The sequence below is a fragment of the Macaca fascicularis genome, chromosome 3 (genome assembly GCF_037993035.2).
Source record: "Macaca fascicularis isolate 582-1 chromosome 3, T2T-MFA8v1.1".
Classification (NCBI taxonomy): domain Eukaryota; kingdom Metazoa; phylum Chordata; class Mammalia; order Primates; family Cercopithecidae; genus Macaca; species Macaca fascicularis.
Window position 1 is genome coordinate 111,052,342 of NC_088377.1, and position 72,089 is coordinate 111,124,430.

General features: G+C 38.7%; 2 protein-coding genes across 2 annotated transcripts; both read left to right on the plus strand.

Annotated features, from left to right (window-relative positions):
• The first annotated feature begins 15,709 nt into the window (after nt 1-15,709).
• Nucleotides 15,710-18,055, plus strand: FERD3L (Fer3 like bHLH transcription factor). Its single transcript, XM_015447372.4, has one exon. The coding sequence runs from the start codon at nt 15,734-15,736 to the stop codon at nt 16,232-16,234; it is 501 nt and encodes a 166-aa protein (XP_015302858.3). The 5' UTR covers nt 15,710-15,733; the 3' UTR covers nt 16,235-18,055.
• Nucleotides 18,056-44,697: 26,642 nt separating this feature from the next.
• Nucleotides 44,698-46,279, plus strand: TWIST1 (twist family bHLH transcription factor 1). Its single transcript, XM_045388897.3, has 2 exons — nt 44,698-45,678; nt 46,208-46,279. The coding sequence occupies exon 1, from the start codon at nt 45,031-45,033 to the stop codon at nt 45,634-45,636; it is 606 nt and encodes a 201-aa protein (XP_045244832.1). The 5' UTR covers nt 44,698-45,030; the 3' UTR covers nt 45,637-45,678; nt 46,208-46,279.
• Nucleotides 46,280-72,089: the final 25,810 nt, after the last annotated feature.

Consider the following 72,089-nt stretch of genomic DNA (forward strand, 5'->3'; position numbering starts at 1 on the left):
CGTCCAGCTTTGATCCGTTGCTGGCGATGAGCTGTGCTCCTTTGCCGGGGGAGATGCGCTCTTATTTTTTGAATTTCCAGCTTTTCTGCCCTGCTTTTTCCCCATCTTTGTGGTTTTATCTGCCTCTGGTCTTTGATGATGGTGATGTACTGATGGGGTTTTGGTGTAGGTGTCCTTCCTGTTTGATAGTTTTCCTTCTAACAGTCAGGACCCTCAGCTGTAGGTCTGTTGGAGATTGCTTGAGGTCCACTCCAGACCCTGTTTGCCTGGGTATCAGCAGCAGAGGCTGCAGAAGATAGAATATTTCTGAACAGCGAGTGTACCTGTCTGATTCTTGCTTTGGAAGCTTCCTCTCAGGGGTGTACTCCTCCCTGTGAGGTGTGGGGTGTCAGACTGCCCCTAGTGGGGGATGTCTCCCAGTTAGGCTACTCAGGGGTCAGGGACCCACTTGAGCAGGGAGTCTGTCCCTTCTCAGATCTCAACCTCCTTGTTGGGAGATCCACTGCTCTCTTCAAAGCTGTCAGACAGAGTCGTTTGCGTCTGCAGAGGTTTCGGCTGCGTTTGTTTAGTTTACTGTGCCCTGTCCCCAGAGGTGGAGTCTACAGAGACAGGCAGGTTTCCTTGAGCTGCTGTGAGCTCCACCCAGTTCGAGCTTCCCAGCAGCTTTGTTTACCTACTTAAGCCTCAGCAATGGCGGGCGCCCCTCCTCCAGCCTCGCTGCTCCTTGCCGGTAGATCACAGACTGCTGTGCTAGCAATGAGGGAGGCTCCGTGGGTGTGGGACCCTCCCGGCCAGGTGTGGGATATGATCTCCTGGTGTGCCTGTTTGCTTAAAGCGCAGTATTGGGGTGGGAGTTACCCGATTTTCCAGGTGTTGTGTGTCTCAGTTCCCCTGGCTAGGAAAAGGGACTCCCTTCCCCCTTGCGCTTCCCAGGTGAGGCAATGCCTCGCCCTGCTTCAGCTCTTGCTGTTCGGGCTGCAGCAGCTGACCAGCACCGATCGTCCGGCACTCCCCAGTGAGATGAACCCAGTACCTCAGTTGAAAATGCAGAAATCACCGGTCTTCTGTGTCGCTTGCGCTGGGAGTTGGAGACTGGAGCTGCTCCTATTCGGCCATCTTGCTCCGCCAGAAATTTGTTTTAAAATTTTGAATTTTCTCTTGGCACTTGTGAGCATGCTCCTGAAGGTCATCATCTTTCAGGACCCGCAGGGATCAAGAAGTAATGGCTTTTACCATGTTAATGGTTTTCTCCATCCATGATACTAACCAAAGGGAGATTCTGTAATCCTCAAATGATAGCTATCAGAAGCCACAAAGAACTTAAAGACAGTGGCAGGATAACCAGAAAACCCTGCCCAAAGTTTGGTGAGTCAAGAAGCAGGAAAATGGTTAGGAAGCCTTCCATTTCAAAGTTGTTAGTTCTGATACAACTGGCGTTTTTAAACTTAAGTAAATCCCTTATATTTAGAAGAGATAATAGAAGACAGAAATAAGTACAAATAATACCCTTAGTATCATTGCTTATAGTTATTTAATGGAAATCTCTAGTGAACTTATTGCAATATTATTCATTGAAAAAATGATACTTGGGCATTTGCACATTGTAAACTCAATCATTTGGAGACTTGTTTTAAAAATGAGGAAAGGAGAAACCCTTCTATACAGCGTTATGGTAAGTATTGAATGAGGTAATATAAGCACAGCACTTAACACATAGTAAGTGCTCAATAGTTATTACTACTACTATCATCATTATTATCATACCAGTCTTGAAAGAACTTACAAACTAATGAGAAGGGAGATAATTATCATGTGTGACTCAGGTTGCAATTTTCAAAATTTACTTATTTAATGCCTGTAACTTGGAAGACACTGTTCAAAACACTGGAAATTTAGTTCAGAATTAGAAAGGCAACTCTTGCCCTCATACTGAGAACAGTTAGACATGCAATAGGTAAATACATGTGGTGGGGTAAGGGTAAGTGAGCTATGAACTATAAAGAGGAAATACGCAAAATTGGGCAAGAAGGGACTTCAGACTGTCGTAAAGATATAACATCTGTGAAAAGAAGAGGGGAGGAAGCAAAACTAGAAAGAAAGAGCACTAGACTGTGCTGCAGATACAACACTGTCTCAGTTAACACAAGAAACAGCTACAGCACGGAGCTTTTCTATTAGAAGAGTCTCACATTGGGCAAAAATGGCCAGGTTTTACTACTATCACCATGCTCAGTCATTGGCTAGAGACTCAGTGAGAAGAGCATGTCTTCAGCTTGAAAGTTGCAGTGGATTCAGTAGACGTTGCAGCTGAAGGCAGTCAGCTAAGTGCACTCCTTAGAGCTGAGCAATTTCTTCCTAGAATAGAGATCTGAGCATCGCACCTCTACGGATGCCACATTTCACTCTTTGTGCCATGTGATTCACCTCTCTACACAAGTGTTGAGTGTTGGACCCTTCGAAGTTCAGTTAGTCTCTCTTCCTGAGCAAAAATTTAGAAGAGAGGTGTTAGTGGAACCAACTATAATCCCATTACTGCAGTTCTTGAAGTTACAATTGGTACTCCTTGTCCTCCTTTTCCACTCCGTATTCTAAAGATTCCCCAATCTGGCATCAACTCTGCTGGTCTTGGGAGCTTACCTAGTGATGTAGCTCAAACTAGCTTTCCTGAGAAATCTGAGTCCAGTGTAATCATATCCTCCTCAGTCACGATTGAGCAAGGGAGGGCCAAGAGGCACCAAAGTGGATCATTGGAGTTTGCTACATTTTCCTCCTACCTCCTCCTGCTTATCAGAGGATGATGGCTCCTCTTCCTGCCTGCTCATCCCTGGAAAAAACACTCCAAAATGTCCACCTGACACCCATAGCTTATTCAACAGGACCTTTGCTGTCTTGGTGGATCATTTAATCATTTTTGAAACTCAACAACTCTAACTATTAAGTCCTAAATTTGGTTTTCAGCTTTTTCTGTTCTCCCATTGCAGGAGATAAGAACCTTGGCCTTCACCCTTTTCAGAAATTATTAGTTAACTGATTGCAACTTTTCACTATTTTTCATTAGAACATCGTTGCGGTTTATTAACAATCAGTCAATATCATTATCCTTTGTATCCTCCACATTTTTATTACATCACCCAGTATAATCCCCTCCACTCAAACATCCTTTCCAGTCATCCCAGTGAAATTTTTAGCAAATGCACCACTTCTTTGTGCCAGGGACTATCTGTGTTCTACCCACCATCCAGGATGAGGTTCTCAGTGTCAGCCATGGGCAGGGAAGGTGGGGGTAACCCAATCCCTAAACCCCAAGTTACTACTTACTTAGAATGCTCCCAGTAACAACTATCTCCATTCAGAGCCTTCATGAATAAGATACTAAGACTTAAGACGAAGTCAGGAATTCAAGAGATTTGGGAAGGATGGAAGGTGGCATGGTAAATCTTGAGAAATATAAAGGGGAAATAAACAGAATTGACGTGGGTGAAGCTTGAGGCCAGAATATGAATCTGATATTTATAAAAGGAAAAAGGGAAGGAATCAGGACTAGGCAAGAAGAGTGTCTAGTGTGTTGCAGAGCTGAAAAAAGTCTCAGCAAAGAAAATGGGGAGATCTGGAGCAAATAATATCTTTGGAGAAGTCCCACATTGGGCAGAAATGACCAAGCCCTAATATTCCTTTTCTGTTGGGGAAAAAGAAGAACATGGTCCAAAAAGAACATGGTCTAGGCTTGAGTTCTGTATTGGCTCTCTAAGGCACTGCAATAGAAACATGTTAGCTAATTGCAATCCTTGAAGCTGAGAGAAAAATCTGAGCAGCGCAGTTCCATGGCTACCATTTGGAACTCATATTCTAGTGAAAAAAATCAAAACTAATCAAGTATATATGAAAATATATATTGTGCTAGGTGGTTTGTGTGCTATGGAGAAAAAAGCAAGGCAAGAGTATTAGGGAGGGTAAGACAGAGGAGGAGAGTACTAGTTTATATAGGGTGGTAAGGGATCACCTGATATAATATAGAGCGCTTCTCTTATAAACTGGGATTATCGAGGGACCTATTTATCAGAGTGATGGAAGTGATAGAGTGAGATAGGTGAATATCTGAGAAAGAGTATTACAGTCAGAGGAAGCCGAAGTGCAAAGGCATTGAATCAGATAATATTTGAGAAACAATTGGCTGGGTGCAGTGGCTCACACCTGTAACACCAACATTTTGGGAGGCTAAGGCAGGAGAATTGCTTGAGTCCAAGAGCTGCAAGCATTGCTTCAGTCTGAGAGTTTGAGACCAGCCTAGGCAACATGGCGAGACCTCATCTCTATAAAAAATAAAAAATTAGCTGGACGTGGTGGCATGTGCCTGTGGTCCCAGCTATTGAGGAGGCTGAGTGAGAGGATCGCTTGAACACAGGAGGTTGAGGCTGTAGTGAGCCATGTTTATACCACTCCTGGGTGACAGGGTGAGATCCTGTCTAGAAAGAGAGAGAGAAAGAGGAAGAGAGAGAGAAACAGAAAAGAAATCAACATAACTAAAATGAGTGAGGGAGAAGGGGAAAAATGAGATGTGTTCTCATAGGTATTAGGGTGTAAAAATAGTGTAATGTGTAGCACCCTGTAAGACGTGACGATTACTTTTACCCTGAGAGAGACAGAAACTTACTCAGAGTTTCCACTTGTCTGTCAAATAAATATATTAAACTTGAGGTGTTCAAAATGAAATGGATCTCCTGATCTTTGCCATGCCCCAGATCTCCTCTTCCTGGGGTTTTTCTTATGTTAGCTGATAACAACTCTTTCTTTCCAGGTACACAGGCCAAAACTTTGAGATCATTCTTGACTCTTTTCTTTTCTTCAAAATCTACATACAATCATCAACACATCTTGTTGAATTTTCTTCAGATTGCATCCAGATAACAATCCCTTGATATCACTGCAGCCACTACCAATATGGGTTACTGCATAGCCCCGCATCAGGTTTCCCTCTCCCTACTTGTCTCCCATAGATTCTATTCTCAACACATTAACAAGAGGGAATCCTTTCAAACTGCAAGTAAATCGTCAAAAGTTTCCAATGGATTACATCTTAATCAAAGTAAAAGCCAAGATCCTTAAATGGCGAAAAAGGTCATTCATTGTATAACCCCGACTCCTGTTACCAAACTGACCTCATCACCTAGTATCCTTCTTTCCCTTCACTTCTTTCTGTCATAGTGGCCTTTGTGATGTTCCTCCAATATCCCCAGCATCCTTCTACCTTATCTTCATTGAAATGTCAGTTCTTTCTGCCTGGAAACTTCTCACCTAATATGCAGTTAACTAACTCCCTATTGCCTTTGAGTATTTGTTTGAATATCATACTTCTTCTTAATAACCTTATTTAAAGTAGCAACTTGCCCCCAAATTCCAGCACTCACCTGTATACCGAACAATTTTTCCCATAGCACTTACCACCTTCAACACAATAACGAAGTTTTTTATTCAGATACCTATCTTGTTCACTGATTTATACCCAACTCTTAGATCAATTCCTGGATCAAGGCTTAGATCAAGTACTTCATAAGCATTCAATAAAATTGTTTTGAAAAAAATTGTATAATATATTGTTAAATTTACTTTGCAATAAACTTACTGTCCAATAGGATAACATTATTCTAATCTGTTATATGTTAATGCAAGTAGTATATTAATGTATAATATGAATTATATTTTAAAATTTTACTTTCTTATTAAGTGGGAGTACCTCTTAATAAACTAGGCTCAAATCAAAAACTAGGCTCAAATCAAATAAACTAGGCTCAATCAAACTGCCCATTTTTTAGGTTAAAAATGGATTGAATTTGTCAGTTTCATGTGTTACAACTTAAACTAATACTTTCTTCACATCATAAGTGAATAGTATAATAGCAAAAAAGTTTGAAAAAATATTAAATCACAAAATCACACATATAGCATTTAGTCTCCAAATATACAAATAACTTATAGATTTAAGGATTAATGTAAAACCTAATAACATTTATTACAAAGAAAAATCACAATTAAAAATAATATACCAAGAGGTAGTATAAGTAATGAGAAAAAAATTATTTGAACATAGTAGTTTATAGCATCCGGGGGAATATTTTTTTCCTTTATACCTCTCTAATTTTCCACCTTTAGAAAAAGAAATAAAGAATTTGGAGAGGGTTTAAACAACAACTAGTGTAAGAACTAATATAATTGAAAATTTGAAAGAGAGATTTATCCCAAAGGCTAACTGAAATGGAATTATTTCATAGGAAGAGAAAAAACCTGAGATGAAAAAAGTAATGACAGATTTTAAGCAGTTTTTATAAATGATAGTTTAAAATAGATGTAAAGAAGCATATCTATCTGCTTAATCTTTGAATCATCTTCCAGATTTTTAGGTGCCAGCAGAAAGCACATCACTTTAATAAAGAGATATGAGATACACTAGAGTATACTCCCACCTTTACTCTGTATTTGAGAGCTACAGCTCTACTCTACAGGTCACATTAAGTTCCAGTTTTCTGTGGCTCTGCCATTTCCTAAGGCAGGTGTAAGCAACCTATAATCTGAGAGCCAAATTCTGCCTTTCTTCCACTTTTGTAAATAAAGTTCTTAATAGCTACACCCATTCAGTTATATATTGTCTATGGTGTTTTCACAATACAAGGGCAGACTTGAGTAGTTGTGGCAGAGAACACACAGCCTGCAAAACCTAAAATATGTACTATCTGGCCCTTCACAGAAAAAAACTTTCCAAACCTTGCCATACAGTGATATCTTTTGCTACGTGGCTAATTCTAGCTCACTACCAACATCCCCACATTTTAGGCAATGGTAAGAAGGCAACAAAACCAAGCAGAGGGCACATCGTTTGCTATCCAAAAGACCAACTTTAACTTGCACATATCAATGCCACTCATCCCCTTGGCATCAAGGTAGTGGGGTAAAAATATGCCACCTAAAATATGTGGGGGTGGTTCTATTACCAAAAGGCAGAAAGAGTAAGTAGACACTGAGGAACAACGTGCAGTCCCTGCCAGATAATCTGTGGCACAAAGAAGGTAATGTAGGTGGACAGGATAAGCAGTTGCCTACATCGTTTAATTTCTCAACATTAGACAATGAGATTAGTTCATCTTAACAAAGAGAAGCACTTCACACAATAAAAGGCTGCTCCATCCAGTAACTTTACCTCTTCCTTCCTTATTCCTAATTAAATGTAAATTGCCTACAAATAATACTAATATTTGAAAGAGTAGATCATCAGATTTGGTGTTTCTTGTCAGTGATTAAAAATAAGCATTCATTCTCTGCACCGGTAACTTTAAGGTGGTATGCATACCTCCTGTGCAGAGCTGCTTGTTGTTACTCTCTAACAACTCAGTGTAACTTCAAAGACAGAAGCTACAGATTCAGTTGTTTTAGGAACATTTTTATATTCTATTTTCACCTCCCCCAACCCATGTGAGATACATACATACACATAAATCTAATATACACTCAACAAATTCATATTCACTTATATTTTTCATGGCCTTATCTTGGCAAGTATCCATATTAGGTGTACCAGGGTACCAGGGAATATGGATATAGGATCAATAAATGGGACAGGAGTGAGAAAACTATAGTCCAAGGGCCAAGTCCAGCCCACTGCCTAATTTTGTAAGTGAAGTTTTAGAGAACACAGCGATGCTTATTCATTTGCACATTGTCTGTGGCTCCTTTTTTTTTACTACAGAACTGGGGTTGAGTAGTTGCAACAGGACTCATGACCTGTACAAATTAAATTATTTACTCTTTCATCCATTAAAGAAAATGTTAGCCAATCCCTAAACTACAGCATTCTAAGGAGTCCTTATTTTTATTTGCACCTAGATTATAATTAAAATTGCAAAAAATTAGTTGGACTATAAGCAAGAATTTTTGAACTATAAATATAGTTCAAAATATAGACAAATCCTAGAATTGATTTCCTTTTATATTTGAATTCTTTTCTTAGCACTCCTAAGAACAGAAAAAGTTCTCATTTAGTTTAGGAATATTTTCATAAAATGAGTAAGTTTAATTAAAAAATGATAGTCTTTTCAGTAAATGTTTCTGGGTCAATTGAAAACCAAATAAATTTTGGCCACCACCTTTATTACTCATACCATACAAAAATCATTTCTAGGTTGGTTACAGTTCTAAATGTTAAAGAAAAAACAGGCTTTTAGAAGAAAGCATAAAATAATATCTTCATGATGTTAAAATATATTAAGATTTCTTAAACATGACATAACACTAAGGAGTAAAAAATGATAATTTTGACTACACTAAAACTAAGAACTTCTTTTCATCTAAAGATATTAAATGATTCATACTTCCTGATTTCAAAATTTACTACAAAGCTACAGTAAACAAAACAATGTGGTTCTTGCATAAAGACAGGCAAATAAACCAATGAAATAGAATAGAATGCCCAGAAATAAACCCTCACATATATGGTCAAATGATTTTTGACAGGGATACCAAAATCATTCAATAGAGAAAAGATAGTGTTTTTAACAAACAGAACCAGGAAAACTGCATATCCCCATATAAAAGAATGAAGTTGGACCCTTACCTAACACTATATACAAAAATTAAGTCGAAATGGATCAAGGACCTAAACATAAGACCTAAAACTATAACCTCTTAGAAATTAAAAAAAAAAAAAAAGTAAAAGATTTACAACATAGGATTTGGCAGTGATTTCTTAGATATGATACCAAAGGTACAAGCAAAAAGAAAATATAGACAAATTGGACTTCATGAAAATGTAAAACTTTTGCCCAGCAAAAGACACCATTAACAGAGTAAAAAGACAACTTACAGAATGAGAAAAGTATTTGCAAATCATGTATCTGATAAAAGATTGATATCCAGGATATATCGAGAGCTATTTTTACTTAAATATACATAAAGAAACAATTAGTATTTTTCTCAGAATATTTTTCAGACATATACAAGGTTTTGAAATGTATAATACATAAAATAAATCATAGAAACTTTCTGTCCAGTAAAGGTCTTGGAAAAAAAGAAATAAACAACCCAATTCAAAAATGAGTGAAAGACCTGAAGAGACATTTCTCAAAAAAAAGATATACAAATAGCCAATAGGCATATAAAAAGATCCTCAACATCATTAATCATTAGGGAAATGCAAATCAAAGCTATAGTAGGATACAAACTCACACCCATAAAGGTGGCTACTATCTAAACAAACAAACAAATATAAAATAAGTGTTGGTGAGGATGTGGAGTAACTGGAACCCTTGCACAGTGTTGGTGGGAATGTAAAATGGTAGAGCCACTGTGAAAAACAGTTTAGTGGTTCCTCAAAAAATTAAAACTAGAGAGCAGCACAAATGAGCCCGAAGGACATTATGTTAAATGAAATAAATCAGGCACAGAAAAATACCACATGGTCTTATTCATATGTGGGTGCCAAAAATGTTAAACTCATGAAGTGGAGAATGGAATTGTGGGTTTTCAGAGTCTTGGAAGGGTAGTGGGAGGGGAGGATAGAAAGAGGTCGGTTAAATAATAGAAAATTATTTTTTAAATTAAAAATGGAATTACCATATTATTAGCAATTCCACTTCTGGGGACACATCCAAAAAAAAAATTGAAAGCGGGGTGTCAAAGTGATCTGTGGATATCCATGTTTATAGCAGCATTATTCACAATAACTAAAATCTGGAAGCAATCCAAGTGTCCATCAACAGATGAATGGATAAACGAAGTGTGGCATATACATGCAATGGAATATCATTCAACCCCAAAAAGAAAGGAAATTCTAATGTGTGTTAAAATATAGATGACTCTTTAGGACATTGTGCTAAGTGAAATAAGCCAGTCACAAAAAGACAAATACTGTATAATTCCACTTGTATGAGCTACCTAGAATAGTCAAATTTATAGAGACAGAAAGTAGAATGGTGGTTGCCAGGGGCTGAGGAAAGGGGAGGATGAGGAGTTACTTTTTTAATGAATATGAAGTTTCCACTTTATAAAATTAAAAGAGTTCTTGGGATGGATTATGGTGATGGTTGCACAATATTATGAATGTATTTAATGCCACCGAACTGTACACTTAAAAATAGGTAAAGTGATAAACTTTACATTATATCTCTTTTACCACCATAAAAATTGGAAAAAATATAAATGAAATTTTTAAATATACCATAACGAGAGTGAAAAGGAAAGCCACAGAGTTGGGAGAAGATATTTACATCACATATATCTGACATGAAACTTATACACAGAATGTTCATACAAATCAATTTTTTTAATTAGAAAAATCCAAAAAACAGTGGAGCAGTACTTTATTAAAGAGTCAGTAACTAATTGGCCAACATGAAATGGTGCTCAATTTTACTAATCATCAGGGAAATGTAAAATAAAACTGAAATGAGATACTCATACACATCTTTAAGACAGCTTAAACTAAAATGATAGAAAATTGCAAGTATTGGTGAGGATGTGAAGAAATTGGAACTCCAATATATCATTTGTGACAGTGTAAATTGTTACAAACATTTTGGAAAACAATTTTATAGTAACCATTAAAACTGAGCATATACGCTATAAAGACACATGCACACGTATGTTTATTGCGGCACTATTCACAATAGCAAAGACTTGGAATCAACCCAAATGTCCATCAGTGACAGACTGGATTAAGAAAATGTGGCATATATACACCATGGAATACTATGCAGCCATAAAGAAGAATGAGTTCTTGTCCTTTGTAGGGACATGGATGCAGCTGGAAACCATCATTCTCAGCAAAGTATCGCAAGAACAGAAATCCAAATACCACATGTTCTCACTCATACGTGGGAATTGAACAATGAGATCACTTGGACACAGGAAGGGGAACATCACACACCAGGTCCTATTTTGGGGAGGGAGGGGGGAGGGATAGCATTAGGAGATATACCTAATGTAAATGACGAGTTAATGCGTGCAGCACACCAACATGGCACATGTATACATATGTAACAAACCTGCATGTTGTGCACATGTACCCTAGAACTTAAAGTGTAATTAAAAAAAAAAACTGAGCATATGCATAATCTATTCCAATTCTAGGTGTATTCCAAACAGGAAAGGATAAATGTGCTCACAAAAAGATAGGTACAATAATGTCTATGATACTTCTATTTGTAGTAACTAAAAGTTGGAAACTATCCAAATGTCCATCAACAAGAAAAGGAAAGAACAAATAAATAGTGGTATATTTACACCATGAAATACTATTCAACAATGAGAATGATATGCACAAATTGCATAAATAAAATATTGACTGAAAGACAAAAGAGTATACAGAATATGATTTATTTTTATAGAATGTTCAAAAATTGGCAAAAATTTCAGAAATCAGATAGCAATACCTTAAGGAGTGGTTAATGACTGAATATGGGCAGAAGATTGTGGGGGAGGTCATATGGGATGCTTGTAATGTTTATTTTCCGTTTTGTGTGCTGGTTACGTGGGTGTGCTTACTTTGTGAAATAGTCTCGAGCTATACATTTAAGACTTAACTGTTTTTACATTACCTCAAACTTCAAAAAGGCATTCCATTTCTTGATTTGGGCACTGGCTTCATGGATACGTTCACTCTGAAAATTCATAAAGCTGCACATATATAATTTGTGAATTTTGAAGTATATACACTGAACTTCAAAAAAGTTTACCTAAAATATGAAATGAAAAAAAGAACACAAAATAAATGGATATATATTCTTCTCTATCTCTAAATCAGCCATGGTCACAGCCATACATAATTTGAAATTGAATAGGGAGAAGACAATGCTCTCTTCTCCAGGTTAGTGGAAGGAGTACTTCTTATGCCTTTCTCCTACAATCATCACAGACATCTACCTTTGTCGTATCTTTATTATTTGCCCTAGAAGTTCATGTTTCCAGAATAACAGAGGAAGGGATATGAAAAAGGAAAGGTAGGGTTTTTTAAATTGAGGGGATTTATATATTTGCTTTACTCCCTGGATGCTTTGTTTATCCACCTTTCTCCCCTTAGCACCCTTAAACCCAGGTTTCAGCTCATTCAATAATTATGGGTCATTTTTTATTCTTGGTCATTTTTTTTCTTTGATTCTGAACAGTTTAATAGTATAAACAAAATGTTTTATGTCTAATGGGAATGGTCAATAGAAATAAACTAGATAATCAAATAAGCAAAACTGATTGCCATTTCATAATCATTCCTTGAAATATTTTGAGCAAAATTTGTGAAGGAGTTCTCGAACTTTTTATAAATACCTCCGTATAGGTCACTGAATAACTGTAAACTATAGGCCTAGAACACAGAGGAATCAAGGTTGAACTTAACTTCTTTTAATCCTCAGTTGAGTTTTTAAAAAACATCTCTCCCTTAACTTTCAAATCTAGAAATGAAAATAATGATTCCTTCCAATAGGATGAACTGTAACACCATTGGTACTTTGTAAATTTACTGATTTTGTCATGTATACTTACTGTGGAACCAAATACCCACAAAAGTCTTCTAAAAATAAAATGACCATTTCACAATAAGCAGAGAAAAAGAATTTCAGTTATTCCTATAATTGATTATAATTATAAATGAAATAACTATAATTGTTAATTTATATAACTAATTGTAATTATAAATGAAAAACCCTCATAACTTAGATTTTAGCATTTTTTGCTTTAATTATATTAACATGATTACAACCTTGTAAGATAAACAGAAATTAAGGTGGTATAAACAGAAGTGTTTATCCTGGGATTTTTATGATGAAATAAAAAAGAATATATTTTAAAATAATTGCTGTAGGTGTATCTATCAGGATATTTAAAAAATTCCTAATACTTTAATACAAGTATTTCAACCCAATTCTGGGCACTGGTTCCATTGCTTTTACTACAGTTCCTTTTGAGATATGATTATTGAAATCTCCGTTCTTTGCCAGGTGCAGTGGCTCAGGCCAGTAATCTCAGCACTTTGGGAGGCCGAGGTGGGAGGATTGATTGAGGCCTGAGCAAAATAGTTAGACCTCCTCTCTAAAAAACAAAACCTTTAGCCTGATGAGGTGGCCAGTGCCTGCAGTCCTAGGTACTCAGGAGGCTGAGGTGGGAGAGTTTCTTTAACCCAGGAGTCTGAGGCACAGTAAGCTATGATTGTAGCATTGTGCTCCAGCCTCAATGACTGAGTGAGACTCTGTTGAAAGAGAGAGAGAGGGAAAGAAAGAAAGAAAGAAAGAAAGAAAGAAAGAAAGAAAGAAAGAAAGAAAGAAAGAAAGAAAGAAAGAAAGAGAAAGAAAGAAAGAAGAGAAGAGAAAAAAGAATGGAGGGAGGAGGAGGGAGGGAGGAAGGGAGGAAGGAAGGAAGGAAGGAAGGAAGGAAGGAAGGAAGGAAGGAAGGAAAGAAGGAAGGAAGAAAGGAAAGGAAGAAAGATACATTCCCTTGGCTAAAATCATAAAGGAGTTTGGTTCAATGAAACTATCTCTTTAGTCTTGTGAAAGCTTCTGACCCCCATTTTCTGAAATTTTAAATTTAAATATCAACCATATTTTCCTTCATTAAGTTCTCCAATGTATTATATTGTGAAACTAGATTCTCAGTTGACTGAGGTGTTTAATACACTTGCAAATAGGTTGTAAATGAATAAAAAGTAAGTCACTGAGAAGCATTTAACATAATTTAAAAATCAACAATAAATTTGCCCAATATTTAATAACATATTAATTTAAACAAGGGTTAGAGAGCATGTTACTACTTTTTTGAAACAAAAATCAGTTCTCCCATTTACCAGTTTCATAGCCACTGTTGACAATCCTATGAGTTTTTGTTTTTCAGCCTTCCCTTTGAAAGAAGCTTAGCAAAAATCAACTAAGTAATAACCAAAGATCTATTCTCATTAACATCTTCCAGGATCACAAATTTCAATTATTCTCTGCCTGAGTTATCACAATGCAAACTGGAGAATGAACAGTAAACACAAGCAAAAGAAGATAAAATCTCTTAGAAGATCCAGAGACACCAGACACAAATGGGTTAAAAGAAGAAGAATTCAAGGTTATACTGTTCTGATTACACAGAGAGAGGCTAGGAAGAAGAAAATGAATTGAGATTACCTGTTAGAAACAGGAGGTTTCTGGTTTCTGGGAGCTGTCCAATGTACTGAGTGAACCATCTTAGCCACAACTTACCCCTTAATACGGACTGATGTCCTGGGCGGTTCTCTTTTGAACCGAGATGTTTCCACATTCATCTTTTTAGGCTATTTCTTCTAATCTACCTTTAAAATTATCTTCTAATCTGTCATTTTGACCCAATGGGTCTTTTAAATAAATCTTTACACATTACTGAATAATTAAGTAAATATAGTTATTGACAAACAAAGAAAAAGGACCCTTTTGTTAAAATATTAGGGATACTAGAGAAAATATAAAATGAGTAAACTCTTATTTTTATTATGCCAAATTTAAAATCTCTTTCTTATCTCAACGATCTAACGATAATCAAAAAGCTCCTTTAAATATAATTCAATAAGTCATTGTTTCTGCTCTTAAATCTTACTGTAGGACAATACAAATCAATGAGGAAAATAAGCCAGATGGAAGTGTTAGGTTTTTTTCTTTGTTCAGGAACAAATACTCGATCCGCAATTTAAAAGTCCGAAGACTCCTCAGCAGAGGGTGAACTGATTGACTCCTTGGCTTATCAAGGGCAAATCGCATTTCTGAAAAGAGCTTGAAGTGGTTTTGTTTGTGGGGAGAGTTTGCTTTGTCCCCCACACTGAAAGGTATACAGCAAAGCCCGAGCATAGAAAATGTCCTGAGCTTAAATTTGTCATTTTATTGCCGTCATAACGTTTCCTCTTGGAATAAAATCCTCTATTTTATATGAGCAGGAGGTAAAGGTAGGGAAAGGAAAGTCAAGTATCTCAATTGTTAGGCTGATTGCATCCAAACAGACTTTAGAAGCAAGGGTTTGTAACGTGGCAGGAGAGCTGTTTGCGATGCCCTGGAAAGAAAAAGAAAGCCGGTTCCAACAGCGACTCTGGGGAATGCACTCTCGGCCCCCCTGCCATGCTTACTTAAGCTAATGGAAGGTCTTGCCTTTCAGCAGCCGCTGCACTGGGATACCAGACAAACAGCTCCCCTCGATCCCAGGCAGGCAGGGCCCCTCTTCAGGACATCATTAAAAGCACATGCACTTGCTCCACATCCATTGGCAGATGGTGGCAAGATTCAAGACTCCTATCCTGAAGTCAAGGAGAAGCCATCGCCGTGGAAAACATCCTCGCTTTGAAAATCCAACACGAAATTAAAGAACTACACGAGATAAGGAGCCCGGAGAACATTAGTTGGCTGCAGGGGTGAAGACAGACACAAAAAGCACAGCAGGTAAGAGCTGGGGGTTGTTGCCAACAAGGAACTGTCCCGGGTGGCGCAGAGAAAAGGATCTCAGAACTGGAGGCCTGTCCCTTTGAGTCTTCCATGCGTGCTCAAGCTTGTCATCTTCCATAAGCTTCGAGAGAAGGGACGTTGTCAGAGCATTTCTTATCGGTGCGACTAATCCTGTTATCAGCTCGGTTATAAATATTTAATGTTCCCTGGCCCTTCGGTGATGGTGCCCCATCAGATTCAAGGCTGTTAAGAATCTCCACCAGCAGCCTCGCCCCTCCCTGCGGAAAACCGATGAGAGGCAGGGCCAAGCCGAAGCGATGGCGGCCTATCCAGAGAGCTGCGTGGACGCTACGGTGCTGGACTTCGTCGCAGACCTGTCCCTGGCCTCCCCGGGACGCCCTCTCCTCTGCGACTTCGCACCCGGGGTCTCCTTTGGGGATCCAGCCCTTCCGCTCCGAGAAGGAAGACCCAGGAGGATGGCGCGGTTTGAAGAGGGGGACCCAGAAGAAGAGGAGTGCGAAGTGGACCAGGGGGACGGAGAAGAGGAGGAGGAAGAGGAGCGCGAGAGAGGCGTCTCCCTATTAGGCCGCCCCAAGAGGAAAAGGGTGATCACCTACGCCCAGCGCCAGGCCGCCAACATCCGCGAAAGGAAGCGAATGTTCAACCTCAACGAGGCCTTTGACCAGCTGCGGAGGAAGGTGCCCACGTTTGCTTACGAGAAAAGGCTGTCCCGGATCGAGACCCTCCGCCTGGCCATCGTCTACATCTCCTTCATGACCGAGCTCTTGGAGAGCTGTGAGAAGAAGGAAAGCGGCTGAACCGGGTGGGGAGAGTCTGCCCTTCCTGGTCTGGTAGTGCTGGGGTGTGTCAGGACCGGGTACTGGGTGAGGCTAAAGGGCCAAGAGGGACGCCCCAAGACAGAACGTCTGGCCTTCTGGAGGTCGGTTTCGAGATTGTAAGATCCCTAAAGTCCCCGAGCAGAGTGGCTGTTGTAGAGTTCATATCTATGCGACCGCCCTAAGTGAAGTCGGGGTCAGGGGCGAGCGGGGATGTCAGAGCGCGAGAGGATGAGTCCGGGCCGTCCAGGCTGCTCCTAAGAGCTTCCGTGGGCTAGGTGGGTGGGAAGAGAACCCTCCTCGCAAATGGCAGACTTTGGAGCTTCTATAGAATCTAACCTCTCCTCTTTACTTTTTTTTTTTTTCATAGAGATAATAAAGTAGAAATTCTTACTTTTTAAAAAGCCTCAAGAGTCGGTGGTGCGCCATCCCCAGCAGGCGCTCCAGCAGGCGCCTGCAAGGAGGCTCTGGAGCAGACGCCGCGAGGGTGCGGGGATGCGAGCTTTGCTGGTAGCCAGAGGGTTCTGTCTGGTCCTCCGATGCTTCTCCAGGAACTGAGGGAAGGAAACATGGAAGGCAGAGCAGTCGAGGGGAACTGCTGACAAAGTGGGACCTCTGAGAAGGAACACCCTTGCTGTCTTCCATTTCCTCTCCCTCCCCTCCCTTCCTCTCTCCCGCGCGCGAGCCCTCTCTCTTCCTTTCTCCCTCTCCCTCTTCACCTGGTTGATTCCAGAGGGACCATGGCTCCTTGTCCCAGGGCCACAGTGGTGTTCATTCAGTGCCTTAGCCAGAGTGCAAATCTACGCTTTGCATCTTAAGTGCAGCGTCAGCTTCCCTGTTCCAGTGCCTTCAGGCCGCAGGCCAGAGTAAGGGGCGAGTGCACTTGGGTCACTCCTGGGTCGCAGGGGGCCTTGGGTGCCCTGCAGCTTCGCCACCAGTCAGCGTTTCCAACTGTCCCCCCGGCCAGGGGTTGGAGTATGTGAAGGTGCCTGGATCTTTCTAGGAGCAGGGCCGCCTGAGCGCTCACTTTAACGTTTTTAGCTGTAGGGAGGAAAGATAGCTTTCACTCTAATGGCTTCTAGAGACTACCCGACAAAAAGTCCAAAGAAGAGATGCCTTCTGACGCCTTGCAAAACGACTGCCATGCAGACGAGGTTGAAGCGGGTCCATGCTGAGAGGCCGCCTCCAGTTTGGACCCGTGCCATACCAGGATTCTTCCTTCTAGGTGACGTGCTAGTACCAGAACTGGGGTATTTCAGAAAGGAGTGGGTACCTGAGGAGAGGAACCCGATTTAATAATGCCCACGTAAACATAAATTCAGTAATTCTAAAGGATAATCCCCAGTGATTCCAACACTTTATTTCGCCCCTCATTAGGCACAGGAATAGGCGGGGGCCTGTGCGAACACACAATTCTCTGAATTATGTTTTCAGAAAGAGAATTCATTTCATTAATAAGTAACATATACTCATCCTAGAAATTTTGGAACACAAAATTTCAAAAAAGAAAAAAATCGAATCACTCCACATTACCATACTGTTAGCATTTTCATCTATTTATTTCCAGTATTTTTTTCCCTGTACAGTTATAAATTCAATACATTTAACTAATTTGAGATACCTTGGGATACTGATATTTTTCCACTTGACATTATAGAAGGTGCAATGTTTTTCCTTAACTTTCAATATTATCCAAATGTGATTTTGATTACCATATCTTATTGTCATATCCATGTATCACAACACCATCCCTTTACAGATAGATAACTATTTCCTTTAAAAAAAAATAAATGATGCTGCTAAGAGCATTCTTGTAAATGTCTTCTCTGTCTATTATTATTTCCTAATATTTGATACCTAGAAGTGAAATTTCTGGATTCAAGTTTGTGGATACAAATGGCCAGATTCCCTTCTTGGTGGGTTCTGTCAGTTCACTCTCCCACCCTCTAGTATTGCAGGAATTTGCCTGTTTCCCAGCCCATTCATTAGTACTTTGAATATTTAAAACTTCTCTTAGTTTTCCTTTCAATAGGGCCTGGCTTAGTTCTCAAATGAGCCCCCATTCCCAAGATTTTTATTATTATTATTTTTATTGTGTCTTTCTATCAAGAATTTTTCGAACTCTACCACAAGAACATCAGAATAAACAGCTAAATGAAAAAAATACACAAACAGCTAACACTAAACAACAAAACCCCATAGTGTTGTTTTTTCTTATTCTTCTACCAATTCAAGTTCTCCTAGAAATTAAACATCATTCTTTTTTTAAAAAAAATCATCTGAAAGTGTTGAATAAGTAAAAAGAAAAAAAAAGTAATTCCAATCTAGGAATTCTTAATATTTTGTTAAAGGAACCAGTTTTGAAAACCAGAAATAAAGCAAAATTGTGTAGACCAGGGACCATCAACATTACTAAGTCCTGAGGAGTAAGCACAGCCACCCGTTTTCCTTAGTCTTCTCCCTCATATTCTAACACATTTTGTTCCTAGTAAGCAAATAACATTCCTCCAGTGAATACCTCTTCATGATAGTAAATGATACCTAAAAAACTTCTAAATGAAAAGTCATTTTCTTATTATCACTAGAGGAATTACCCACCCTTCTTAAAAAAAAACTTTAACAGTTTATAAATGCTTTGCTATTTGTAAGTTTACATGTTTAGGAACTGCCTCAAATGTAGTCTTTTAAGATATTTCCATAATAATTTTACTCAAAGTAATTTGAACCCAGGTAAGGATAAGAGTCACATAGAAAGGGATTGACTTATTCCTTTCATTAAATACCAATAGAGATAAGATAAAATGATCCACATCCTGAGCTTAAATGGAATGTACCTCCATATTCTGACCCTCAACTTTTCTAAGCATTATTTTAATTTTAGTTTTCCTCATGTTAGATGCATAAAATCAGTGCACCTTTAGTACAAGTTTTTTGTTTTTTTGTTTGTTTGAGATGGAGTCTCGCTCTGTCACCAGGCTGGAGTGCAGTGGTGCCATCTCAGCTCACTGCAACTTCCAACTCCCTGGTTCAAGCGATTCTCCTGCCTCAGACTCCCAAGTACCTGGGATTACAGGCATGTACCACCACGCCCAGCTAATTTTTAATACAAGGGTTTTTGTATGTGACACCCACTATATTAAAATAGTTTTACTGTTTATTATCTCCTAAACCAACATTGATAGAAATATGAGTAGATATTGACTTTTCAGTAACTTCAACCAGGTTTTTTTAAGACCTAATGGTGTCAGTTACTCCTGGAAAATTAAAATAATTTGTTTTTGAAATCTTAAAGTCATTTGAACATTTAGAATCTAAATACCCTCTGAGATGTTGCTTGGAGGCGATTTATTTATATACTCTCTACTGATGATGGAACACTCCCTTTTGGTCTCAAACTAAGTTCCCCATAGCTATCAGATTACTATTGGTATTCAGACATGTAAGCCATAAAAAGACCTAAATGAAATCATATTTGAAAGACATAATTAAGCTTTCTGAGGAATCTAAAAATAATCAGAAGCCCTTACCATCAACAAGGAGTCATTTAGGCTGATCGTCTATTACAGTTAGTTGCCCAATGTTAAAGCATATTTTGGCAAAATTAAGTTCTGGAAACTGAACCAAATATTCTGCTAGTATGCCTAATTCCTACATGCAGACCTATAATACAATTAAGACCCTTGGATTTGTGTTTATTATCACATTTGTCAGCATTTCCATTATAAAATAGTCTTTTGGAAGGTTGATAACATAGCTATAAAAATCCCGAGATGAAACTTGATAAGCATGACTTTAGGATACCTCTTTTTCTTAATTACAGATCTTCAAAGGAAACTGCTAAGGTAATGAAGCCACAAGTACATTTTACATGTGCAGTTCCAAAATCTACCTGATACTTTAAAAAAACAAAATAATCTATTTAATACAAAATATAATTTAGACTATTATTTTATTTTTATCAAAAAGAGCTAGCAGATTAGTATTGAATGTTAAGTACTAACTTAACTTTTTATAGGATGATATTATTCATGCAATTATATTTTAAATGTTTTTGGAAAACTGGTGAAGTTTGCTATATATCATTAACTTGGCACAAGTTCACTCAAAGGTTCCTGAACTTTGCCAACATTTTGGGTGAAGTTAGGCCCAAGTTCTGGTCAGCACCCTCTCTTCCTGTGAATACTAGACTAAAAAAAGGTTACAAAACAAGAGTCAGCAGTTCTGACCATTTTGTTTTGACTTTGGGGTTTCTTTGAATCCAAAGCTTAAAACCAAACCTGGCGGAGGAGGAGAGGAAAAGAAAAGAAGCAATGCAAACTGACAGGAATAAAATACCAGAAAGGTGGAAAAACTTCTTCAAGTCTCTATAAACCAAAGCCTATAAATTTTCACAACATTTTTTGTGACACCAAATGGTTAGTTCTGTGTCTATAGCACATTACTTAAAGGAGTATGAGTAAATGCAAAGAAAAATATGAATATATTTTAAAACACTCTTTATGGCAAATATTTGGTAGAAGCCCACCCTTAATCTGGCAGAAGGCGTGGAACATTCAATACGCTGTGAAATCAAGAATTTGACAAATACAACAATGATGGAAATGATTACAATAAACTGCTTTAGGTTTACTTAGTGATTTATTGTTTTCAAGGCACCATTCACATACTTTATCTCATTTGATCTTCACAATTGGATTTCAGCAAGTTCTAGAGCCTTTCTATTAAACTGAGTCATCAGTGTACCATCTTAAAAATTCTTTCACTCACTATTGAAATCAGCAAGATACTGGGACTCCTGAAAAGGACCAGTGGTCACACACAAGCACCACAGCACTTTGAAAGATATTGCCTTCAAAGATCAAAAGCACCTTAACACGTTCTGTGGATGATAAATTATACAAAAGGCTGGTTTGGTCTGGCTCCCTCAAAGGCCAGATTTTACAACCTTCTATTTCAGGCTCTGTGAAGGAGATTTCCACCTGCAGCCAACAAATGTAGATGACCTCAAAGCAGCTGGTATGGACAGTTTTTTATGATTTCCAGTCTTCAAAAGAGAAGAAAAATGTCTATGAGAATTTGGAAATAGATCAAACAGTTGGTGAGCAATAGAAGAAAAAACATCATCTAAACGTGTTTGAATGAGTGAACAAATGAATGATAGCACTATTACTTTACCACAGATAATTTTGTAACTTCTTCAAAAGATAGTAATACAAATCTATATTTGGTACTGGCTAGATCTTGAACTGATTGGCTATATTGAATACCAGAGTTCAGCGAAATATTGGAGAAACCAAAAAGGGTCTCAAGAATTACAACAAAATAATTGGATTATTGGGTCTGAATGAAGTAATATTATCCATAATAATAAGTAGTAATATCTGTAATAATATAACAATTGTACTGAAAGCTTATGACAGCACATGTTCTAAACACTGTGTTGAGTTCTTTATATGTACTAAACACTGTGTTAAACTTGTAAAGTTCTCATAAAAATTTTAGGACTTACACACTATTGTTATTTCCATAGTGATGAGGACACTAAGGAATATGGATGTTAAATAATTTTTCCAAGCTCAATCAACTAACAAATACTGAAGCTAAGATTTACACCCAGACAAGGATTTCAGAGACCAAACTCTGAGGGATTAAGAATATTTGGTGATGATTACATGATCATTATATGTAAGTACAAATACTGTAAAAAATGAATAATTGTCATCTTTGCATAGTCCTGTGAATCTATAATTATTTCAAAATAAAATTTAAGAATTAAAATAATCAGATAATTACTATGACAATCCTTTGAATCTATAAAACACCATAGAAAGTTTGCTATATATCATTAACTTGGCACAAGTTCACTCAAAGGTTCCTGAACTTTGCCAAAATTTTGGGTGAAGTTAGGCCCAAGTTCTGGTCAGCACCCTCTCATAAATTAGCTTTAATGAGCCATTCACAGATACTGAACCCATGTCTTGTTCTATTGTAATTTTTCTTCAAATGTTTCATGAAAGTGAAACCAACATTTTGTGCATGGCATTATGTGGTCTCTGCAATAAAATTCGAGACTCGTTTTTTCACTCTGATCCTAAAGACTATAGACGAGTACTGAATGCTTGACTCTGAGTTGCTTGGTCTGTGCTGATATTCTTCATCAGCTACATTCTCAAATATGGATTTGTAGTATTTGCACATCCTAATTCTGTTGCTAAATTAGATTACTAACTTAAAACTTAAACCTACTCATCCTGATTTGTAAAGTGGAAATCATAAACACAGAACGATTTAAAGACTCAGAAGAGATCATATAAGTGCTCATATAAGACTCAGAAAAGATCATATGAGTACAGTGCCTCACACAATATAAAAATTTAGCCAATGCCACTATTGTTGTTTATGTTATTTCAATGTTGAACGTGTGTGTAGGACAAAATGATAATTCAGCCTTTTAGAAAGACTCATGATAACACATAGAATAGGATTATTAAATACCTGTCCTGTTTCTCCTAAATATAATCAAAACTTTTTAAGTAGTATGACATTTTGTGCCCAATCTAAGTTGCTGCCTTAATCACTCTTTTATGTTTTTAAACATATAAATTTAAAGGTAAGGCTTCTGGTCCATGGAGTATGTAATCACAATCTTTGGTCTGCCAGGAAGGTCACTGTAAACTCTACACTCCTGAAATATCAGCCGGGCGTGGTGGCTCAGGCCTGTAATCCCAGCACTTTGGGAGGCAGAAGCAGGTAGATCACCTGACATCAGGGGTTCAAGACCAGCCTGGCCAACATGGAGAAACCCCATCTCTATTAAAAATACAAACATTAGCCAGGCCCAGTGGAGTAAGCCTGTAGTCCCAACTACTCGGGAGGCTGAGGCAGGAGAATCACTTGAATCAGGGAGGGAGAGGCTGCAGTGAGCTGAGATGGCACCATTCCACTCCAACCTGGGTGACAGAACAAGACTCCATAAACAAACAAACAAACAAACAAAACTCTTAAATTTGCATATAAAGCTTTTTATATGAAAAAGTTACCATACATTTGGTAAATCCTCTGGGAATTTATTTTCAAGTAAATAAACTACCTGATCTAGGCTGATATGAAACGTGAAAACCTAGAACTTATTCAGCCCGTTCAACTGGAAATGAGGTGGTGTGCCGTGCTATGTTGTAGGTTCCCTGAGACATATGTCTCTGTCTACCCAAAAAAGTTAAGACGCTTCTACCTGCCTCCCATAGAAAGGAATCAGAGAGGAAAAAAGAAAGGGCCTCTTGTTGGTGCATCAGAGAAGCGATGTGAGTCTTGAAGTGCATCTTTGGACATCCTCTGTTATCTGCGCCATTTACACAGTCTTTAAAAACTTGACACCTAACCTATTCTCTTTATACAAACAGATTTTTTGTTTTTTGCACTTTAATATTATTGGCTTTACACAATATCATGGCAAAAGCTTTGTATTCTTTGGCCTAGGTTTACCTGCAATCTAAGTAACAGTTTTTGCAAAGATAAACTTGGACTTCACTTGCACATAATCTCTCAACATGTAAAAATGCATAGCTCTTTTTACATATGTAGCATGTTATATAGTAAATTTTCCTCCTTGCCTAGAAAAAAAGGAGAATTATTAAATATCCCATTTCTTTTAAAAGCTTTGATTCAACTTCAAGTGGCTCATTTGAGGGTTGATGGTAAAGAGTCTTCTGAAATGTACTAAAATGTTTCCAATTTGGGAAACATACCCAATTTCAAATATTCTGACCATCGGTTCATATTTTTGGCCAAAAAATGTGGTGAGTATAGTTAACAAGCATTTGACAAGTAGTGGTTTTGTTAATTGTAGATCTTATTGAACAAGCCATGCCATTTCTTTCATCACTATTTATTTGCCTAATCTCACCAAAGCCCATTAAAATTAAAGCAGATGAGTTCAGTTAAAAAATATATATTGGATGCCATTTTGTTTCAGATGACAGAACCACAAATTAAACTTCATACCCTTTATTAGTATACTACATTTCATCAAATTCAGTCAACTGCTTCTAAAGTTAACATAAAACAGGCTGAAAAAGGCCCAAACTCAAAGCATTATGTAACAAAACACAACAACTTCTTCCCAAATTACATGCACATGAATATATGCATCATACTTCAATCCAAACCTCAGGGTCTTTACACTGAACACCCTCAGAACTTCTGCTTCTCAATTCCACAGTCCCTCTGCTCCCTGCCAATGGTATGATTCACATACATGGAAACATACATACATGGAAACATACATACATGCAAAAAAAGAGAAGTATTTCAATCAGAGTGCCTTCACGTGTATTTTAGAATGAATTCTGCATATGTAAAGTCTTTTTTGTTTGTTTGTTTTTGGTTTTGGTTTTGAGACAGAGTCTCACTCTGTTGCCCAGACTGGAGTGCAGTGGCAAGATCTCAGCTCACCGCTACCTCTGCCTCCTGGGTTCAAGCGATTCTCCCACCTCAGCCTCACAAGTAGCTGGGATTACAGGCACCTGTCACTATGCTCAGCTAATTCTGTATTATTTTTAGTAGAGAGGAAGTTTCACCATGTTGGCCAGGCTGGTCTCAAACTCCTGACCTCAAGTGATCCACCCACCTTGGCCTCCCAAAGTGCTGGGATTACAAGTGTGAGCCACTGCACCTGGCCTGTAAATTGTTTTTATTCCTAGCTCAAACCTTAAAAAGGGTTGACTTTTCTTCCTTTTCCTCCATGATCTGGTAGGCAGTTTTACTCTTTTTTCATAATAGATGTCTCTCTCTTGAATAATTTATGTCTTAATAATAACGATTATTGAATATTTCTATCTATTGTAGCCAAAATAGATATTTAAGTGAGCATCAGTATTTTTCTGTGCATTGAAAACAAGTCCAGGAATTTTGATAGTTCTTCACCAAACATTGGCCCCACATATGTATATCAGGTCTAACTGTAACTACTAAGACCAACAGCCAGACAATGGTAGAAAAGAAAGTGTCTGGAATTGCTATTCTGAAACCTACAGAACACTCATTGATTAGATGAGGGTCATTGACTCAATGAGAAAAACAGAATTTTCCTTGGGAGTAAGACTGTTTCCTCTTGGGGAGATTCAAGAGTATCTGAAGTTCAAATAATTTACCATATTAAGAAAGGAGTTAGAAGGGATTCAAGAACGCTCTCTGAACCTTGGCTCTGATTGGGAAGATCTAAGTCATATTTATAACATTATGACATTTTGCATATTCTTACAACTTGCCTACAAAAATTTCACTTGTAAGAATTTAGGCTAAGGAAATAATCAAGAACATGCACAAAGATGGCACTACAAAATATGCACCTCAGTATTGTTTATAATATCAAAACATGGAAAATAGCCTAGATGTCTAAAAAAGTAAGTCCTTATTTAAAACTGTTGCATCCATTAGAAGGATGAGTTATCAAAATAGTTTGTACTGCAGAAAGATAATTCCAAAAATTGATAAGAAAAATGTATTTTATAAAGCAGTATGTAAGGCATAATTTTATTTCTGCTTCATATGAGAACATGTATATCTGTGTAAGTGCATATTTTTATATCTATAAATATAAATGTTTATTTTATATATGCTAGAGGGGACTGATCATTTTTTGTGCTTGTTTGTATTTTCCTGGTTTGTAATCAGGCCATCCTTTTGTAATCAGAAAAATAATAAAGTTATTTTAAACTAAAAAGAGCAACACAACAATACAATTTATGATATCTACTCTCAGTTGAAGAGCAGGATCTAGTTATCTGGGTGAGAACGCTTGTCTTTTTAACTCTAAAACATTTGAAGTAGGTATTTAAGATGCTTAGCAGTTATATTCTGTAACTTTTTTTTTGGATACTTCAGAGTAGAACCTTACCAGCACACTACAGGCCCCCTTCCAATCATTGCCACTCTCTTCTTGCAAGGATATTCAGTATCCTGACTTCTAACAGCCTAGTTTCCCAGTTTTTATACTGTTTTACATAAAAGAGATCATTGGTTTTGGGAAAACACTGATTTTCATTTATAAATCTGTCTTCAACAAAACATATATTCTGACAGCCTTCCCCAAAAAGGAAGTTAAAATTAATTGGAAAGATAAGTATTAAATTTACCATTAAATACTCAGAGCTTAAAATTTTAAAGGAAAACCATTTAACAAACATGCTCTTTCATTCTACTGACACTTAAATGGAAAATTTGATTAAATGTTAAGGGATTTCATCTAAAACACAGCTCAGTTTATCTATAATTTACACACAAACACACAAACCCCTTCCCCAAAACAAACCGATAACAGTAATCTGTACTAACACTAAGGCATTTATTGACTAGTCAGGAATACACTTAACATCTCTAATGAAATTCCAGACTTTTAAACAATTAGTAGACAGTTTTGCTTCCTACTTAGCCCCAGTGTGTGTGTGTGTGTGTGTGTGTGTGTGTGTGAAGGTGCATAGAAATTGTGTAAAATTTAATATTTACTTTCTAAAAGAATATATTAGAACCTGATAAATGTGATCTCCAAGAGCTTTTACAAATTCATATTCACATGTTCATACGCATATTCATTCTAACATATTTTGCATATTCATGTTTTGAAAACTCAGCCACAGAACAAAAGAAAAATATCAACTTTTCTAGCAGAATTTCAAAATATTTAAAATCTGAATGCTTTTAATAACTTGTATTGTTTTTAACATGTGACATTTTATCCCCATTAGTAATAACAGATGTCTAATGCATTAAAAAGGAAAATCCTGCACATGTGTTGAAATAAAGGACTTTACTGAAAGGAAAGCATGTGCTTTGATTTATATTAGTCAAAATTTAGATACTGTACTTGGTGCTGTTTCAGGAAATGAAAAGGTGAGGAAACAGTTATATACCAGTAAACCGGAACAAAAAATCTCCACAGAAACCAAAAGAGTTTGCCACTTATGCTAAATTAATATCTAGAATATGGTCACATTAGCCCCGAGGGAGAGCTAATTCTAACAAGACAAAACCCTATCCGTTGATTCATGTGGATTATATATATTTACAATTATTCTTTGTTCACATTTAATTGTCAAAAATTAATCAGTTAATTAATTACATAATCAGAGATTATGAAAATTTGGGTGAATTCTAAAAAGAAAAACGTCATGAAAAACAAGTGTTTACTTACTGTTCTCTGACTCCATTATCTTCACTACTGGTATAAAGCAACACAAAGGGCAAATTCAAAAATAATGAACCATAAATCCAGTATTATTTGTTTGGCTGGTTTTTGCGTCTGCTTTTAAAGGCACCTTGTCTCCTGTAGACTGTTCCAGTGAGCTGTTGCCACCCCCACTGCAGCCAGTGCAGAGAAAGGCACCTCAAAGCCAGGGGGCAGAGCAATCATGGGACAACTACTGGGTGCCAGCTGTTTACGTAAGTTATGCAGTTCAAAACTCGCAAAGACTTCCTGAAAAGGATATTAATATATCCACCTTACACAGAGAAAAACAAATTCAAATTAGTTAAAATAGCTTGTTCACGCAGAGACAAAGGTGGAGCCAGATTTTGACTCAATTGTCACCTTCTCTAGAGGTAAACTTGACAAACGTTGGTATAATGAAAGCTCCATGTCCATAACAATTAGGCATAGGTTTGCATACAATCTACAGTCCTTGCAAATATGGACCAGAATTGCTGGGGTGGCCAATAATTTACAAGCATAAACAGAAGGACCCCTTTAAAAAGTTGCTGTTAGTTCCTCTGTTTTCTATTTATAGTACTTTTCAAATAGTATATCTATTGCTACTGAGAAGATTTCTACTTCATACAATTTGTATGATGTTTCCCTACTCTCATTTTACATATTAGTACTGCTTCATGTTCACAGAGTGAGAAAGAACTAGTTCCTTTAATCTGAATTGGGCTATTTCTTAAATGCTTCAGAAATACATCTAAGTTTATGTGTGTCTACATGCGTTTGCCATATATATATATATACATATATATATATACACAGTGTCCCCCTGCCTATGCTATAATAAAAAGATTATGACTTCAAGACCACATAACACTTGTTATTTCCTTTAGGTGCTATATTTTATTAGAGTACTTCATTATCATAATAAATATGATAAATAGGGTACTTTGACAATGTAACATTATCGTATTAATGCCTGGAACATGAACATGAGAGAGAGGAAAAAATATGATGATTAGATAAACCCATTCTGTGTTTTAGCCCAGGTCTGGCCCACTACAGTCAAACTGGATATCAATACCTTTGTACAATTTAATTGAGGTGAATTTCCAAAGATTAAATTTGAGCATTATAACAAAGAATATTTGTGTGAAATGTTTGTTTCATTATCTCAACAAAAGAGAAACACAACTTCTGAGTGAAAAACTAAGACTGTTTTGTGTCATATGCAATGCTAGTATAAAAAAAAATTGCTAAGTTATACTGTCATACCCAAGGAGCCCAAATCAATGACAAGAGCAGCACTGAGGTCAGAGACGCTAAAGAGTCCTGGCCGAGAAGACAGTGTGAACACAACCTAAGTAAACACCTTTTAAGAGGAAAGGACACTACTCAGAAAAACAGTAATTTTCAGTCTAAGGTCAGGGGGAAACGTTTTATGGAGGCTCACACAAAATGTATTACCAAATGGATCAAGTGACAAAAGTGAATACAATTCTCAAATTTATGGCATTTAATTCAGAAACAGAGGTTCTCTTGAAATAAAGTTCCAAGCATTGGGAGAATTTCCAAGTCAGATGATGTGATTTATAACATTTTCTTCATCAGCTTGAAGTATAATGCCATTATTACATCTATGATTTTGCAGATGTTCTTTAAGAGTACTTCACTCTTTCATAAATCTAAAATTTTTAATACTCTGACTGATTTGCTAAATTTAGCTGTAGTTGTTTTTTAATGCTCCTATATCATTAGTAATTGCCTTTCAATGTATTGTACTGTATTACCATTCTACTAGTTGTTCATTTATCATTCATGGCACAAGATAAGTAGCTATGAATAACAATAACTTTTTAAAAATCATAGCTCTCTTCCTCTCTCTCTCTCTCTCCCTCCTGGTCCCCCTTGTCTCTAGTCTTTTTTCCTTTTATTAACTATGTTTCCTATGCTGGCATATAAAATTAAAAGTTCTCTTCGAGATTCTTTTCTTCTATAGAAATGAATGCAAATTATGTTTTCTACAGAAATTATATAGAAAGAAAATCTGAAGATATATTTTATTTCAGCTTAAAAAAGTTATTGGGCTACATAAATGTCTCCTTTGGGAAACAGGGGTTGACAAAATGATCAAGAAGGTGAACAATTTCCTGATTCCCCTTTCCCAAGTCAAATGCTCATGGTCGTTCTTATGTGTAGCCCTAAACTAAACAAGCATATAAACGTCACAGTGAGGAGAGAGTGAAAAGAAGAAATAATGTAAGCTCAGTTTACATTTAAATTGGACAGGATCAGATTGAGTTTTCTTGCTCTGTTCAGCATCCAATTCTTGTGCTAACTTTCATTACCAATTTAATAAAAATCTATCAAATATTTATTGGATGCTTACTATGAACTTGGCTCTGCTCACCACAGTTTTCTAGTTTGGTTAGGAGTTCATAGTAGAATGAGGGGCATGCACTTGGCCAACTTGAGTAGATATTGGATGACATATGCAGGGAAATTAGTAACATGAGCCACTAGGATGGGATAGAAGAAATATAGTTAAAACACTGTAAATTCTATACTATTTTATATTTAAATGCCCATAAATTGAGATTGCAGGGGACAACAGCATTGGCAGGCTAAGTAAAATGGCGTATAACCAGCATGAAGAATATGAATAGGATTAAAACAGTAAATTCTAACTTTCGAGCCAAATTTAAGCCAAGGATCATGCCTACTTCCTTCTCCACATGAGAAAGGGCCTGTTTTAAGTGTCTGACAATATTTATTCTCTCCTTCTTTGTCAGCAGTAGAACCTGCAGAGGTTATGCTAAACACGGCCATCCAGCCATGGGTACATTTCACAGCCTCACTTGCAGTTAGCTGTGGCCATGTGGCTAAGATCTAGCAATAGGAAATGAGCAGAAGTCACATATATAATTTTTAGATAGTTCCCCTTAGAAAGGGGAAGATGTATCTTCCCCTTGCTTTTCTCCTTTCCCATTGGCTAGAATGCAAAATTGGCATGAGACCTGGAGTGGTCTCTTGGTCCATGAAATTGAAGCCACATTCTGAGAATGGCAGAGCAAGAAGTTAAATCTCCAACATGGCTGAGCCACTGCTACACCAAGCCTGGAGCACCTTTCCAAATTTTAAAATAAATAACTGCCTTGTTTAAGCCACTATATTTTGGGATCTCTTTGTTATAGTCCCATATCCTACCTAATATATCTCTTCATCCCAGATGCCTTGAGGTAGTGCCTAACACATAATAAGGTCTCATTTAATACTGTGAACCACCACGGAACAGAATGGTTCCAAACTGCACACAAGATTTTTAAGCCTATGGCTAGAATACAAATAGGCAAAGACCAAGCTGAAATTCTTATGAGCATATTAGGCTGACATGAGAGAGGCGGTGCTATACACAGTACCTTTTTCCCACTCCAGCTTGTAACACACAAGCTGTTCCTCACCCCCTCACTTCATATCACAAGGTACTATTCTGATATTTCAGACCAGAAAAGAATCTAACTACATAAAATGAAAGAGAACATGACATGTGATGGGATAGAATGCAGTTGTATACATTATGAAATAGAACTCAAAGTTATGTTTCTTCCATGATAGTATGAACAGTATAAATTTAAATACAATAATGTTTTCCAAAGATATAGTAAAATATATCTTACCTAAATTCAAATTTTAAAATTATAAGGAATGTTGCCTACTTTTATATTATGTCTGCTGTGACTTTCTCTCTTTGCCAATTCAGTTCAATATTATTAGATTTGAACTTAGTTCAACTATTTGAACTATTTGAACTAATAGTATTGAATTATACCATTAGTTCTATACTATTGAATATACTATTGGTTCAAATCTAATAGTATTGAATTATAGATGATGATGATGATGATTGAATGGTTAATTATCATATCCTTACCTCCAATGAGGGGCAAGAAAGCATTCCAGTCAAACATGCCTTCCATTTAAGATTTTGTTGAGTACAGTGATTCTCTCAAAAGAATATCACCTCACTGGTATTATAGATTATAATATCAAATTAGATAGATATTATAATATCTATCACCTCACTAGATTATAGCATTTTATTATCAAATTTCAGGAAGCGCAATCTCAAATCACTTCTCAACAATTTCAATGTATCAGCTAAGAAAGGCAAGATTTATAAATGATGACTAAAATAATATATATAACTCTAGACACTCAAAAACCTATAGCAAGATTAAACCATACAATCAGAAAGAATTAGCCTTTGGTAAAAATTACTTAGAGTAAATCATTTTTGCCACCATATCATAAACCTGTATTAAGTGACATTACTTAAAAAAAACAGTTCTGGCCAGATACAGTCATTCACACTTGTAATCCCAGCATTTTGGCAGGCTGAGGCAAGCGAATTGCTTGAGAGTCCAGGAGTTCAAGACTAGCGTGGGCAACATGGCAAGACCCTGCCTCTACAAAAAAACAAACAAAGAAACAAACAAAACCAAACAAAAAAAGCCAGTTCTATGAAACTTAGTGGATGTTCAATATGCATGTGTTGTCAAGGAGTCGAGGATACTGTCCTTGATGATATTCAGTGCTTATTTCTCCATGAACTTAAGTGAAAAAACTTTTTTCAGGTCACAATACCAGGAATAGCTGAGATTCTTCTGGACAGTGTATGTGTGTGTGGACACATATTTCCTTAGAGGCCCTATGAATCTTCACAGTTGTTTGTAAAACCTGTTCACATTATTTACTAGACTTTCACAGAGCTAGTTGTCTGACCCACCACTACAAAATACATGATATTGAACATACATTCTGAGGCTAATTCCGCTAAGTTTTATATTCTTCATATTCTTCTCTTTTTGATTAATTTATCTCACTTGTCTTTAATGTGTGTTCTTGCTGATTTTTTAAAATTCATGTCATCTATCTCAAGTCTGTTTCTGGAATTAAGTTTATATTTACAAATACATGAATACTTTTATAAGATAAGTTTCTTGTTTAAGAATGTGTTGTTTCCTTTTGTACTTACTCTTGTTGTCTTTTTTGTAACAATTGATTAGATCTAAATCTCTATGTTTACTTGTACCATTGCTCACCACGGTTCTTGGAAGTGAGATTCTCAATAAGTAAAAAATATACTTAACTTTGTTTTTGTAAGGAGACAAAATGGTATTTTCAAGTCCTTTCACACTTCATGTAGTAACACACAATCTTAGCTGTGTATATGAACTGCCTAGACAATGTTCTTTTGACATTTTTTCTTTATGGAGAAAATCTAAAAAGCCTGTTTTTATTCCCCTATAGATAAATTTTTTTCTCTGCATGCTTATAGGATGGCTTCTTTGTCTTTAATGGTCAACATTTTTCTGAGCATATTTATGGATATGAGTCTACTTTCATTAACTTTGCTCAGAATACAATATGCTATTCTACATTATAAACTCTGTTTTTTTTTTTTCCTACTCTGGAGAATTTTTTCTATTATGTCTTGCATTATTGCTTCTTCTCAATTTGTCTTAGTCTTTTCTTAGGAAAAGAAATTATCTCTGATTTCACAAATATTACCCTTCTTAAAATTATACTTTCTCCATTAATCCCTATGCCCTTTCCTTGTTTTATTTTTTTTTTCTTCATAGCAGTATTCACCATCTTTTTAGTTTCAGTCCTCATCTCTTCCTCACACAGACTCACTCCCATAGTAATCTCCTCCAATTACATAGCTTCAAATGCTATCCATGCTGATTAATTCCAAATTCTATCACGGAGCTCCCAACCCAGAGTTCTCTTACAAACTTGAGACTCAATGTCCAACTGCCTGCCCAACAATTCTACTTGAATTTCTAGCTGACAATTCAAAGTTTATATATCTAAAACTGAACTCTCTGTCTCCCTTGAAATGTTCACAACCTTCTCCATCTCAGTGGTTGCCGACATACCCTTTATTTTGCATAGATCAAAACACTTAGTGTCACCCTTCATTCCTCTCTCTCACACCTCATGCCTTACCTTTAAAAAATCCTGTTGGCTACTTTCAAAATATATCTGCAATCTTATCATTTCTTTCCAACTCCAGTTCCACTGCTACCACTCAAGTTCAGGTCACAATCACATGTTACCTAGATTACTGCAATGGCCTCCTAACTTGTTTCTCTGTTCCCCCAAAGAAAAGCCCATACACGCCATAGACACTGACCAGTTTCCAGCACTATTCAGCACTATTCCTGCTGCACAGGAATGGTGTGGTCAAGTGAATACTCATGAGTTCTGAGACTGCTGATGGAGTGACATTGACGTATTATGACCAGAATGCACCACTCCTTAAATGTTTGTACCATCCTGAGAAATCAGAAGAGGACAAAATTGATGTTTTCTGCAGTCTAAGAACAAACTCCATTCCTATTCTAATTACTACAGCCACTGATTGGGAACTTCCTCGGTACTTTCTCCCAGCTGTTTTATTACACAGATCTCTGGCTGTTGAAACTACACAGGTGAAAGGTTCTTCTCTTCCAGTTCAGGGTCAACTGGTGAATGTCCAGTCTGTCAGTCTTGGTGGGAGACGGCTCTCCTCTAATAATCACTTGGATGACGGAGATAGTGGGCTAAGAAAAACAGAGGAATTGATGATGGTTCTTAGGCTTTTAGGCTAAACAGATAAACAATTTACCAAAATTTACTGATTTGCAGGGGTGGAAGGAATAGGTTATGTGAAAGTGGCAGTAAGTTTGAGATGTCTGTGAGAATCCCACATTGTGGTATCAAGTAGACAGTTTAATATTATAGTCTTCACCTCAGCAAAGATGTGACCCAGTATAGAAGTTGAAGAAATCATATGTGTCCTGTTACTATTCCTTGACAGGCAGGGCATAGATAAATTATAAAACTTCCAATTGATGTCCCCAGTGTGCATTTTGTGGCTTGGGTGGTAATAGATCGACATAGAAATAGTTGCTCTTCAAACAGAAATGACTCATCAATTAATTTCCTCATTTGCCCTTCAAAGTGCAACTTTTGCATTCAGAATTGAGGGCAAATGCTTCATTTCAGTCTACAAGGTCTTGCATAACTTAGTTCTCAGTTAGAACACTAATATCAAACATGCATCAAGTACCAGGCACCATCTTAAGGGGTTAGCACTTAGGAATTTAATCATCACAACAACCTAATGATGTACATTATTTTCTCCCTTTCACAGGAAGCATGGAGAGGTAAGTAACTTATCTAAGGTTAAACAGGTAGTGAGAAGTTGAGCCATATTTGAAACCAGGCTGACTGCCTCTAGAATCCAGGCTATAATCCACTACTCTACTCTCTACAGCCACTCTGCCTTGCCAGAAAGGAAGAGCTGCTCTGGATTCTGAAACCTCTTCTAGCTCCAGTATTCTATGATTTTTATTCAAGTGCATTTTGTAACCAGTTTCTCCAGTCCTCAATTGTGATGTGTTAAGAATGTGACAATAAATTAAAGTAGAATTATAATCTAATTTAATCTGAGGGGATTGTCTAGATTCCTTTTTGTTCTATTTTTATTCTGCTTTCATTCTATCAAATTATTCCAGCAATATGAACCTCTGCTATACCTAGTAACCCATGGGAATGATACAAGAAAAAGCAGTTGTGATTGCTACTGTATTCACATGTAAAATTGAATAATCTTTCTGTCTTACCAAATTTTCTCTTAAAATTATTTCTCTTCCATTTAAAATATGTGTTAAATTTTCTACAAAAGTACCATAGAATATTTTAATGAATCTCTATTTAAAATCTGGGTGCCCAACTTTCATATAAGAATCAGCATAATGAAAATAACACTGAATTAATGTTACATAAATCTAGAAGTAGAGTTTCTTTCTACTTTTAATTTAATTAAGTACTTCTTTCTCATAATTAAATCAGATTGTAGTATATTTTGGAGGATGTCCCAGTTAAAACAAAATAAATTAAGTATACTTGTTCCTCAGATAGCTCAAGTCTGCTCATGTTGTTCAGAATTAATATATTTGAGTTTTTGTTTGTTTTTTTTTTTTTTTTTGAGATGGAGTCTTGTTCTGTTGCCCAGGCTGGAGTGCAGTGGTGCGATCTCGGCTCGCTGCAATCTCTGCCTCCTGGGTTCATACCATTCTCCTGCCTCAGCCTCCCAAGTAGCTGGGACTACAGGTGCCTGCCACCACGCCCGGCTAATTTTTTGTATTTTTAGTAGAGTCGGGGTTTCACCGTGTTTGCCAGGATGGTCTCTATCTCCTGACATCGTGATCCACCCACCTTGGCCTCCCAAAGTGCTGGGATTATAGGCATGAGCCACCATGCCCGGCCCTTTGTCTTTCTTTTAATTTATACAAAACTGTTACTTTTCTCCAGTCCAAAATTTGGCTGTAAAGTTAAAATTGCATTAAGGTTGCTTAAGACCGTTAGTGGATATTTTTGTTTTCCCGGTCTTCATTATATACGCTTCATATTTCCTGGAAATAGTCCTACTCTTGATGACAACTATATCTCTACAGCCCATTACAGTTAAAACAAAGAGCCTATGCAATACTTTTTGTTACTAGCTCACATCTGATAGTGAAATAGAAGAGTATGTCTTATTTGATAGACATATTTCAGGGTTTCAAGACTTTTAAATTGACAGAAATCAAGACAATGAGACAAGACCAGGCAGGTTCTTATTTCTTCATTTTCTCACTGTGCTCTATCTATCTAGAACTGGTCCCAAAAGACAGAACTAACAGTTTCAGCCACACTGCTCAGTCCCAGCCATGGACAAGAGCTTCTGCCCTGTGTCTCTCCATTCATCCTCCGTTCATGCTTATCCTTAACTTTGGACCTCTTAAGCACAGCATCAGCAGGGAAGATTGATATAAGGAAATACAGAGAAATAAAAAAAACCTAGGACATATTAACAAATGAAAGGCGTGGAAGGCTTGAACAGGCCCGTGGTATCAGGCCAATTCCTACATTAGTAAAAATAGCGTAGAACCTTAGTACCACAACCTTCATTTTCTTCACAATTTTTCCTGCCTTTCAGCCTAGACTCCTCAACATGTTCCAGTGTCCTCTGGCTGCCTGAGCCTTCCTGTCTTGAGAAAAAACAACATACAATCAAATTTATTCAAAGATATTAGAGATCCAATGTGCTCCCTCATGTTGGGGACATTGTGATATAAAAGAGGAGCCTGGAGAGGACAATGCCAGTCCCAAATTACTGAGTTACCAGTGATAGATTTAAAGCATGACTCTGGGAAACATAAGGTGGCTTTTGGAGGAAGTTCCTTTTACCCCATTCAAACCACCTCACTGCCTATTTCAATCATTTTTGGCACTGAAGTTTAGTCCCACAGTTGGCCACAAGGAGTATTTAGAATTAGAAGAAAACGTATTCTTATCAGTTGGAAAAATGCTTTCGGGTTACACATATGGCTGAATTGTAGAGTTAGAAATGTAGCAGCCAGAAAGAAAAAAAAAATCATCTATAAAGCTGGCTATTTAGACTAGACAATTTCTAAAATCCCTTCAAATTTAAATGTTTTTCAACTTTTTCAAATTACTAATTTAATTACTTCTTTTTACATCTTGGGAAACTAATATTTGGCATCAGTTCTGGCTGCTCCCTCCCCCATTCTACTTCCACTCCTACAAAAACTCTTTATGTGCTCCTGAAAAAGCTATGCATGCTCATGCCTCTGTGCCTCGCCCACACTGCACCCAGCACCCGGAATCTTTTCCTTCCCCCTCCCTTTCTACTTCTTACTTGGTTCACTACCACTTGTCCTTCAAGACTAAAGCTGGTCTGGTGTGGTGGCTCACGCCTGTAATCCCAGCACTTTGGAAGGCAGAGGTGGACGGATCACCGGAGGTCGGGAGTTTGAGACCAGCCTGACATACATGGAGAAACCCCGTCTCTACTAAAAATACAAAATTAGCCAGGCGTGGTGGCACATGCCTGTAATCCCAGCTACTAGGGAGGTGGAGGCAGGAGAATCACTTGAACCTGGGAGGCAGAGGTTGCGGTGAGCCGAGATCGTGCCATTGCACTCCAGCCTGGACAACGAGAGTGAAACTCTGTCTCAAAAAAAAAAAAAAAAAAAAAAAAAAAAAGACTAAAGCTGAACTAAAGTGTCCTTCAGAAAAACTGTAATGAATGCCTACTATAGTTTTTATGAATAATTATTTCTACTAAAGAAAATCAGGGAAACAAGAAGAGATGAATTTAAGCAAAGAAACAAGTGGCATGAGAGACATCTTAAATATCAGTGGTGTAAGCAGACCAGAGACAGAAAGACCAAGTAAACATGAAATTGTCATAAAGCTTGTAAGGAACCCCATACTCATGAAGCACTCATATTCATGAGGTCTTAAATAGGCTCTTCATGATGGACATCCAATCTGGCCCACTCATTCTCTAGCCATGACAGAAAGATAAAATCCATAGCTGCTCAGCAGGCTGTTTCAAGCCCCAGCTATGGACAAGAGCAACTGCCCATTTCTCATCCTCCATTCATGCTTATCCTTAACTTTGGACCTCTTAAGCACAGTATCAGCAGGGAAGATTGATACAGGGAAACAGAAAAGAAAAATAGGACAGGTTAACATCATATACAACAGGGTCTGGGGAGCATAGTCCTTCCTGCCAGTTTACAACCTATCCTAGTATATTAAACTAGGCTGTAGATTTTCCTCTTTTTTTTGTTTTTTTGCTGTATATTTCAGATTGACTCAATAAACCACGGGACGTGTCATCTGTATCTTAATTTTGTCTGTGAGCTTTTCTATGCCTTTCTGTCTGGGATATCTATAGCATTCCTGGCCACCACCATGACACGAAGGTAATTCTCCAATGCACAAAGGCACTCATCACCTCAGTCCAAGTTTGATGTCCTTCCTTGGCATTCTGTGCACACATATATCATAATATTTAGCTCCCTATGTTACAAAATTATTTTCATATTTTATTTCCCAAAATACTGTTACATATTTGTCAGGGACTAAACCTTATTACTCAGAGAACCTAAGAGACAGTGACACATTTATGTTAAATTACAAAAGAATCAATAAATCCATTGCAGTTAATTAGTGCCAGTTGAAACCAGATTTCAGATCTCCCAAATGCACCATTAGGCAGAACCAGAACCTTACAATGTCTCAAGGTCTTGAGTAGAGTGAGTGAGAACAAGACTCGTCATTTGCAGCGCTTTTACTAAGGTATCCGTGGTGGGGAGGGCAAGACATTGACCCTAGCGAACCACTAGGAAAGGTACAGTTTGACTTCTAATGTGCAGGTCACATGGAAAATAATATCATGTCCATGGAAAAATGATGACATCTGTGTTCCCCCAGATGAGATCCACCCCGAGATCCAGTAATGACAACATATTGCCATCTTTACTCTAATTCAGCACAGAGCTCGCCCATTAGATGAATACCAATCTTAATTAGAAATTGAATGGCTCTCCACCTATCTTAACTTTGTTATGACTTGGACAACAATTACAGGAAGTTTTGAATCTAAATGTCTGTACCAAGGGACAGGCAGTGTCTTTGATCAGAAACAGACAAATAATCCTGGAGCTCTTGTATTTCTCTCAAATGCATCAATTTCTTTCTTTCTCTTATTATTTAGGCCTTTTATTCCTCCTATATATAAAGTCTCATTCTTTTGTTCTCTATCACTCTTGCTCCCTTATTCCAGCTCTCTCTTTCACCTTTTCTCTCCAGATTCTGCTCCATTTCTTTTGACCTCCTTATTTTTCTTATTTTCACTTACTCTTTCCTCTTTTCTTTTTCCTTCCTTCCTTCCTTCCTTCCTTCCTTCCTTCCTTCCTTTCGAACCTCTTAAAACTTTCGTTCATTCGTTGCTTTTTTTTTTTTTCAGAGTCATTTTTTTTTTTTTTCCCAGAGTCTTTGGTCTACTCCTCACTCACTCCAGCAGGGTTTCAGAGAAAGTAATCAAGGATATATCTGCATGAAGACACAAATGCAAAAGCATTTAATCCCAAAGAAAGCAGGATTCCACAGCCTGTTCCTTGTGGCAATCCACCAGAACCATGAAAGTCTTCAGAAAAGTATCAAATCATTTAATTTACAAGTTGAAAGAAGGCAGTAGAAAAGAGGAAGGATCTCTAAAATCAGAGATTGTATCTAATAATTCTGAGGAAGTGCTGAGAGTCAGTACCTTGAGATATCACATTTTTTCCATGTATCTGCAAAATACCTCTAGTTATTAATCTAAAATATGCAGTAAAATATAAGTGGAAAACTATAAAACATAATTTTCATATAGTTTTCAATGTAAAGACAGTCCAAATGCCTGAAGTAGAAATTCAAACTGTTAAAGGCATTTTGAAAAATCTTTTAGGAAAAAAATAAATAAATAAACTGTTTTTCATTGCCAAACATGGCTTGAAAATTAAGTAAAATTCAAAGTCACCAAGAGTTTTGTACAAAATTATGTCAATGTAAAATTAACATTTTGCTTAACTACATTAGTTTAGTATATTTAATGTTCTAAAAAAGTAAAAATCATAAAATCTTCAAAACTTTGAATGCCAACTCATGTTTATTCTTTTTAATTAATAAAAATGTCATAAATAAAATAGACATCTCCAAATGATATTCATTAATTGTGTGTTATTTTTGCTGTTTTTTTTTTAGCTTTCTTCTTCTATGAGTGTCTTTCTAAACAAAGTTATCTAGGAAATTGTGTCCTCTTGTGGTCACTGACAAAAACAACATGTTTTCTGTAGAAAGAACCAAACCAAACAATAGCAGCAGGACATAAGGCTTCAGGAAAAGCCATTTGTGAAAAACGGAAATCCCTTCAAGTGAAGAAAGGTGAAAGTTATGAGTAATCAGAAAGATAAATTGAACTGAAAAAAACATAGAATGTAAATCATTCAATTTATATTTAAATTACAGGTCATCGAATGATTAAAAAGAAGATGCATAATACTATGTAGAAAGACTGAGACAATGATAATAGTTCCTATGAATAACTATTTATTTATTGCATTCTTTCATCAGTTATTCCAGCAATTCTTTGATATAAGTGAGTGTGTTTTCCAACAAGGTTAATGTGCAGCTGAGACACCAACTCTCCAGCCTGCACACTCCCTGAAAAAAACAAAACAAAACAAACAAAAAAACACTCTTCAAGACTCCATACTTTTCCATATTCTGATCCTGTGCTTTCTACAGGTTAGACCTATGTGTCCTCATCCCATCCTTATGCTGAGTTCAGAATGTCAGCTATTTTAAAGATTAACATGTATTTGAAAATTTCATTTGTGGTACTGTTGGCACCCCAATTTATTGTTTTTTTTTTTTACTTTTTGGTTTTATTTCTGGATTGAAAACTTCACATTTTATAACTTTAGTTTTTTTTAACTTTTAAAGCTATTTAGATAGAAAAATATTGAATCTATTGAATTTATGAATTAAATCATCATTTAAAGAGAATGAGTTTTTATTTAGGGAAAGGTGTTCAAACATCATTAAGGCTACCAGGGTCATGAAAGAAGAAAAAGCTTTACACAGTTATTGTGCTGACGTGACTTTATATTCCACTGTAATAAAATTCTCTCATTTAAACAGCAGTCCCTCTGGAGTGCTCAAAACAAGATGAAATCTAAGATATAAAACCTCATCTGATATTCACTCAATTGCAGCCTTTCTAATTTTCACTCCCTTCCGTGCGAATGCTCCTGTGCATTATTTATGCAATTCGGAGAAATTATTTCTCAGAAGTAGGAGCCAACAAACAGGTGATAGGCCATCTAAAGTCTGAGGAGAAAGAAGAGTAGGAACAGATTGAGGTACTCACCTTTTATGCAAGCTCAAACTCCAGATTTTACCAGCTTGCTAACCATTCTATAGTGTGTGTTTCTTTTCCTTATCTAAAAGTATTTATAATTGATTATTGCTAAGAGAATGTCACAGCATATTCAAACTGTCAGGATACTTAATACTTATTGTATATGGTAGGTGTGAGATTTCTAACTCTGTTACTTTTAACAGTATTTTTTGTTTCAACTTTTAACACAGCACACATTCCTCAGGCAGGATTGCAAACATGCCAAGTTTGCAATTTGAAAACAAAGATCGTTTTGAATTATCCAAGTACAAAAGAAATTTTTTTTTCATTGAATTTTTTTTGGGGGGACTTTATTTTAGAAGGAGGCAAAATGACTGAACTCCAGTTAATCTAGCATTCCCAAAGAAGGCAGTCCCCACTGACATCCTTACAGTTAGGCTAACTTCAGCCTCAAAAGAAAATTTCTAATGTTTTTACGACCCCAAGATTGGGATTTTAGAAAGAAGTAAACTTTCAAATTTAAACGAAACATTGCAGAAGTTGCAATTATTGTTGCATATATAAGAGAATCCAGAATTATATCTGACTTGTCAACAAGTAAAAAGGGAGCCATTCTTGCAAATGTGGAAAAGAAAATTGTTAGGTAAAATGTTAGATAAGAAAGAGCTGTATATGAGCAGATTGGACTGTCAGCAGGGCGTGCTGCAGTTTGTAAAGCAGGGAGTATCTAGCTCCAGCCATTTTTTGAGAGGTAACTCCGGGACTACCTTTTGCTACAAAAGTAACATTCAAGCCTTACTTAGGAACTCAAAAGTCGTCTCATCCTCCACTCTTCGGAACAGTTCAAGAGCAATTTCTTCTTAGAACTAGTCATCAATTGTGACTCTGGCTGAAAGGTTCCATGGTCAGGATGGTTCTGGTTAGGTGTTCATTTTGAATTCCCCTCTAAGTATTCTGGCATCAGAGCGTCGCCTGAGCCTTGGGGGATCCCTGTACTCCATGGCCAGGAGCGCTCCATCAGCTAGAAGTTTTAGTGCCGGGAAAAGGGCTGGGCTCACTTGTTTAAGAACCAGTCTTTGAGATTGATGACTTTGCAAGATGGGCTGGCTAATGACCCCTGGCTGCTGCGCTGTTGTGGACTCGGTTTCTCCTCCAGCTTGTCCGCTCCCCTCCCCTTCCCCAATTCCCCTTGGTCAGGTAAGATTTCCTTACACTTTACCCACACTTTCCTGTCTTGCTTATCCGTGGCCACAAAGGAAAGAGTCCAATCATTCGATCTCTTTATTTTTGAGAAAAGAGAAAAAAAGAACAAAACAAAAATAAGATTTGATATTTATGTTTAAAAAAAAATAGCTGAAGTGGAAAAAGTTTCGAGCCTTCTGCAGCCACGTTCTAAATAAGAATTGCAGAATACTGTGCAATTCAGATTTACAAAAAGAGCACTTGGTGGAGAGTGGGGCAGAATTTTTGCCGCATTCTCTAAGCGCTTCCAAGAGATAAAATCCTGTAAGCGGAACATGCAAACGCAAGGGTGCAGGGGTGACTGTTTTGAGAACTGCTAGAGTGCTACTGAAATTAAGTGGAGGTCAAGTCGAATCTGATTTTCAGAGAGACTATTTTACAATAAGGCAGCGGCTCACTGAACAGACCAGTTGACAAGCTGTAGTCACTGTTTCTGAATATTTCTGTAAAAATGGTAAGGGACCAACTCTATCATTTGTCCCTCTCATGAAAGCACAGTCTTGTTTACACCTCGCTGGAGAAATAACACCCGCCTTCACTTCTCCGAAAAAGCTGAACCCTTCAGTCGACCCAAGGAGCTCCACACCCTAAGGTTTCCAGGACTAAAGCTGCGAGTCTCAGCGGGGAACAGCCACGTGGCCTGCCTGGGCGTCGCCTGGGCTCCTGCCTCCAGCTTGAGATATCTGCAGCCGCGAACCTTGGTCCAGCTCAGAAAGGGGCGCTTTGCTGAATTAATTGTTCCCACTGGTGCGTCCGTACTGAGGAGCCCATGAGCGGACTTTATGTGCAGGGTGCACAAAACTCGTCGCCCCCAAACGCTGCCCCCACCCCAACACTGTGTACTGACTCCAGCCTTTTACTTTGCCGTGTAAGGGATGGACATGAAACGGTTATTGTACCTCCATTCATTTCAAAAAGGGAACAAATATGGCATTGCAAAAGATGGGCTTCTTATCCAAGGTGGCTTTCTTTCTTGTTCACCAACTTTGTTGCTTCCAGTTTGCCAGGATCTACATTAACACCCTCTTTGTGGCTCGTTTTAACATACAGACAGAAATGCTTAAAATGTTAGTGTATCCAAGTAATTGGCATGCGTTTGGGGCCCACGAAGCCTACTTGTTCACTGGATCTGCTAGATAGTGGGGGCTGGGAGGGGGTTCTTAGAGCGGGCAGCCCCTTATGTCCGGGCGCTATCAAATTCCCACTTCACTCTTACAAGCTGGCCTTTCAGGGTCACAATGCGGGGCCTAATTTGGGGGTGGGGATGAAATGGCCACAGGGTCTCTCCCTTGGGTTGGCATTGCCAGCTGTCAGGGCCGCAGCAAAGGCGCTGCGCTGCCCCCCTCTGGCTCTGCTGCCTTCCCCACGGACTGGGTTTCCTTGCACCGGAGAGTGAACTTCTGCCTCTTTCGAGCACCTTCCGAGGCGTAGTCCTTTGGATGTTGGGGAGTGTTAGACTGGGTCGTTGTAGAGGGGAAAGGAGGGCCCAGAAGGGTGAGAGAGGAGGCCAGGACGCAAATCCTCAGCCCCCGCCGCGCGGCCACGTCTTCAGAAACGCCCAGGACCTCGGGGCTGGGCCGCGGCGGTTTGGCCCTTGGAACTCCAAGGGGTTCGTCTACCTCACCATTGAGTGGGCTCCGCGGTTGACAGTTTTCTTGGCATGCCCCGCCACCCCACACCACCCCCCACCCCCAGCCTCAGCAATCCCAAATCGGCCCCACGGACCTAGAGGGCTCTTGGGCGAGATGAGACATCACCCACTGTGTAGAAGCTGTTGCCACTGCTGCTGTCACAGCCACTCCGGATGCGGCTGCCACCGCGGCCAGGACAGTCTCCTCCGGCCCCTTCCTGGGCTGCGCTAGGGTTCGGGGGCGCTGCCCGCACGCTCCGGCGGGGAAGGAAATCGCCCCGCGCCTGCCAGGGGAAGGCGACGGGGAGGGAAGGGGGAGGACGGCAAGGAGGCGGGTGGAGGGGCCGGCCGCCCGGGCCAGGTCGTTTTTGAATGGTTTGGGAGGACGAATTGTTAGACCCCGAGGAAGGGAGGTGGGACGGGGGAGGGGGACTGGAAAGCGGAAACTTTCCTATAAAACTTCGAAAAGTCCCTCCTCCCCACGTCAGGCCAATGACACTGCTGCCCCCAAACTTTCCGCCTGCACGGAGGTATAAGAGCCTCCAAGTCTGCAGCTCTCGCCCAACTCCCAGACACCTCGCGGGCTCTGCAGCACCGGCACCGTTTCCAGGCGGCCAGGCGGGGTGTGCGTGCAGCTGTTGGGCGCTTTCTTTTTGGACCTCGGGGCCATCCACACCGTCCCCTCCCCCTCCCGCCTCCCTCCCCGCCTCCCCCGCGCGCCCTCCCCGCGGAGGTCCCTCCCGTCCGTCCTCCTGCTCCCTCCTCCGCGGGCCGCACCGCCCGGGCCGGCGCCGCGCGCTGGGGAAGCTGGCGGGCTGAGGCGCCCCGCTCTCCTCCTCTTCCCCGGGCTGCCCCTCTGCCCCGGACCCGCGAGGCCACGCGTCGCCGCTCGAGAGATGATGCAGGACGTGTCCAGCTCGCCAGTCTCGCCGGCCGACGACAGCCTGAGCAACAGCGAAGAAGAGCCAGACCGGCAGCAGCCGCCGAGCGGCAAGCGCGGGGGACGAAAGCGGCGTAGCAGCCGGCGCAGCGCGGGCGGCGGCGCGGGGCCCGGTGGAGCCGCGGGCGGGGGCGTCGGAGGCGGCGACGAGCCGGGCAGTCCGGCCCAGGGCAAGCGCGGCAAGAAGTCTGCGGGCTGCGGCGGCGGCGGCAGCGCGGGCGGCGGCGGCAGCAGCAGCGGCGGCGGGAGCCCGCAGTCGTACGAGGAGCTGCAGACGCAGCGGGTCATGGCCAACGTGCGGGAGCGCCAGCGCACCCAGTCGCTGAACGAGGCGTTCGCCGCGCTGCGGAAGATCATCCCAACGCTGCCCTCGGACAAGCTGAGCAAGATTCAGACCCTCAAGCTGGCGGCCAGGTACATCGACTTCCTCTACCAGGTCCTCCAGAGCGACGAGCTGGACTCCAAGATGGCAAGCTGCAGCTATGTGGCTCACGAGCGGCTCAGCTACGCCTTCTCGGTCTGGAGGATGGAGGGGGCCTGGTCCATGTCCGCGTCCCACTAGCAGGCGGAGCCCCCCACCCCCTCAGCAGGGCCGGAGACCTAGGTAAGGACCGCGCCGCTGCACCCCTTCGCCTCTCAGGTGGCAGACGACTGGCCGACCAGGCCGCGGTTCCCAGTCCACCTCGATTTCCTCTCCTCTCCCACTCTCAGCTTTCCCACCTCACTTGGCACCGTTGCCTCGCGCCCCCAGCGTCCCGGGTAGGCCGGTCGGACCCCGTTAGGGAGAGCAGTCTCCAGGGGGATGCGCCCTGGTGAGGGGTGTGTGTGCGCGTGAGTGTGCGTGACAGGAGGGGAGACAGAGACACCCAGGGGTCACGGGTAAGGACCGTTTTGCCAGCGCCACCCTTTCTTTCAGCTTTCAATTTTTGTTCTCCTTAAAACATATGTTTTAAAACAAATTCCACCTCCTCCTTCTTTCCACCCACCCACTTCCTCTTGCCCTTGGGCTGAAATCCTTCCAGGTTGTTCAGCTTAATTTCTTGGTGGTGGTGATAAGAACAGTGCTCACTAGTCTTAGAAAACAGCCACAGAGACCTAAACAATAACCGACTCCCCCCTCTGGGTTTTTGCAGATGTCATTGTTTCCAGAGAAGGAGAAAATGGACAGTCTAGAGACTCTGGAGCTGGATAACTAAAAATAAAAATATATGCCACAGATTTTCTTGGAAATTAGAAGAGCAAAATCCAAATTCAAAGAAACAGGGCGTGGGGCGCACTTTTAAAAGAGAAAGCGAGACAGGCCCGTGGACAGTGATTCCCAGACGGGCAGCGGCACCATCCTCACACCTCTGCATTCTGATAGAAGTCTGAACAGTTGTTTGTGTGTTTTTTTTTTTTTTTTTGACGAAGAATGTTTTCATTTTTATTTTTTTCATGCATGCATTCTCAAGAGGTCGTGCCAATCAGCCACTGAAAGGAAAGGCATCATTATGGACTTTCTCTATTTTAAAATGGTAACTATCAGAGGAACTATAAGAACACCTTTAGAAATAATACTGGGATCAAACTGGCCTGCAAAACCATAGTCAGTTAATTCTTTTTTTCATCCTTCCTCTGAGGGGGAAAAAAAAAACTTAAAATACAAAAAACAACATTCTATTTATTTATTGAGGACCCATGGTAAAATGCAAATAGATCCGGTGTCTAAATGCATTCATATTTTTATGATTGTTGTGTAAATATCTTTGTATATTTTTCTGCAATAAATAAATATGATAAAAAAATTTAAAGAACCTTAGAGTTTGGTCTATATTTTTAAAGCTAAAGATTAAGTTGGTGGTAAATACTTACTTGTTTAATTCTAAAGGCACCCAGGAGGGAGGGGGCACTAATATAAACAAAACAGTGAAAAACTCAAAGCAGCTACTGACAGGCACAAGCATGTTATTTAAAAAGACAGCTTTATTATTATTCCAGCTTGGTATTCAGTGGGCTTAGTAGCATCTCTTCTTCATATCATCTCCAAACAGCAAAAACTAACAAATTTGCTATTCACCTCCCTTATATTTTGAGGTGGTAGTTGTAAAACCGTTAAATGCAAATAAGGAGTATGAAACCTGCACTATTCTCTTATTATGTACTTTTTGTCATGCTCTGCACTGTTTGTGAAGATTCCTAAATAACAAGTTTTCAGTGAAAAGATACATAGTGTTATGAAAATTTTCTGTACACACATAGAAATGACCAGAAATGCATAGAAAACAAAGTGCAAATCAGCAGAAAAGGGAAAATTCCATTTGTAATTTGCTTAACTGTTCTCTTATGAATGAATATGACATTTAGTGTCTTGTTTGCTAAAAAGAAAAGTTAATATATCCCTATATTGATGCTATTTGGGAAGCATTATTCTTTTTTATGTGTGAAGAATATAAGACTGAACTTACAGTATCGTTGGTAACTGTTGGAACAATCACAGTTTTAAATACTACAGCTATGCAGTTTCTAGTCAATTCATTAGCAAATATATTTTATCCAAAATTACACAGAATTTTTCCCTGGTGAGATCATACATACCCACACATACACAATCTGAAGTTAAGTAAAACAATAATGGGCAAATGGGGGTTTTTGATTTTTTACTTCATTCTGATTATTTCTGGGCCAGGAAGATACTGGCTTTTATAATTAACATTATTAGAAATAGTGATTTTGTATCAGTTCTTAACTTTTACATCCAATTTACTGCATTCAAGTGTAATTGGGGAAGCTTTCAAACTGGAAAATTATTTTGGTGCCTAATTCAAACAGTGACTAATAAGTGCATGTATCCAAAGAGATCGTTGTTGCTTAGCTTAGGTTGAGGTTATTTTATTGCCTGAAGGTTTTTGTTTTCTTCTTCACACAGCACCATAGAATGCTGACATAAGAATATTATGAATTTATTGTTAATATTTCAGATAGTATTTTAAGATAAGGAGTCTGCAGCATTTACTTGTGTTAAAACATTACTGAAAGCTTGGAGAAGTATTATTTTTGGATTTTGATAGTCCTTTAGCAAATAACAGAAAGGGAAGGCGATTATGTGTTGGCGTATTTGTGGGGTGTTTGTGTGTGTGTGTGTGTGTGGTGTGTAAGGTAGGTTAGAATGTAAGGAGGGTGCCCTAGAAGGATGAGGGAAAGCATTAGGTTGGTAATTCTCTTCTGTATGTATCGTCCAACCACTTCCATTTTCTAAATTATTCATGAGGAGTCTCCTTGTTCACTAGCTTGGTCTGACTATTTGATATTTCAGATTTCTTGAGGTACACCAGGATGGAGCTGGTCATCACTGCTGAGAAGGTAATTGTTATCTTAACTCTGGATATAAGAACTAATTGTGTCAAAGAAAGGTAGCTCTCCATTTGCCTTTCTTTTCTTTCTTTTTAAAATGTGTTTTGCTTTTTCTACTTCTTTCATAGGAGGAAACACTTTAGAGAAAAGCAAATACCATATTTATAGTAATATTAAATACTAAACTGAAGGTAATGTTTCCCCCCAGGTTTTCAGAGAAATAAATGAATGAAAAAGGTGGTAAATAATTGTATTTTGAATGAGGCAACTGCACAATGAAAAATATTAAGTACTATAATGCAATTTCCAGCTTGCCGACTCTAATCCCTACCCCCATATACACAAGACATAAATCGCGAAATTCTTTTTTAGAATAGAAATGAAGCCACCTGTTTCTTTCCCTCCACCATTTTATCTTCTTTTGATTTTATTTCATTTTATTTTTGCTACCTACTCTTAAAGAACACATAGAATGAATTACCTCTGTTTCAGAAATAAGAAGCTAATGCTTTCCAATTAATGTGTTGGTTCACTCGGGATCTTTTTCCTTCAGCCAGAATGCATTTGCTAGGGGAAAGTATTGTATTAAATTGTCTTGGTTAAACTGTAGACAATTGAATGTTTCCTTTACTGTGCTATTGATTATTTTTATCTTGTTTATAAGTTGGTCAGATTGATAGCCTTTAGTCACAAGAAAGCAGTAATTTTTTACCCATCTGCACATTTCCCCTTTTGTGCACATACATGCCAAGCACATGTCCAGATGATAATGATAATTCATGCACAGTTACAGGTACCCTCGCCAAAGTGGAACATATTATTAATAAAATAATGTCAAGAAGCAGAAACTTGCACAATGTGTGTAAATTTTTTCCCATACTCAACAACGGCACAAGCTGCTTGACCCTTCGGTCTTAAGGTTCATATTCATAATGGAGCTTTTTAAGGGACACTTGGCCTCTTGCGAAAAAGTAGAGCATTTTGCACATTCCATGGTTTGGCAAAGTCAGAACTGGTTATTTTCTCTAGACCAGTATCAAGTTCTTCTCAGGCATATGATTTCACTTGAAGTCCTGCCCAGGAATCCTTCAAAGTGAGCGTTTGTCCCACTCTCATGATGTCAGGCGGTTTTCCCTGCATCTGTAATTTGAAGAAAAACAAACAAACCTGCGGGGAACAAACGCCACGGAAACCCAAACAGAACTCCGTGGGGAGCGAGGGTCTCACCTGCGGCGGGCGTGGGAGAGGGGCAAGGGCATGGTATCCGCCTGCGTGGGTGGCGGACCCAGCCCGCGCGGTGGGGAGAATGACGATGTCCCTACCTCTGTCGGTTTGCGTGGAAGGCCCCCAGCCCCGCGTCTGGCCGCTGCTAGGAGGCGGCAGTGCCAAGTGTCAGCGGTAGCAAGGGGAGCAATAGCAACAGATTTAGGCAAAGGCCCAACCTGGAATTTCCAGAGACAGGCCCACATTAGGGGACAGACAGGGGTCGGGCGGGGATCCCCGGGGGCCACTTTTGCAGAATTTTCCGCTTATATGTCATAATGAATGCGCCGCCCCCAGCACCAGTGAAAGTGGAAGGAAAGTGCACCGGCAAAGTGGAAGGAGAAATCGGTTTCTTCCTATTTTCTCAAAGCCGGCAATCCCACTATTTCTCAGAAACCTCCCAACTCTTTGAGAGCCCACAAATGTGCAAATAGGAGGATTATTAACTATCTTTATTTACTGGACAGCAAAGGATAGACCCAGTTTCAATTAAAAAAAAAAAAAAAAAAAGAAAACCGACATGGGATATATTTTTCCCTCGCTTTTGTCCCAAGGCCTCAGGACGTGAGCCCACTTAATGTTCTTAGCAAATCAAAGCACGTGTCCTTTGAAGAAGGTGTGTAATTGGAGTTTAAGGCATGTATGGAATTCCCAGATGTCTATAAAGTAAGAAGGAGCATGTGGCAGGTCACTGGAAGGTGGAGCAGGTTAAAATCACTGGCACAGACGTGCCCCCTTTAGATTCTCCTCCTTTGTAAGGACCAACGAGATAAGCCTTCTGAAAGGTTGAGATGGGATCATGATGAATATTCAGCTTCTGGAATCAGAGTCATAGTAACCATGGTAAAAAGCACATGGTCAGAAAACCTCAAAGAAAACACTCAATTATAGCCGGGATTTTGTGGGCACCCTGCAACGAGATGGTTTGGGGTTTGCTGCAGTGAAAGCCTCCAACAGCCTCCTTTCTTGTTTACGTGGACTATTTTCTTTTCCTTCTATTTTTTTTTTCTCCCACCCGCTCTCAAGTTTGTCGATGTGTCCTCCTCCTTCGTGCGATTTAGGCTGAAGTCAGAGGAACAAAATTCCAGATTAGGAAAAGAAAAAACAACTCTGAAAGCATTCATTCCAGAAGGCAGCCTTCTTGGGGGAGGGGAGATTTCCAGCAAGTGAAATTAAGTTTCTGTAAAACATGAAGTTTGCATATCTACCAGAGAGGGAAATCTCATGAAATGACTACCACCAAAATCAGCTGCTCTTTTCTTTCACTTTATTGAGGAATATATAGGTGTATAAGGGACTTTCGAACCTAAATGTGAATTTGTATGGCGTATTCGGCAGTTTTCCTTTTGGTTTGGTCTGAAGACAGAATCAAAAGACAACTTTTTTTCTTGGGTTCAAAATGCTACCCTCATTTACCTGCACAGTCAGGCCTGAAGTGGGAGACTAAGGATCAGGAGTCTCTCAAATAACCTGGCCATGGCAAAGGTTGGCACTGGGAGGGAGTGATACTGTGGGAAGCTGGAACTGGGGGCCAGTGACATGGGGGTGGGAGGTGGGCGGACTGGAGCACAGCCCACCCCCACAGAGGCCACCACTGAGGCAGGCGGGATAGGGCAAGGGATGCCTTGGGGGGTGATGCGATGCGAGTGTGACAAGTGAAAAGTTAAGCAGGTACCTGAAGGAAGTTTATCTTGCCCAGATGTTAGGGCTTTTATGAAACGTCACGTGAATAGAACAGATGTACAACTTGCAAATGGGGACACGCCTGTAAATACAAGGAAGGCAAATGCTTGGAGAGAAATCCAGGCATAAATCATCAACCTCCTTTTCTAGATATCTATTTTCTTCTTTAAACATTTGCTTTCAGGAAGGGAAGACACATCTTAAGTTGTTAAGTACATCTCCCAGAAGTTGCAATTCCATCTCCTGCCCAGATGCCCATCCCCTAGGTTCCTTTGGAGAGTTAGGGTGAGAGATGAATTTCACCACCCCCCTCCTGTTTTCCTTCTTCACATTCCCCATTTCCCACATTGCTCTTTGGACTTCTCAAAGACTTTTGATCCTGAAAAACATATCAGATCTCGGTTTGGAAAAGCTGAAACTAATCAATTGCCTTTTTGAAGGGGTAGAGAGTGATAAGAAGAGCGAAGGAATGCCAGGCCTGACAGATTCTAAACCTCCAAGATGCTTGGATGGGCTGAAAGATGAGTGGGTGATCCCTTACTCATGGGGCCAGGACCCAGCACTCTGAAATCCCTGAGCCCATGGGGAAGGGCTTTTACCAAGATACACGATCAGTTTGATTGAAAAGGATTTTTAAAAATGACTTGTAAACAGAGGAAGCGTTTTTTTTTTTTTTTTTTTTTTTTTTCATGCAAGAAGAAAGCTCAGCTTGTAAACAAAATTAAAACGAATTAGCAGTTTGCCAGATGTGGAAAAGAGTCCAATTCCATAGAGGTTACTGTGAATCTAACATGTAGCTCAGGCCAGGGTCTTGGCATACAATAAGGTTTTAAATATTTGTTGCCCATATATTAAGACGATATATTCAGTGAACTGTGCTGTGGCTCTTCTTTTAAATGCAACACTATCCCTAAATCTCTATTGAATTGACATTACATCTGGCTTATTATTATATAGCCACCCATATAGCTCTCTACTTTAAACAAAATTTAAAAGTCAGGGTATTTTCTTCCACAATATTAAATCCAATTTTACTGTCAGGGTTTATCTTATTCCTTTTTGGGCTTCCTACAGGCATAATCAGAAATGATATATAGTCAATGATCTTATTAGCTTTAAGGGTTGACAATTTTTAAAATTCCCAAGACCAGACAGACAGGCTCTTTCTCTCTATAGCATTTAATCTCAATACCCATCCAGTCATTCCTAGCCTTGATTTATTGTTACCTTTGGGTGCATATCATATTATTTGGTTATAGCTCACAGACGTCCTGGTCACTGAGGAGCATCAGATCCTGCCTCTCTAGGTTTTCCTGGCATGTAGAAATATTGGGTCAAACCCCAACACCCAGATTTGGCTGTGCGAAGCTCTCCTTTGGGACTGCTATGCCTCCATTTTCTAAACATAGTACTGGACAAATACAGCCCACATTTCTCTTCTTCTTTTGTTCCTGAAACTTAACACCAATCAAAGAATTGTTACTGCTGTTGAAAGTAAACTTGAAGCAGAAACCATCTTCCTACTGCAAATTTCATGACAAGTCCTTCAGAGAGGTCTGTGGATGCACCCCTAAAGGAGTCAGCACTAATGGAGTCAGCACTCCTTTCCTGGGGAAGAATCCTGACATCCAGAGCAGTATTTTTAAAAATGTTCTCATAAATCTCGTTTGCACATTGTGACAGATGAAATTTCTGTTAACTTCTTGCTACGGTTGCCTTTTGCCTCATTCTACCCCTGACTTCTCTCCCTACCCTTCACCAACACACACCTTTTAAAACTTCTAACTTTGTAACCTAGAGACTCCTTTTTCCTCTTCCTTCTCTCCCCGCCGGACTACGTGAAACTTAAAACACATCTCATAGATCAGTTTTCCTTCTCTGATGTTAGGCACAGTCCACGACCTGGATTTTCAAATAGCTCAGGCTGGAGTCTGCAATATTTAATCCAGTCAGCTATTAAATGTCCTCTGGCTAAATCAAGAGTATAAGATAGAATCCATACCGGGATAATGATACCAAGAGCAGTTTGGTGGAGGGAAAGGAGGCTAGGAGAGGGCAGATAAATCCAGGGATCCTTTGATTGGGAAAAATCCTGTTTTTAGAACTCCTGTCAGAGTAATAACAAAGCAAAGAAACATGAAAGAACAACTCTTTGTTCCAGGATATGGTTTTAATGAAATACTACTAACACACACACACACACACACACACACACACACACACACACACACACACACACACACACACCCCTACTATTAATAACCTCTTCAGAGACTCCGTTTTTCCTTTACCTATTAGGGACTAGGAGGCTCTGTAACGTGATCCTCTCCCCTCTCCCCCTTTCCAGCTGCCTCCTTCCCTCCCCAATTAAGCCAAAGTGGTTGTTCTGATGAGCCCCGGCCCGCGGCCCGCACAGAACCGCAGGCTGAGGCTTTCCCCCGGTGTACTGGCTCCCTACCCCAGCACCCGCCTTTTCTGGGCAGAGCCAGACGCAGGGGACTTGGCTGTGAGGACCTCGTCTTCTCCTTTCCGAAGGCAGGCAACCCCCACCTAAAGAGCAAGCTCTTCTGGTCTCCGGCTGGGGGCCTTCTTAAGACTATAACAAATGTGGCACCAGGAGGATGTCGTGCCCAAAGTATGCCTGCCTTGGCTTCCTACTGACCCTGCTCTGCGCTTTTTTGTTGACTTAACCACCCAGAGGGATTGCAACTAAGACAGCAAACGGGGTTGGGGGTAGGGGAGGAGAACGAAGAAGCAGGGGGTGGGGACCGCCAGAGAAAAAGCAACAGCATTTGGGAGGGGGGAGCAACCTTTTAGGCAGCGGGGACCAGGCATTTTAGCAGCCGCATCTGTCATCTGTAGCACTGGACAGATAAAACCGTCCCTGATCAAAGAGATTCGTTCATAAATCACCCGTAAGAAATGGATTGTGAGGAATAAAAGACACGTGTCGAATAATCTCGACCCTGGAGTCTGCTCGCCGCCAGCGCGGTTCCCGATGCCCCCTCCCTCCATAAACGCGCTGCGAGCAAGCTCCTCTCCCAGCTGGGAATGTCTGTGGGGGAAGGACTCTTCTTCCTGATCCTCTCTGCCCCCGATTCCTGCCATTCCCCGGCCTCAGTTTCAGAAGCCGACTGGGCCATCCCTATTCCGGGTTTCAGGAGATTCCAATACTATCGGTTGATTCTGAGTTGACCAAGGAAACAGCAGGAGGGAAGTTGGCATCTTTTCATTTCTGAGGCGACAAAGTTGCTCTCTTGGGATCGAAGAGATCTGCCCTCCAGATCTCCTCTTAGTGTTCTCGTCGCCCTAAAGATCTTTCCTCCGAGAGGACTCGGACATTTACAAAGAGTTGCGGTGCAAACGTAACACAGGCGGGCGAGTTCAACGAGAGCTAAAATTGGCTGGGCGGGAGTTTTCTGTTCCGGGTTTTGCAAGTTTCGGAGGAACAGCGATTTGCAATCAGGTTTCCGCCCTAGAGTAATATCTAAGGAGCGATTGCTGTCCTCTACACTAGGACCTAGTGGATTCTCTTTTCCCGCCTTCCACTTCCTAAGCCCCAGACTCTCGCACCTGCTTCTCCCGGTTGTAAAAAACAGGCAAAGGCGAAGGTCCAGTCCCGTGTGCTAAAAGCCCCGGCCAGCTGTTCCGAGGACTCCAGAAAAGCGTTTTGGGCGGGTTTAGAAGCGCTGTAGCCTGTCTCCAAGAAGGTAGTTGATAATGCTAAGAAAAATTTTGAGATTTGTATGGGAAATTTACAGCGAAAAGTGCCCCCTTACCCCTTCCCTTACTCTCAGTTTTGGCATCCTCCAGATAAGTAGGATTTTGCATATAATAGGTGTTTATGGTTCCAGGAACTGCACTTTGATCTAGGATTTTGGGGGTGGAGTGTCTAAAGGGTCTCTAGACGCTTGTCTGATTTGAATGCTTTTCAGGATGATTTATGGCAAAAGGCTCATTTCTGACACTTCCAGATGTCAAAGCTCTTACCTTCCAAGAAGGGATGAGGGAAACTTGCTTCCCATAGCCACGCGGATAGGAGCCTGCGCGCCTAATACGCCTGCCCGCCGGTCTTCCTAAACTGACCCTGTCTACGGGCGTCCATCTGGAGCCGCTGATAACCTTTCCCCGCCTTCCAACTCAGGAGAGGGGAGGGACTTGCTTTTTATGAAGGCAAAGCTACAGAGGGAAACCAAGTCACTCGCCTGCAAAGCGAGGTTTTTTCTGTAACTCTATTTTGTGCAATTAATCACCTGCTACCCGCCCCGTTGGTGGTTTGACTTTAATGCGATTTGGCCCCCAAATGTGAAGCTGGGCAGAATAAACCCTCCGTTGGGTCCCTGGTGGTGTCAGCCTCCGGCCTCAACCTCTAGCCGCCGCGGAATGGATCGCAACACTGGTTCCCGCGGGGCGGAGACCCGCGCAGCGTTCAGAAGCTGCCGGGGAGTCAGGGGGAGGAGGCGATGTCTTTCCGAAAGCTCCCTGCAGGCTCAGGACCGCGAGGTGAGGCCAGGAAAAATAACCCTCGCGACTCAATTACTGCGAGCTCCACCGTGAAGCTGAAAAGCTGAAATGTGCGCCGCGGCAGGGGGGCAGGTCAGACAGGGCGGGCGCTCGCGCGATTTTAGGGGACCCCTAGGGCCAGCCGAGCTGAGAACGCGCTGAAGGCATTTGTCAACCTGAAGCTAAAGGTGGGGCAGACCCGCAGTAGCTGCCGCGGACGCTTTTCTCAAAGGAAACGGGGTTTTCCAGTTATTTCTCCTCTTTTGAAATGTAACAGATTGAGAACGGGGAATGGGGGGATGTTGTTTTCTTTCTTCTTTCTCAAAGTGAAGGCAAATTAAGGAAGGAATTGACTGCGGAGGCTTGGAGAGTAGCTGTTAGGAGGGTCTAGTCCAGGGCATTGCTTACACAGGAAGGTGTACCCCAGAGTGATACTCTGGTTATTTGCCTAGAATCCTATAAGACTGGAAATCTGTAATATTTGGGGAAAAGTATTTATTTCAGTCCTTTTTGATGAGGTTACATACTCCCTTCTCTTTTCAAGTCCTGTCGATATTAGTAACTTGAAGGTCAGCGGTTTGCTTTCCCAGTTGGAAAAAAATAAGTCCGATTTCCCAGGTGAAATAAATTAATTAATTCGAGACCCTTTAAACAAACTTATTTTCCAGTGCACAAGCTTTCCTCATTCTTTATAATGTTACAAAACAAGGAACCAGATCAGAGCTTATTGGTGTATGTAGAACCGATCCTGATTTGATAAGCTTAATCATATGACAAAGGTCTACTAATTATTCCCTCCTCTCTCAAAAGACAGCCAGAAAGGTTTTTGAAAGTCTCTGCGTTTTTCCTAGAGTTTGATTACTACTTCAAAAGCCTCAGGTCACCTCTTGCCTTTTCTGTATGTACATATTCAAGAGCATAAAAATATTAAATAGAAAAACGTTCCCAACTTCAAGCCTATCAAATGTTTAACAGCTGAAGGATATTCATCTTTAGGAGGCAGGCCAAAATGTCAATAAAAATTTAATTGTTTCTGAAACATATGGGAGCACTTACAAGACCCAAAATGTGATACTAAGTATTGATATTAAGAGGAAACCTTACAATATACTTTCATATTTGCTGGTCAAGACCTTATACCCCCAAAAGGTTCCAGAAGCCACAGAAATTTTTATTCTTCCTGACAGGGTTTCTAAAACTAGCTTGAGCAACATGTTGGTGGCCAAAGGGGTCAGCTGTATTTTGTGTAAGGAGAAATTAGTGTTGAACTTCTATATGTTTGGCACTTGTTTTCTGTATAAAACTGTCTGTGATATCTGTGGTAGCAAAAAATATTTCATTTTGGAATGGGGAGATGGTATACATTGGTGTGGCCATTTTTGTTAACAGCAAACACCGATTACCTTCTGAAATGTTTCTTCAAGTATTCTTCCTGACCGATTGGGAAGTGACACTAGTAGTGTCATTTCCATAGCTGGCTGTAACAAACAAGACTGATACGTGACCTAAAGTGAACTCCAAAATATAGGTAGTCTTTTGGTGTCCACTTCTTCTATTTGTAAGCTACAGTTTCATTTTCACATATAGCTTCAAGAAGATGTTTGATTTTATAAACATGCCACTCAAACTTCAACTGTTGAATTTCAGGTTAGTTGGCAGTCAGGTCAGGTGCTGCTTTGGGACCATTCTTCTGATAAACTCTGACAACTGGTTTGACTTTATTGTCATTATTTCTGATTTTCACTGAGGTTGTCTTCACAATGCTTTCAGAAGTTACTTTGGCTGCCTCTTTCTCCCTCCTAAGACAAGTGGCTTCCAATGTCAACTTTGACCTGATGGTGATTTCCATACCTTCTTTGTTTGGTTATCAATAGGCCTCCAACATTGGAATAAAGTTTCTATTTCTCTCAGTGTTTAGATTCATTTAATTTAACTATTTAATTTACAGGAAGGACTCGAAGCCCAATATGTTTGAGACGTTTGCCCAGAATAATTTGGCCTCGTCTAGCATTCTTTTCTCTACTTGGAAGCATGATTTTTGTACTTTAAGTAAAATCTAAAATTGGCTTGGGTACCAGAACTACTCATTTTCTTCAGCTGAACAAGGATTCCCCAAGGCTCAGTATCGTTTTCTTTTACTACAAAGTTTTAGATAAAGCAGATAACAAGAACATGACTGTCTCTTAAATAATGAGACTGGACACTACTCTATGTATAGACTTAACACCTGGTAAGTTGTAAAGGCCAAGTGGGCAGGAATAAAAATTACTATTTGGCTATTATATCATTTAGTTTCCTAACTGAAAATGAGTGTCTTTATTTAAATTCAAAATTCTAATAGTAGTGTTTTGAGTACATGTAACTTTCTAAATACTTTTAATTTCATTTCGATTTTTACCATTTCTGATACAAAGCCTTGCTTGTGGGAAAATGCCCTGAGACCATTATTTTTGCCATTTATAAGGATAATTACCACTAAAAATACTCATATAAATTCAAGACTGATGGAAAAGAAAAGATAATTTAGCATGTGCAGAACTGTGTGTCAGTCAGAAAAACCAGGAGTGCAGTTTGCCCTGTGGAGTGATTACAGAATGAGGCAGAACCAAAGGAGAGTGATCATGAGTGGTTTTTCCTACTCTGTGCAGATGATCCCAGAGGTCTTTTCAGTCTGTGATCTGTGGTGCCGTTCTTACGTCTGACATGCTCTCCTAGTGGGTTTTCATGAGTTATTGATGTAAAGAACCACTTGTAATCAGAGCGTAGGTAGCACCATTCATCAATATAACAATCTACGTAAAAAGTGTGTGGACTTACGCAAACATACAGCCACAGGTGACTCTCATTTATTCCTGTAAATCATGTACTCAGTTATCTGGCTGTACAAATAGAGTTAAAATTGTAGATCAGCAAGGAGTAACGTTGAAATGTTCATTCTTCCTCAAGCACTTTTCTTCAAGTGACAGGCTGCATGGCTGGCCACTATGACACTGCCTTCAGTTGAACAAATGAATGATGATTCAGTCAACAAACATTTCTTGGAGTTCTGACTATGATCTAAGGACTAGGCAGAAGTGACCATGCTATGCTCATGACAATGAAGGAAGAAGCCTCTAATCACAGAAGTGTGGTCTCACTTGTGTATATTTAGCTACGTGTGCACTGGAGGTCCTTGCAGTGGCTACCATATCCCTGTTTTCTTTGATATTTTGGGGTGGTGCAGAAAACTAGAGACCCCTTACCTGTGGGAGAATAGGAGTGGAGAGGCAAAATAAGTTCCTCTACATTAAGCATTCTGAGAGTATAAACTTTAGAACAGAACTAATGGAAGTGAGCCCAAGAACTTTTTCTTTTGCATTTGCTATTTTATCTTTTCATCAATCTGTAGCAAAATTAAGTGATTAGTAGTCACTTATTAGACTATATGCTTTTGGTATACAGGTGCCTGTCCAGCTCAGTGATGTAATTCTAGCACTTTGCTTAGTGCCTGGCACATGACATTTTTGTTAATTTGAACTAAATATAGTAATTATGACAATTATACCAATCGGAAAACCTAGGCAGAAATGACTGAAAAATGACAATACTGACAGTCCCATTCTATCATGGGCGGGGGGCGGGGGGTAGGAGGATTAAAACTCTTATTTTCTGAGTCTATGTTCAGAATGAAAACCCAGGTAAGCAAAAAGATGTTCAAAAACATTTATCAAAACTTTATGATTCAGACACGAAATGTTTTAGATTTAAAATAGCTGTGGAGCCCACAGTTGCCATTTGCTTACATGAGCTCTCTGAATAAGTAAAGGGAGCCCCTTTTTTTTTTTTCAGGGCTTATATCTTATTGTGCAGAGCTGGGCTTATTTCAGGCCACTTTGCACCGTGGACCAAGTGCCCTTGTTCAGTGAACATCCCTCACAACCATATGTGGCAGCCATGGTATTCTGAAAGTAATAAGTATTAAGTCTAATAAGAAATTTGGCTAAAATATTAGTGCATTGTATGTCTGTGAAATCAACTCCATTTGTTTTGTGTGAGAGCTCCATGTATACTGTCCACATGTGATTCTTGTCCAAACTGGAGCAGCCTGTCCAGAAGGGTCTGTCTTTTCTCCTGATTTGGCCAATTAGAGCTCTATTTTCTTATATTCCAGTGCAATAAACAGTTCCACATTGTTCTTTCACCTTTTAAAACAGCATAATCACTGATGACTAAACAGTACATGTCAATCAGTATCTGCTGAGAAACTGAAACTTCAAGTTACTTATTTATTGCACATATACACACATTATTCCAAACCCAAGAGTGGTGGTTTAGAGACTGAAATGTAATTGATTATGAATTGAAAAGAGGCATTCTAAAAAGATTTTATACCATTTGTGTGATTAGTATGAATGGAGAAAGTTTCTTCTCCACCCCCATCCTTCTCTTGCCTTCGCCCTCACTCCAGGGATGCGGTGAACTTGTGTAATTTAAGGCAGGTGGTCCACATAGTAGGCTGACCACAGAGGATGAAAGAGTGTGCATTTGATACCCTGACTGCTGCTCTTTAATAGACTTTAAATATACTCTGACTATTATTTGGCTTTGGCTATTACATTTATTTTCACTTTCTTTCAAAGGCTTTTCTCTTTCATTTCGTCATTTTTCCACACACTGAAATGTAAACCTGGTCCAATGGCACCAAATGGAGGATTTATCTATATTGTCATCAAACTAAATGCGAGCGAAAAATCAAAGGGGAGCAGAGGGCACCACTATATTGGTCTCTTGAATGCTGACAGAAAATGTGTGCATTTTTCTTTGCCTAGGTAGTAACAACGCTTTATTTTTACATAAAGCCTTTCATCTGAGAATCTCAAAGGCCTTCAAGATGTCATTTGGGTCTGGCATTCTTCAATTGGCTGCCTTTTGTCTCTTTCAGTAAGGAAATATTGCTGTTGGACATAGTTTTATAACTGAGTTTGCACTTGGGTATGCATATTCAAAGGTCCAAGGGCATCGGGTGTTTCTTGAATGGATCAAATAAATGACCAGTTATGACATACTCAAAACAACCCCGAGAGGAAGATGAGTGGCAAAGGTGATTATTGAACTTGCAGGTGGAGCAGTTGTGACACAGCAGGGTTAAGTGACTCACCTGAGGGCACACAGTGGAGTCTTTGTTACTGGTGGAAACAGAAGCCCGTGTACCATTCACATGGCTGTGCTTCTGTGACATGCCACTTATCTGCTCCTTCTTTCAAAAGGAAAATCTGGAAGAAAAGGCACTCTTGTGTATATAAGAAAAAGATTCCAATGCAAGGGAGACAAGAGTAACAACTTTACAAATGTCAAAGATAAAGAAACCTGTGGACCTTACTTTTTCAGAAAAGCACACAGCTTCTAGTGAAATTAATGAGTATAAATACAGAAAGAATATTGCTTGCACATAGAAGGTGGAAGTGAGATTTTTAAAGTTTACTTCCTTATAAGTACAAAAGCATGTGTTGATCTCAGCTAGGGAGCAAAGGCATAATGCTATATGTTATATACATATACACACATACATATATATGTGTAACTATACATATATATAGATGGATATAATTGTATTATTTTAAGCTACTTGCACATTTTCAAACTTAAAGGCATTTTTCTTTTCTATCTTATTTATAGCTATTTTATTCCATCCTGGAATTTTGTTTTGCCTCATTATCTCCAAGCATAGGCATCTGCTTCAAGATCGTAGTTATTAGGCTGAAGAGCTTAGAAATAAATCTAGATTATGCCTCCTTGGCATCATCATACAATTTACTATTAACTCAGTGTGTGACAGTTTTGACTGTGTTATTCCACTTAACATTTATGTTTTAATATCCTCTTGAGACACCATTTCACAATTTACATTTACTTTTAAAGCCCATTGTCAAGTTTGGACAGGAATCTCAATTCTGCTTTCAAATGCAAAACAACTTAGTACTTTATTCCAATGAGGGAGCCAATAGAGGGACTATGTATATATTTTTAGCAGAGAGGATGTCATAAAAAAGAAGACTATAGGTTTGTATTCGAGAATAATTATACATTTGAAACAAGACAATTTGTTAAATAAAAATTTATTTTAGTTTCCCTTTCTTTTACTTTATATTCAAGGTGAGTTTTTAAATTGCAACCTATGTTTCATAGTGAAAGATTCTTACACAAAGCCAGAAACATGTTCTGGAATCCTTCTAGTATCATACATACTAAAACTGTCCTTAGTCCATCTTATTTGTAATTGTTTATGTAAAAAAAAAAGAATTCCTAGATCTGTGTCCTCTAATTTTCTAAGCTTAGAAATTCTCAGATCCAAGCTATGTAATTTGGAAAGTTTGGAAAAAGCTGTTCCATATATAACATTGGTTTTACCATATCAGGGTAGAAATCTTCACGTGATATGCCCATTTCTTTATCTGTGCATACCATCTAGGTTCTTAGCTTAGTTTTGATCTGCTCCAGAAGAAAATATGCATAAACAAGCAGGAGTAATGATTTTTTTAAAAAGTTAAAACTTGACTACGTTATTTCGCCTGAATTTGGGAGTTTAGAATCTGCACTGCGTTTTGTCGTTATTAGTCTCTGTTGTCCATGAACTCTCTGTTGCTTTGTGCTGTCTTTGGTGAAGTTTGAGAGAGGTAAAAGTTTAGCAACATAAAACAATGTTTTAAGAATGTTTCTGCTGCGTGGTTGCTTTATGAGCAATATGCGTTTTGCTCTTCTTTTTCTTATATACAGTAATCAAACATTAGTGTTGCCCTTCTCATTGGCATATGTGTCTGTATTTTGAGATTATGAGGTCTTCTTGCATTGTTAATTTTGCCCTAAATAAAAGTTCCCTTTCTGATGTGTAGTTGGATTAGCTTGGGGTATAAATGGAAAAAGAAAGACAAGTCAAGTCTAAGCTCTGCCAATTATTAGCTCTGTTCCTTAGCTACTTAAATGAATTTATCTGAGCATCTAAATGTCTATAGTTGTATAGCAAGATGGATGTATCCCTAGCACTATCATTCTGGTAGTTGAATACATCTGACAATGCCTCAGTAAAATACAATTTTCAATTACTGCTCTAAATTATTTATGCATAGTGTTCCATTATTGGAATGATAAACTTGTGGGAGTTATTTGTATCCTACTGCTCAAGGTCATCACCAAGGTCTGATTTTTCACAAAAAAATTTGCAACCTCCATCATAAATGGGTTAAGTTGTCAAGAAATGTTTTCTGTCAAATGCCAAATTTTAAATCTATAGAATCTTTTAAAATGTTGTGTTTTTAAAATTCATAACTAAAGGCTGAAAAGTGAAGCATTATTTTAAAAATCCAAAAACTCTTTTTGAATCTCAAATTACTATAGTGAAAAAACAAAAACAAAAACTTGAGATCCAAGAGCAAAAACAAAAACAGTGATAAACTAATAACATGTTCTTGCTATTAGAAGTCATTTGCTAATAGTTTTACTTCACTATTGTTAAAAGAAAATATTTGTTATTAATTAATTGAATCAAAAATTAAGAGTCTACCGTAAATCATTCATAAGATGTCTTTACTAGTCAATATTAGTCTTATTCAACAGCTTGTAGCTGTGTTAGATGACTATTAGAGACAATGAGTGTATGCTTATGTAATGATTAGCATTCTTACTACTGATAATGGAAACAATAGATACAGGAACGTATATATTGGCAAGAAGTCTCTAAAATATCAGTTCAAAATTCTTCATCAAAATTTTCTTTTTCACCTGTGATCTTAAAGTAAGGTTTAGAGTTTGAAACTTTTCTTAGGATCTAGGCTCTGGAGTATTTCTGTTTCTTGTTTTGTTTTGTGGTCACTAACCACAGAGAAATTTGTCTTTTTTACATACGCTGGAAATAATTTACTGCTTTTAGAAATATTAAACCACACAAAAAAGCCAATACTAAAGAAACATTATGGGTCTGCCGAATCCCTCAAAAAGCCAGGAAATTGAGAGTTAATGCAGAAGCTCTGATCTGGCTCTGTGTCCTAGGGGCTTTCGAACTCTGAAGTATGACAGGTAGTACCCAGCCCACATATATGCAAAAATTAAGACAAAAACAAAAACTATTTCGGCAGGGTGTGTGGCAGAGGGCATGCATAGTTAGGGCAATTTATCTGAGACGCTAACATTTACATTTACTTGATATAAAATAATGCTTTTCATAAACACAAATTCTTGTCTAACACTTAGATAAAAATTATAAATTCAAAGGCTTCCAATGTAACAATGTAGACTGTGATCTGTGGTATAGATATACTTAATGGTGTAGACTTAACAAATATGAAATTCTCAAAGTTTTAGGAGTAATATTCACATATATTATCTCTGAATGTGGTTTATAGAAGAAGCGATGCTTCTAATCTATTCTACTAGTCTCACTTAAGAGACCAGAAACTCAGGCTGTTCCCACAGATTAGGTCTTGAAAATAAAGTCTCATTTCTGTACATGGCACAAAAGCAAAAGTTCAATGTTTATAGAGTAAATCATTTCTGTACATGGCACAAAAGCAAAAGTTCAATGTTTATAGAGTTTTTTAAGTGTTATTTTCCAAACGTTATTTTATATATATACATATACAAATTGAAATTTATAAATTACTCAAGAAAGCAAATTTCAATTGACAAAAAAATTTAATCTGATTTGCTATTATATTATATTGAATTTATTTAAATTACATAACACTTTTCCTCAAGACCTTATAGTTACCTGCTGTTTTCATTTTAATATTCAATTATTACATAATACACAAAAGATACTTGGGATTCTTAATAACAAGGTTTATATTGAAAGTGGTTTATTTTTAAAGAAATTATTCAACACATAATTTATTATAATAAAGCTTAGTTTATATCAAAATATTTTCTTGAATTGAGCACAATGCTTTAAATGTTTTAAATCTATAAAAATAGAAAGACTGACAATCCTTAAGTTATAGATATACTCCTGATAATATTACTCAAAGTGCATCCTCTCATAATGGATAGGATATAGTATACTTTAAACATATTTCCCTTGAGCTGAAGTTTTGTCTGAATAATTGAACAGTGATAATTAATCTATGAATAATGTATTGCTTCACTTACATCCATATTATTTGCTTTCTTTGTAAATGAAAGAGAAAGGTAGTAATATGCAAATGTGTCAGTTATTTAAAGTAAGCATGTTTGGAATCAGAAAGCTGAAGATGAATTGACATGAAGCAGAAAGCATAGATTGTTTCTAATTTTAAAGGAAAAAATATTTTTTGTTGTTTTTGACATAGACTTTATGTCCCCAAATGCAATTTTAGTTTTTTATAAAAAGCTCTGTTTTAAAAGAAATTTTATCATAAAAATTAGGCATGATAGATGATGTATTTAAGAAATAGTTATTATTCAACATAGAATTAAATTGATTGAAAACTGATAATTTGACTGTTCATGCTAGTGATTTCAGAAAATACTGGCAAAATAACAAGTATATAGTGAGAAGTATATAACAACCCATTAAGCTAGGAGTTAACATATTTTTATAGTTTGGAAAGGATTAATTGCTGCATTCCAGAAATACTTTCTATACTGATTGAATTTTTATATATTAGTTTAGATCTAAATTATTGTTTTCTGTACTTCAACATAGAAATGTTTAAAACATATTGTTGAATGAAGGTTATACAATGAAGTATTTACAGATTCAGGAGTACAATTATAATTTTTCACGTCACGTATTATGAATCAGAGATTTTATTGGGTTGCAGTTATGTGTAAATAAATGAATTTATTATTCTAACTATTTAACATATTTTCCCCATAAACATGGGAAGCACATTACCGGGGAGAAAAATGAGTACGTGAACAAAAATTGTCATTAACACACTTCTGAAGATTAAACTTCGTAAGTTTAAAAATCACAGCTTTACAAATAAGAGACAGTTTGCCTTTCTAGTCTGGGCTGAAAGAAGGATATTTGACACATTTACATAGCAAACTTAGTCAATGTTTGGAAATGCTTTGTAGTGGCCAAAAGCTATGCATTTCCTTCTGTTGACCTGATTTTTTTCCCTTCCAATAAAGTAAATTAATAGAAGATGCATCTAACAGGATTATTGCAGATGTGCACATACTGTAGTACTAATTGCTCTTTTATTTTTACAATCCAATCCTGCACATGCTTTAATTTATATTTGCCTGAGTTAGTTTTTTAGTGAATTAGCAGTATCTGCCACACACTGAATAATAATGTGCTTGCATCACGCGATTATCTCAGTTGCATTATTGTCTAGAATCCATGATCCTAATTTCCTTACCACCCACGCCCATCCCTTTTCTCTGTTTGGAAGGCTGATTTGTGTTAAGAGGGACCACCAAGCTATTAACTCTAGGACACAACTAGCCTTGTGCATAGAGAGTGGAGCTTATGATCATATCACATTTTAACTCTTCCACCAGCATTATCCTTTTTTCCCCCAATGCTTTCACGAGGTAATAACTCCAAATGCCTCGCATGGAAATGATAAACTGCCTGTTGTGCCTTTTCTTTGAAGGAGTTCTCCTGCAGAGTATCATATTTAAATAAATTGCCATTGAGTTTAGCAAGCAGCACAATCATGTCCATTGAGTAGGGTCTTTTGATCATATTTTGTAATGCAATCAAGGATCACATGAGGATGCTCAAACGGGCCAGCCTTGCTGTGTGCTAAATAGGCAACAGGAGAAAAGAGAACATTAATTGCCCTGAATACCAAGGACATAACAAAGCACACCTGTGTCCCATGTCCCACAGACCCTAAGGCAGTGGGTACATATACAACCAAAGTAACTCTTTTCACATGATTGATCAGTAATTTTAATAAAACTATCAGATTTTTAAAAAGAAATAGCTGATAAATTCAGATTTTCAAAAAATCTCAAATGTGTGCACGTAAGCACAGCATTTTTGCACTTTTATGTAAGGGAATGTACTAGATGGCATCCAGAGGCCTAGGCTCCTGGTCTGCCTATTGGTTGAGTGAGTTGGTTAATGTCCCTGCCACTAATCTCCCCTTCTTTCACACCCTATGTACAAGAACAATAACTGCCTACTTACTGGCACAGTTCTTTTGAGGATTGCAGGAAACCGTGATTAAGAAGAATTTTAGTAATAAAGCACCTTACAAATGTACTTTTCTAATAGCTGTGTGGATATATGTGTGGCACAGACTGTATATGAAGTGTTCCATTCCCATTAACTCTTTGCAAACATTTTTACAGTATGAATCTTTCTGAAAAAATAAAGGACTTAGGGTCTTTCATCTACCAAAAATATCAGTTTACTAGCAAGGAATTGCCTACTGAAAAATTAATTGAGGAAACCTGGGGACACTATTGAACTTCAGCAGACGGACTTAAAAAGAGGCAGCAGATGTGGAAGTGGGGGCTTGTAAAGAATTTCCTGCTTTACTGGTCCAGCATTCCAACTTTCTGTTAAACTCTGAAATATGAATGAGAAAGAACTAACCCATACCATCCCAAATCATTTCCTGCCGACAGCTACTGTTTAGTAACCTGTTACCCTGTCCACTCCCTGCCTTTGATGGTGCCAAGAAAGATAAGTGAGAGACAAAAATTAAAAATTGAGAAAGTAATTAAGAAACAGTTTTTTTCTATCCCTACCAATATCATTTTAGTGGAAATGTAATTTGTTTTTCAGAATGGTTTAACTTAGAATAGAACATTGTATAGTGGAAAGGACATTGCTCTTTCATAAAGAAGAAATGTGGAGGTTCAGTCATAGTCTAATACCTTATCTTTATGCCAAAAGGGAAGCAACCAAAAATATTAGGAGTGGGAAAGGCACATCTTTGTTCCTAGAGGGTGGTTACTGAGGCTCTTTCATAAATGTTAAACAGCGTTTATAATTCTATATTCTTATTATGAGCTAAAGTCAAATAACCTGAAAAATAAATTACTGGGAAGACAAATGGGCTGAATGGCTTTTATATTACTTTGGAGTCTGAATTAATTACCTAGAGCTGCCATAATAGAGGACCACAAACTGCATGGCTTAAACAACAATGATTTATTATCTCACGATTTTGGAGGCTGGAAATTTGTGATCATGGTGTCTGCAGGGTTGGTTTCTTCTGAAGACTCTCCTTGGCTTGCAGAATTTCACCTCTCTGCGTCTTCACATGGCCTTCCCTCTGTGTCTGCCTCCTAATCTCCTTTCCTTGTGAGGACACCAGTCATATTGAATGAGGGCCTGCCCTAATGACCTCATTTAACTGTATTTAACTTTTTAAAGACTCTATCTCCAAATATAGTCACATTATGAGGTACTACTGGGGATTAAGAGTTTCACATATAAATTCTTAGGGGACATAATTTGGCCCATAACAGAGTCCTTTTTTTCTGCCCAAGCAGTATTGAAAAGATGCTGCCTCAAGTACCCTAGGGGTAAAATTTCTTCCCTCAATTCCTACTGATATTATGGAAAACTTACAACGTTTTCCATATTACGGTCCTGACAGTTACAGGTGGGATTCATAGGAGATATATTGACATGACTTTTGGATTTTAAACAATGCTGAAATAATTAAGCAGAATCTGAATTAAGATTGGAAGTGGACACCCAGGATGTGACAACATTCAAATAATCTAAAAAATACTTCTTTAATTGCGTTAGGCGAGAACAACTGTTCTCATGGCTGTTCTTTCTCACATAGATTCACATAAACCATCCACAGCCCACCTGAAAACCTGCCTTGTGTTTCCCCATAGCCTTTCTTTCTTGCCTTTCCAACCAAGTAGCTCTGGCCCTTCACTCCCACCTTATCCTACAAATGTAAATTTTATAGGGTCAGAGTATTGTATTTTTCAGTCACCTCTGAAATGTCAATGTTGAGCATGCAAGGAAAGCTACATACATATTTGATGAATAAGTATTCAGGTTGTTGTTTTATATAAGAGGCTAAAGTTTGGATACCAAATTACTCTTTATTTCTTCTTGTACTTTGCCTATTGCAAGAGCAATAAAAATATCAGAGTTTCCTATGAGTCCAACATGTTTAGTAAAGCTAAAGCACTTAAATAAAGCTAAAGCATGGAAACTATGGTAGACATCGCAGTCAGATCAAAGAACATCTTGGTAGGAGCCATACCTGTGAGCCAATTGGCTCATCAGATTAACAATCAGTTGTTTATAATGGGAATTAGTACTAGTAACTAGGCATATATATATATATATATATATATATATATATATATATATATATATACACACACACACACACACACACACATATACACACACACACATATATATATATAATCTCTAATCCTTAAAGTAACTCATAGTGTAATATATATAACCCCCATTTCACAAATAAGGTAATGAAGTTCAGAGAGGTTTGAATAACTTATCCAGGATTCCACAGTCATTTAACTGACAGACCCATGAGTTCTATTTAAGTCTCTCAGGTTCCAAACCCCATGACTTTACCCCTTACTCAATGTCGTATCTCTCTTGTCAAAATGACTCCTCTAGTGGGGCTGGGGAGATCTAGCCAATTACAACCTATTATTATTTTTATATATTCTGCTTAAAAATTTTTCCAAATACTATTTTTATTGTTAGTAAAGTTGAACAAGCTATTGACTTCTTGTTGTAAATACAACATGTGTAATTAAAAGCTGGGTGGTATTTTCCAAAAAGAAAGAAGAATGATCTGTCTTTGCTCAACTGGTTTTCTCATAACTTGACTTCAACTAATCTTATTAATCAGGACAATGAAGAAAAATTCACAAGGCTCATGAGTCAGCCCATTTTAGATTCTCAGTGTCAGCATATGGTCTCAAAGCCCAAATGCATTATTTTCACAAGGTGCATCTTTGACTGTTTATTACAGGGGAGGTAGAAGAAGAGGAAAGCATTCTTTTTTGTTATACATTTAGGAACATAGTTAAATGTCTTTATCCCCAAAGGCAACTTGGCAGTTTTGGGCTTAGTGCCCACATTGTTAAAGCTGCGTTTGTTCTCAAGCCCCTAGAAGGACTTTTTAATATTTTAAATATTGCAGTTTCTTCATGTCCCCTCCCTATTCTCCAGAGGAATTGTTTAAATCATATGATTGATCTATTTTTAAGCAGCAATTCTGTCATGACTGTTCAGCAGGGAGACTTGTTTTCTTTTAACTTTATGGTACTTTGTATAGGACCCTTTAGTCATGTTCATAGAATATCGATCAATCTGTAACCCAGTCTCATGTGTTTTTTTTAATGCTTTATGAATTAAACATTGTATTGTATGCATATGAGTAAAAGCCCTTCTTTTCAACCACAAAAATAATGAGTTCTAAATATAAATTAAGTAAAATTTTTGCTTCCTTATTTAATTCTAGTGATTGAATTTTAATATGGGATAGGAAGAAATGTATTTGGATTTCATGATTCTTATTGTACATAGAAGATTTTAAATTTAATGGTTGGTGAATTGAACTAATATGCAGGCCATGTGTTTTGTTCACTTACCCAAGACCCCCGTTTACTGCTACACATGGGTGAGGCCCTTGGCATCCAAGGTCAGTGCTTTTGATTCAAATCTCCCTTGTGCCAACTCAGCAATGTGATACTGTGCAAGGTGCCCAATCTCTCCACACCGTTCTCACATTTGCTAAGTAATAATGTTACCTATCCATAAAGGTGTGTCGTTTAAATGAGATTATCGATGTAAAAGATTTAGGCTAGCATCTGGCACTTCATACTTCCTAAAAACTACACAATCTTGTTATAATTGTGGTCATTATTATCACAGAAAACATGAAAATATCACTGTTCACTTTTCTGGAAAAGAAGAAAAGCTATTTCTCTGACCTTTTCTCCTCCTTTCCAATTCTGTGCATGTTGAAAACAGAATTTCTCAGCTTTCTGTCAAATGCAAGCATGGCTGCAGTGCAACCGACAGCACCAATTCACTGCCTCAAATCTGAAATTGTTACTAGCCTTGGGGACACTTAAGTTCTTTCCAAGCTACAGTGAAAAGTGCAAAAGTGTGTGTGTGTGTGTGTGTGTGTGTGTGTTTGAGAGAGAGAGAGAGAGATGAGGGTTAGGAGGCTGGACTCTTAAATAATAATATTTTGGTGGGGTAAATTGTTTTCATCTTCAGCTCCTCTCTTTCTCTTGGTAAATCTAATTTACTTGCAGTGACTCTCCATAAGTGCAGTTGGAATAAGGATGGCTATTCCCCAGCAATGGGAAGGGTTTTAAAGCTCTTTCTGTCTTAAAAATAATAAGTGGGTTTCTATTGGGTCAGAAGAAAAGGTAGGCACTAACAAGTTAATATCTGATTTAATATTAAAATGAAACATCTTGACACATTTTTGCAAAAATTTTGGGATTATTGCCACTAGGTATAGACATAGAGGAATAGAAAAATAGACAGATGTGAAATAGATCTTGTATGTCACTCTTTGCAAGCCGTGATACTTCTTTTGGCAATAGTCCTGCTACTTGTGTACATTGAAACCACACAATCAACAACCAGAGAAACCTAGAAAACATAGTAAAATTCTTAGGGTGAGGGCAGTTAGCACATAATTTCATATCTTGAGGGCAATACCATGCTTGCTACTCCAATAAATGACACATGTTCCGTGCTGTCAGCCTTGAGGATTTGAGGCTGCCATTGTCTCCTAAATAATTCTGAGTCAGTGTCTCTGCAGCACTTCAATTCTACAATTAAATATCTGATAAATAACCATACTATCTCTTTTCTCTTCCCCACTATCCCCCTTTCACAAAAAAGTTTGCTTTTATTCTTCTCCCACAGACATAGCTTGTCTAGGAGAGCTAGCAGAAAGTCACTGCATGAGAGTAAGTCAGGGGAAGCCCTCACCAGGACCGTTCCTCCTGCCTCTTCTCGGCAGTACCCGCACAGCACCCCTCCTCATTTCCACTAATGTGTCAGCCACAGGAACAAAAACTTCTGCAAAGCACATTTTGGGCTTTGCTATGTATTAAGTTATATATAGCTATGTATTAATTTATATATGTTTAAAAACTGGGCTTTTGAACTTACTGTCTTGCTCATCAGTGTCACATGAAATCTACCTCATCATTCAAATTTAGAGGAAAGAATATGTTCTGCATTTTTACAAAATGTAAGACTCCCTCGCAATTCCTGAGATCTGAGTTTGGAACTGGAAATGAACCTTCCCAGAACTAAGTTAAATCTAATGTTGTCAAGCA

Bases quoted from the DNA above. Each gene is read 5' to 3' on its own strand.
- TWIST1 (XM_045388897.3), top strand. From the start codon at position 45,031: ATGATGCAGGACGTGTCCAGCTCGCCAGTCTCGCCGGCCGACGACAGC.
- FERD3L (XM_015447372.4), top strand. From the start codon at position 15,734: ATGGCGGCCTATCCAGAGAGCTGCGTGGACGCTACGGTGCTGGACTTC.